We start from the raw sequence: 72,089 nt of genomic DNA on the forward strand, positions 1-72,089 counted from the left end.
AGACCCTCTGCTCTCTTGACTGGAAGAAGACAATACTCAATTGAATATAAAGTCCCGATAAGGGAGAATACTGTAACTTATGAAACTAAGATAGTGTATATAAATTCGGGAGTATGAACTTCTTTTAATGCCTCGTTATCAAACACATGTAATTACAAGATCATGCCAATATGAACGAAGGGCTTAGACTTAACATACCTTATTACAATCTTTCCAATCACCAAGTTGAACTCACCTATTCGCACCTTAATCTACAACAACGATAATAATACTATCATTAAGTTACGAAAGGTACAACTATCGCAAAACGAACGACAATCTTATTTTGTATAAAAACGGGCAGCATCTCCCCTATAATCCTTACTTCCTCCAAATTCAAGATAACACCAACAACACAAGAACACAACAACAAAAACATATATACATTATTTTCCAACCTTATATACACCATAAAATACTATAAAGTACCCTCAACACACCACAATCTCTTCATACACAAAACGACCACCATAGTAGTGTCAAACGACCCGGAAATGTTACGACGAACGACTAGCCCACCACCCTATATCGATATGGTGTTTCTCCACACCCTTCCTCCTCCAAAACCCCACAAAACAGTAGTAAAACACGCAGCCCAACAACAACACAAAACAGTCCGCTACAAGTGAATAACTCGAACTGTTCATCCTCCTTTGTTCCTTTATTTTTTCACCATGTTTGTTGATTGATAATTGGTTCTCTATGATACTTACCTTATTCTGAGTAGTACTTGCTGGATTGCTCGTTAATTGCCTGAACTCTATACTATCTGCCCTAAATTGATCCTGAAATTATTTCTTTACCTTATTTAACCTAGTACTCAATTACTAATTGATTCTGTGTAAGGTTTTTCTTAAATCAAGCAGTACTAGCCTGACTTTACTCGATTACGTCTTGTTAATTGACTCATGCTAACCTTAATTGATTGTTAATTAATTTTCATACCTTATTTGTGTGTGACTAGTTTATTACCTTATTTGGTTTACTCTATTGTATGTTATAAAAGCCCTTCCTTGTCCTAATTTTAGACAATCACACTCAGACACATACATACTGAGACACTTACACACTTTACGACTTAAAACTTTCAAACTCCCTGCTCTCAAACTTGAGCTTCCTCTTTCTATTGCTCTAATTTCTGCACTATTTTGCCGGCTGAAAACCAAGGCCAGATTCTCTGGATTCTAACTGCTATTACATTCATGTTTGCTTTATTCTCAACTGGTATGCTTTAACTCATATTATTCTATTATGTTCTATATGCTTTATTCGAATAGTCTATTTAAATTTTCAGCATGCTTCTGCTTTCTATATAATTACATGCTAAACTAAGTTACCTTTAATAATGTGAAACCCAGTCTAATTCAGCTATATGTTCCCTATTCTGATTATTGTTAGATACTGCAAGCATGTAATATGTGGCTAATTCTGTATGTTAGTTCAAGTATCTTTGCTTTTATGATTACTTTAAATGTTGGTATGAGTATCTAGTCTGAACAAATATCAACCTAGTTGAATTATATGGTGAACATGAGTTTGTTTGTTTTCTGGTGCAGTTCTGTTACTATTCTATATGTGCTGATTTCTAAACATGTTCCCCCTTACCCTCTATGTACTAGTTTTCAAACTTCCACTCTTATTTATTTAGGTTCTTATCACCCCTAGTGTGAGCACTGCCTTGGGTCCTTGAGACTCCTTTGAACTCTGACACATTGGGGCTGGTCTTCCAATCTTTTATGAAATGTTTCTCTGAATGTGGTCCTAGTGTGAGCATTGCCCGAGGTCCTTGAGGCCTTTGGGAACTTTGACACACCAGGAGCCCAATTTTATATGCTATGGATGGATTACCATTATACTCCAAAGTTGTTATGTTTGAAGGCCTGGTTCCCAGGTTCATATTGGGCCTATAAAAGCTCCCTATAGTGTAATAGATACTGTTATATAATTTATTCTATTTGGGCTATAATAATCTCTGTAATAAACAGATCTAGGGTTTATTAGTAAAAGCTGTTTTTTTATATCTTTGTATAAAACTGGGTAGAAATCTTGCCTATATGGGTTAACTATGTTGATGGAATCATGCGAATGCCATACTTATTTAGAGATCCTGCCTATAGGATTTTTCTGGTTGTTTGTGACTCTGTATTTTCACATTTTTGGCATACTAGAGATACTGCTTATAGGACTTTTTGATTGTTTTATTCTGTACTTCACTCGCATGCTAGATCCTGTTAATAGATTCTTTGCATTAGAAATCATCTCCATATGATCCATGCACATTTTACATGCATTAGTAACCATGTCTATAAGATCCTATTTGTTTGAATAATATTTTTTTCTGACAATATGCTTAAAAATCTGCCCGCATATGATTAATAGATGCCATGCATATAGGAATAAAAGAAATCAGTTTCAAAACTTAGAAATCATATCTGTAGGATTTAAACTGATAGATATCATGCCTATAAGAGATATAAAAATTAGTTATGCACTTAGATATCATGTCTATAGGAAATAACACTAACAATCAGTTTCTGCAATTTAGACATCATGCTTATAAAGGATATAAAAATCAGTTTTTGCAATTTAGGTATCATGACTATAGGGAATAAGTAAATCGGTCCCAACACCTGGAAATCATGTTTATAGGAGCTAACTGATTCTGTAAATCAGAAAGCATGTCTATAGGATCTAAAGAGATAAAAACATGTTTGTTAAAATCAGTAACTGGTTTACAAACTGTAGTCGTTAATTAACAGTTTTAGATAACATGCTTATAGGATTCTGCTCTAGTCCTCGTTTAGGCAAGCCTGTAGGGTAATTGAGAATTCTGGGTCTAAAAACTGTGATTTCTTGCTGCTTGAAACATGCCCAGATTCAGAATATTATCAAAAAAAAGTAGGCAAACTGATAGGTACTGCTGCTCGCTTTAATAAAAATATTGTATATTCTATTCATGCTCATCTAGATATCTTGTCTATAGGATCCTAAACTAAAAAACTTTGTTTGTTTGAATTGCGTGCATTGGTTGGCTATTTGTGGAGGTTAACATGAGCCCCCTTATTTGCTCCTTACATGATAGTCCTATCTGAATTTTGTTTGTCGCTTAGTTTTTTCATTTTTAAGCAACGTAGGTGAGTCTAAATCCATCCAAAATAGAAGTCCTAAACACCTCCAGGACTATAGGTAAGGGACGGGTAGTGTACACATAAGGTACGTATTAGAAGCTACTAGAACGCTTAGGTAACAACTGAAAGATAGTAATGGGGTAGTAAAAGAGATGATGACCTGTGCGCTAATGTTATGCGTAACACCCCAATTTGGGGAAAGTTACCAAGTATTGCATGGAAATGATCCTATAAGCTAAAAAATGTAGGACCCCTTTAATTCTTGTTATCGATTTGTTTTACTTTCCTTTAAGACTAATTCGCTTAATTGAGTTTGGCTGGGACCCGCCGTTGTGAACCTCGAGGGATGTCTAAAACCTTCCCCTCAAGGTAATTTTGAGCCCTTACCCGATCTCTGGTGATGTAAACTGGTTTCATGAGTTATTTGTTCTAGGTGCCCTAACGCACCTTAATCTGTTAGGTGGCGACTCTTCAAATCTCTTACCCAATTCCAAAAGAAAAGGAGTTGTCCCAAATGTCAAAACCCAGACTCCGCGAGGAAAAAAGGGGCGAGATACTACAGAGGGTCCTAAGGCAGTTGGGAAGATATCAAGTAGTGCCTCATGATGAAGACCTGAGTGTCCAAGTTATTGAACTACACCTCGAAGCCCCAATTCCCGAGGCATTAGTCCAACAAATCTAGGATGGTTATCGATACTTGAAAGAGGATACCCAAGTGTCTGATCTTGCAAAAGGTGAAGTAGATCCAGGCTATGCCACATGGTTTTAAAGAAGAAACTACATTAATGAGGAGCCAGAGCCCGAGTCTGAGAGGCTCGCCAAAAGGCCTCATATCCAAGCTTTTGATGAAAAAATCCAAGAGCGGTTAGCCAGGGGAGAAAAGGAAAAGGAGTATAAAGCCACCATCCATGCCTTAGAGGAAAAGTTGAGGAACCTCGCATTTGACAATGATTTACATGTGCATGTGGTCAAAGGTGAAAAGAGAAAATTGACCCGAGAGAACGAGGCACTCCGAGCCCAACTCCGGGACATGAGGATAGCCGCCAAAATGCCTGTCAGGAGTGAGAATGATGGAAAACTCATCAACAACCTGAGAATGAAGGTATATGTGGATGACTTGATAAAGGCCGAAAAATATTTGCTAAACGCTCAAACAAAGTTGGCCAAATTAGCCTACCAGTTGAAGCAGAAATATGACAAAGAGGTAATGGTTCTAAAGAAAAAGTTGTTTTCCCTTGAAAATGAAATGGTCCAGTTTTAAGGCACAAAAAGAGCATTGCTACGCTTTAATTTTCCAACTAGAAAAAAGCGTGAAACAACTACATAACCAAAACAACACTGACGCACAAGTGTTGGAAGCTCGGGCACAACAAATCGGGCGTCTGCTTTAAGAAAAAGGAATTATCAGAATAAGGATCAAGGAGATAGTTGATTATGTCGTGACGAAATGTCACAAATGTGAGGACATGACTAGGTCTATGTTCGTCGCTACTATGATGACCTTCGTTCGCCAGGTAATGGATTATTTAGACTGTCTCCAAGAAGATATTGAACAAAGGCCCGCACAAAGACCGGATAATGTCCCACTGGCTCCTAGAGTACCAGTAGAAGCTCTTATGTACTTTTGAGCCTTCAATTTTGAGTCTATACTTTATTTTTCAAGATGTGTTGTTATTTTTGATTTCGAGTCTGTATGTTTCCTTTAATAGTCGTTAGTCCTTTGAGTCATTGTAATAGAAAAACCAAAAAGATTTTTGTTTAATGAAAATTGAAAATCCCAAAATTTTCTTTTCTTTTTGCATTTATTTCCTGAACTACATAATGATCTGATTCATGCGGCATCATGATATGTAGGCAATCCTCATCGGACTCGATCATAGCTATAGACAACCTAAGTAATAAATCAAAAAGGGAGAGAAAGAAAAAAAAGAATCGGATAAAAAGAAAGTAAGAGTGAAGAAAATAAAAGAGCACAAAGAAAGAAAAGATTCAGGATTTGCAAGTTGATAAAAGAAATAGCAAATTCGGGATAAAACACACAGCCGTTGCAAAAGCATTTAGAAAAATCTTTAACTGTTTAGGTGCATTGCATTCCCCAATGTACGATTCCCTATGTGTTAAATGTCTCAAACTAACTGGTTTGTTGTGTCTGCTTTAGGACGGGTTCTACTTTTTAGGTGGTTGGTTTTGTGGTAACCTGGCTTCACACCCTTATTTCACGAGATCTAAAGGAAGTATTGCCATGACATCAGAAACTCACCTACCAATCATTAATCCCTCCGAGGATAGCCCGGTGTCAGTTATCCCAGTGTCGGAATCAGCAACTGCTGAAGAAAATAGAGTATTGCATTGCCGCATAATGGAGATTTGGGACGCTTGGTCTAATGGAAAAGAACCACCCAGTGCCATCCCCGGGTTCCCTGAATTACTTCCAAGGTCAAGTGGAACTACCAACGTCCCTATTCTTCATGACCAACCCATTCATTCCATTTGGGTACCCCACCATGTCGGCTAATTTCACTGGTATGCCTTCTGATGTTCACCCCCAGGCACCATTTTTGGTAGTATCTTCTACAGTGTTTACTGCACCAATAGTCTCTACTGTAGCACAACCAACACTGCCTCGACAAAGCTTCGAACCATCAACTTTCACTTTCTAAGCACCCCAATTCCAATTGGACACTTTTCATATTACTCCAAACTCTTATCCTCCCCACCAACAATATTAGTATCCCATAGAACATGAGAGAGCCATGAAGAATCCTGAACAAGAAGAGATGGCATGAAAAATGAAAAGCATTGAACAAAACCTCAATAATATGCAGGGCCTGAGTGGCCAGAAAAGCGTGTCATATGCTGATTTATGCATGTTCCCTCACGTGCATTTGCCCATTGTCTTTAAAACTCCAAAATTCAAGAAATACGACGGGCATGGAGACCCAATCGCCCATTTGAAAAGATATTACAATCAATTGAGGGGGGTAGGTGGAAAGGAAGAACTTCTGATGGCCTACTTTGGAGAGAGTTTGACCGGAATTGCTTTGGAGTGGTATATGGACCAAGACATCTCCCATTGGCACATATAGGATGACCTGGCCTGGGATTTTGTAAGGCAGTTCCAATACAATGTGGACATAGCTTCGGAATTCTTTGTCCAACCTCAAAAAGAAAGCTTCCGAGAATACGCTATCATTTGGCGTGAACAAACGACCTGGGTAAAAACCCCAATGGATAAGGCCGAGATGGTTAGTGTCTTCTTACATGCCCAATAAGCCAATTATTTCCAAAGCATGATGTCTGCCATAAAGATTGGAGAAATAGTAGAAAATGACCTAAAAACAGGCTGCATCATGAGTCAATCAGCTATAAGTTCCACTTCCCAAGCCATCCAGAGTGGCTCAGGAGGTTTAGCAAACCGAAAGAAGAAAGAAGAATGAGCCATGATAGCTTCAAGTTTGAGAAACTCTCGTCAACCCCGGGGTTATTTTGGTTCCACTTCTAGGGCCCCGCATCATTATTACCCCCACCAGGATGCAACATATGCTATGGCCCCTCATTTTTATGCATTAATGAATGCCTAGCCATACACTCGGCCACAACAACATTACAGTCAAAACATAGCTCCACCTCCAAGAAACAACCCTCCTCACCAAGCCTCATATAATCTACGTCCACCACAGAATAATTACCAATACAACACCTGTCTTCGTGAACCACCCAGAAAAGCTGACTTCACACCTATTGGTGAGTCATATTTCAGCCTCTTCCCAAAATTAGTCCAAATGGGCCTGTTGCATCTTGTACCTCCAAACAGATAGAACCAGAATCTCCATCATACAATCCAGGTACCAGGTGTGCTTATCATTCTGGGGCGGAAGGGTATGACACCGAAGATTATTGGACCCTTAAAAGAGCAGTCGAGAACTTGATCGAACAGAAGCGGGTAGTGCTAAGGGACGAAGAAGTCCCCAATGTAACCAAAAACCCATTACCGGCCCACAATAACGGGCCGGTCATCGGGATGATTTATGAGGATAAAGAGTTTTACCCTGAACTAAAAGCTATTATTGCCATCACCGATGCAGAAAAGAAACCTAAAACAATGGCAAAACAGGTTAGAAATGAAAAGAAGATAAATTCCACTCCCCAAAATGCAGAAAATGTGGCAGAAACAAAGATAGGGGCAGCACCAGCTGAAGATGTCATTCTCTACGTCCCAAGAACCCCCAGGAAGGGACAACTCATGTTAAAACCTCCTAAAAGATTTGAACAGAAGAAAGCCACACTGACTATGCCAAGGATATATGTACCAAAAGGGACTTATGTGATGCGGAGGCCAATAATTCTACCTGGTTTGGATGAACCTTTGGTCATCAGTTGTGCACCGCAGAATCCCATGAGAGACCCCATTGTTGTCCCTTGGAACTACAATAAGACAGTGGTCACATACAAAGTAAAGGAAGTTATGGGAGAAATAAATGAAACGAACCAATCTAGGAAGTATCATAACCCAGAAGAATTGAACAAAACAAAGCAGAAACAGTTTCCACTCAAGAAGTTAGTGCAGAAGAAGCAGAGGAATTTTTTCGGAATATGAGAACCTCGGAGTATGATGTAATTGACCAACTTAGAAAGACTCCTTCCCAAGTTTCACTTTTGTCTTTGCTAATGAGCTTAAATGAACATCAGAAAGTGCTTCTAAACACACTGAATGAGGCGTATGTGCCGGTTGAAACCACGGTTGAACAGTTGGAAAGAATGGCAGAGCAATTTTTTAAAGTCATCGAATCTACTTCAGCCGAAATGACTTGCCTCCAGAAGGAGCTGCCCACAACAAAACCCTTCATTTGACTATCAAGTGTGAAGGATATTACGTGAAAAGGGTTATGTTAGATGGTGGATCTGGAGTTGACATTTTCCATGTATCAACATTACAAAGGATGGAAATTGGGACTGAAAGGATTAGACCCAACAATGTTTGCGTACGTGCTTTCGACGATGTCAAGCGGGATATGATAGGGGAAATTGACCTGGTCCTAACCATTCGCCCTGTAGATTTTGAAGTAACATTCCAAGTTCTTGACATGGACACTTATTGTAACTTTCTCTTGGGAAGACCATGGATCCATGTCGCGGGAGCCGTGCCCTCTACTCTCCACCAAATTGTCAAGCTCGAACATGAAAACCAAAAAATAGTGGTCCACAGAGAAGATGAACAATCAATCTACAGGGACCCGTTAGCCCCATGCTTGGAGGCTAGAGAGGGTAGTGAACACATCATCTACCAAGCTTTTGAAATCGTGGTCGCAGACTAGTGTGAGGAAGGAACCAACCATGTCCTCAACCATTCTTATCGAACATATCAATCATGGTTGCTAGTGAAATTATCAAACATGGGTACAAGCCCGGGAAAAGGCTCAGGGTATCCTTATAGGGCATTACAAAACCCGTCACTTTGACTGTCAACTAGAAGTTCTTTGGCATAGGTTTTCAGGCCACCAAGGCCGATGTAAAGTGGGCCAATGAATGCAAGAAAGATTGGTGGGCCCTGCCTCAGCCACTCTCGTACCTCGCCAAGATGTTTGTTAAGCCAAGGTATTTAGAAGAGGAAGAAGAGCCCTTCACGACCGATGAAATTGAGGACATCTGCGAGGCAATGAGGCAAATGATGTATAAGGTTCACATGGTCCAACCAGGCGAAGGCTCAAGCACTACTGAGGTTCAATACATGCGGCCAAGTGCTAAACTTCAAAATTGGAAGGCTAATCCATTCCTTGTCATACGGGTATCTTGGTAGTTCAGTCTTGCGATCTTTTCTGCATCCCGTGTCATTTCATGGTGTAACTCGAATGTTTTTAGATTGTTGTATTTTAAATTCCGATGTAAACCCTTTTATCTTCAAATTCAATGAAATGAAATCAATATTTCATCGTCTATGAATCTCTTTCTATTATTCTTTCTATTTTTGTTATTCTTATCTTTCTCTTTTTAGTTATAATAATGCGGACTTAAATAACATGACATGCTTGTGGACTTCATGCCCATATCCTAACACGCTATCTAGCTGTGAAATAATGAATCAAGAACCAGAATATGATGAAGTTGAGGCTTTTAGGGAAATGAATCTAGAACTAGAACGATTTGAGAATAAGCTCTAAGCCAAACTTAAATGAAACCGAACCGGTTAACTTGGGTAGTCCAGAAGAGGTATAGGAAACCATGATAAGCATTCACACTGATGAAAGAACTAAAGATGTATTGATCTAACTTTTGTTTGAATTTAAAGACGTGTTTGCCTGGTCCTATGATGATATGTCAGGATTGAGTTTAGATTTGGTAGTGCACAAATTGCCAACTTATCTTGGTTATCCACCTATCCAACAAAAGCAGAGAAAGTTTAAAACAAAATCAGTGATAAGATCAAAGAAGAAGTCATCAAACAGTTGAAAGTTGGTGTGATCCGAGTGGTCTGATACACCACATGGTTGGCTAATGTGGTCCCAGTTCCGAAAAAAGATGGAAAAACCCGAGTGTGTGTTGATTATCAGGATTTGAACAAAGCAAGCCCCAAGGACAACTTTCCATTACCAAACATCCACATTCTTGTTGACAACTATGCCAAACATGAGATACAGTCTTTCGTGGATTGTTATGCTGGGTATCACCAGGTTCTGATGGATGAAGAAGACGTAAAAAAGACGGCTTTCACCACACCCTGGGGCACTTACTGTTATAGGGTCATGCCATTTGGTTTAAAGAACGCCGAGGTAACTTATATGAGAGCTATGACTGCCATATTTCATGGCATGATGCACCAGGAAATTGAGGTGTATGTGGATGATGTGATCATTAAATCTAGAACGCAGGACGACTATGTACGGGATTTGAGAAAGTTCTTTGAGCATCTGCGCAAGTATGACTTGAAGTTGAATACAACTAAATGTGCAGTCGGAGTTCCATCTGGGAAACTTCTGGGGTTTATAGTTAGCAGGAGGGGCATCGAGCTAGATCCAACAAAGATAAAGTCTATTCGGGATTTGCCACCTCCGAGAACCAAAAAAGAGGTCATGAGTCTGCTGCGAAGATTGAATTATATCAGCATGTTAATTGCTCAACTCACTACCACATGAGAGCCCATATTTAAGTTGTTAAAGAAAGATGCGGCAATCAGATGGACAAATGAGTGTCAAGAAGCTTTCGATAAAATCAAAGAATATCTGTCGAATCTGCCAGTGATGGTCCCACCCGAGCCTGGGAGACCTTTGTTCTTGTACCTTATAGTCCAGGAAAATTCTTTTGGCTGTGTCTTGAGGCAATATGATGTGACCGGGAAGAGAGAGCAAGCCATATACTATTTGAGCAAGAAGTTCACTAGTTATGCAGCTAAGTACACTTTGTTGGAAAGAACTTGTTGCTCCCTAACTTGGGTCGCCCAAAAGCTTAGGCATTACCTGTTGGCCTACACCACATATATTATAACTATAATGGATCCTCTGAAGTACATATACCAAAAACCAATGCCCACGGGAAGGTTAGCAAAGTGAAAAATCCTGCTCAGTGAGTTTGACATTGTCTATGTCACCCGCACGGCTATGAAAGCTTAAGCCTTGGCGGATCACCTAGCTGAGAATCCTGTTGATGATGAATATCAACCCTTGAGTACTTACTTTTCGGATGAAGAAGTAAATTCGGTTGAAGTAATTCCAGAAGACACCAAGGCTTGGAAAATGTTCTTTGACGGAGCTGTAAATGCAAAAGGTGTTGGGATTGGGGCAATTTTCATTTTGCCGACGGCCACAGTCCGGCTTCAGTTTGTTTGTACGAACAACACTATCGAGTATGGAGCTTGCATTATGGGCATTACCATGGCAATTGATCTGGATATAGAGGAATTATTAATCATGGGAGATTCCAACTTGATTATTCAGCAAGTTTAAGGTGAATGGGAAACCTTAGATATCAAGCTTATCCCATACAGGCAATATGTAGAAGCTCTTAGCAAACGGTTCAAGTCCGTTAAGTTCAGGTATATTCCTCGATTCCACAATGAGTTAGCTGATGCACTAGCTACTTTGGCCTCAATGCTGCCATATCCGGGCAATGTCCACATTGACCCACTGGAAATCCAAATTCGAGAAAGACATGGTTATTGAAATGCACTTGAAATAGAACCAGATGTTCAGGCATGGTACCATGATATCAAAAGATTTTTGAAAATAAAGAAATATCCCGAGCAAGCCAGCGGAGAACAAAAGAGAACCATTAGAAGGCTCGCCAGCAGTTTTTTCTTGAGTGGAGAGGTCTTGTACAAAAGAACTCTAGATTTGAATCTTGTAAGGTGCGTGGATGCCCAAGAGGGTGGAAAGATCATGAACAAAGTGCATTCGGGAGTATGTAGGCCCCACATGAACAGATGCGTCCTCGCAAAGAAAATCCTTCGGGCAAGTTATTACTGGATGACCATGGAAAAGGATTACTTCAGTTTTGTCCGAAAGTGCCATCAGTGTCAGATACATGGCGACCTGATTCATGCACTGCCTTCATAGTTGCATCTTATGTCAGCACCTTGGCCATTCGTTGCTTAGGGTATGGATTTCATTAGGCCGATCAAACCAAAAGCTTCAAACGGGCACAGATTCATCCTGGTTGCCATTGATTATTTCACAAAATGGGTTGAAACAGTCACTTTCAAATCCATCACCAAGAAAGCAGTGGTGGACTTCGTGCATTCCAACATTATTTGTCATTCTAGTATTCTTAAAACTATCATTACAAACAATGCTGCAAATTTGAATAGCCATTTGATGAGGGAGGTATGCGAACAATTTAAGATCACGCATCGTAACTCTACCCCCTATCGACCCAAAGCTAATGGTGTTGTTAAAGCGACAAACAAGAATTTCAAGAAGATCCTCAGGAAAATGATCCAAAGTTCTAGACAATGCATAAGAAGTTGCCTTTTGCATTATTGGGATACCGCACAACCGTGCGCACATCAGTTGGGGCAACACCCTATTTATTGGTTTATGGCACTGAAGCCGTAATACCTGCAGAAGTTGAGATTTCCTCTCTTCGAATCATTGTTGAAGCTGATATTGAGGATGATGAATTGGTCAAGACCCATTTAGAAAAATTATCCATGATTGATGAAAAGCGGATGGCCGCAGTTTGCCGCGGGCAGTTGTATCAACAAAGAATGGCCCGTGCCTACAATAAGAAAGTGCAGCCTAGAAACTTTGAAGTGGGGAAACTCGTTCTGAGATGTATTGTGCTGCATTATGAGGAAGCAAAAGGAAAATTTGCTTCAAATTGGAAAGGTTCGTACATTGTAAGAAAACTATTGCCGAAAGGAGCACTATATTTGGGAGACATAGCAGGAAATAATCCTGAAACAGCTGTTAATGTTGATGCAATCAAAAGGTATTTTGTTTAACCTTTTACGCAATCTTAATACTCTCCGATTGGGATGACGACAACTTTCATTCTCTCTACCCAAACACTTTCAACCCTTTGCAAACCTTTTGAGCCAGTTACTCTTCTTTGATTACCCTCTTTGGAACTAAGAAGTTTTAAAAAAAAAGAAAAACAAAACAAAAGAAAAAACAAAAACAAAAGTTTTTCTTGAACTACATTTGACTTCATTCAAAAAAGATACGTAGACAACCTCTCTCTGGGGTTCAGTCACACCAAAACAAAAATTCACATTTCCCCAAAGTTGAAACTGGGACAGAAGTTTCAATGATTTGGCAATATTTTTACCTGAAAAGTTCCAAAGTTGTAATTCAATCCAAATTCTTTTTACCTTAAATCCCGTTCAAGTCCTTACGATCAATCGGTAAAGATGTCCAAAATTGGAGGATATGGTTACTTGGATCTAATACAATCAAATGAGAGAAATAAAATGAGAGAATCTTATTGGTGAAAACCCACACAGGCACCATAGGGCAATGGTAAGTAGAGAAATTGAAATGAGAGAGTCTCGGTAGTGAAAAGTCACAAAGAGTACTATCAGGAGATGGTGAGAAGATAAATTAGAGAGGCCAGTTGGTGAAAACCCGCAAAGGGCACCACTGATCGAAAAGGGGATCTTCACAGCCATCGGTATCGACAGAATCCTGGGAAGGTTTCTCAGTTTTGAAGTATGAGTTATGATGAGTTTATGAGAGTTGGACGGTTCGCACGACCGGGTATCCAGTCCAAGAGGAATGTCATGTTCATTGAAGTCTGCATATACTCCAGATAAGTCCTTCTTTCCTTTCCCCGAAAGGGATGCCTCTACTTTAAATTCATTATCCTTTCCATTATTTATTTTTCTTTGAATGCCTTTCGATCTAATTATGTTCCGAAATTAAGACAAAGAAATGATGGCAAGATTGATTTACAGGGTTTTGTTTGACGAAAGCTAATATTCAAGGAAACACCCAGCCTCAGCAGGTGCATCGAGTTGACCTCGACTAGCCATGATGGCCGATGCTTTGGAGTCAGAAACTCCTAAAAAGAAAGGAAATCAAAGTAAAATACCCATAAAGGCAAAATAAAGTGAAAAAAGGTTAAGTCCCACAAGGTTAACCATCATGTTAAAGTTTTGGAAAAGTCAAGATCCCTAGGTTTAGGAATGAAACCAATTCCCAGAAAGAAAGCAAGCAATGGAGATTTTTATTTAAGAAGTCGGGCAAAGATCAAGTGATTGAAATGCTCAAGGCCACAAAACTAACCACTATTTCAAACTGATAAATTATTCTTTGTTTGAAAAACAAGGAAGACAGGTGTAATTCAAAGCAACCTTGCAAGAAATAGGTGCAACAAAAAAGTAAACCATGCAGAGACTAAAATGGTTCTGCAACAATAGTCAACCCAAAGGGAAGTCTCCTCCAAATTCTTTACTCATTCTCTTAAATAAAAATGATGAAAAGTGGAATGCAAAGAAAGAAAAGAAGAAAAGTTCAAAGCCATGGTAGTATAGGGTCACCAATCCCTAACTACAACTTTTCTAACATAGGGTCTCACTCCCTAGTTAATGCCAGCATAACCTGATGAAAAGGGTCCCACTCCCTAGTTGATGCCAGCATAACCTGATGACCTTTTCAACATAAGGAAAACTGCGCAAAGGCTGGAAACAGCCTTGCAACAACAGCTTCAAAAGGAAAGTCTTCTCCAAAATTCTTTCCCACATTCACTTATCATCTAAAAAAATAAAGGAAGAAAAGAAGAAATAAGGTTGAAAATAATTCAAAACTACGGTCTCTAGTCCCCAACCGCGTCTTTTCCAACATAGGTTCCCACTCCCTAGTTGATGCCAGCATAACCTGATGACTTTTCCAACATAGGGTCCCACTTTCTAGTTGATGCCAGCATAACCTGATGATTTTTCCAACATAGGGCCCCACTCCCTAGTTGATATCAGTATAACCCGAAGATCTTTCCAATATAGGGTCTCACTCCCTAGTCGATGTCATTATAACTTGACGACTTTCCAACATAGGATTGCCCTTCCCTAGTTGATACCAGCATAACCTGGTGATTTTTCCGACCTAGAGTTTCTAGTCCCTAATTGATTTTACCTTTAGACATAGGGTCCCCACTCCCTAATATCTATTTCCCAAGGATACACAATCATGATTTTTATTGCTTTCAATAATGAGATAGTACAGAGTTTTGGTTACAAATCACTCACGAAATTTTCCTAGTGAAAATTGGGGTAGAAAATTTTGTTTGTTTCGTTTGTTTTGATTTCTAAATAGGTTATACCTTAAAGCACTAGGTTCGAGACGAAAAAAAGAAGAAGTTTCAATTCAGAATAAAAGAAAAGAAGAAAAAGAAAATCACAGAAGGTGAAAAGATGTGGACTACTCAAGACATGATTGAAGTCACAAGCTTTGCATGTCCCGCCTTGATCTGGAAAAGCTGAAGAAGAATGAATCAGCACTTGTAGCTAACAAGCATCAAGATTTAGATCAGAGTCTGCATGAAGAACCAGTCAAGACTCAAAATCAAGCTTCAGAAGATTTATAGATAGGAATCTTGTAACTCGTAGCTGATAGGCTTAGTTAGTTTAGTTTTTCATTTTAATTTTGGTGTAATAAGGATCTCAGCAAGCAGTAACAACAACAACATCAGTAAAATCACAGTTATTCAGTAGTCCCAGCTACCAAAATTCCAGAACTACACTGACCTGTTTCCTTTATAGTTAAGGATATGTAGGCAACCTCCGAGTAAGGTTCGGTCAAACTTTTTCAAACGATTCCCATGGAGTATCCAAACGGGCAAAAATCGCTCTTAGTTGCTCATTTTATCTTTACCCGAAAATCCTTCGTGTTTCCGAGTAAAGAGGGGCAGCTGTGAGCACGTGATTTTTGCCCGGCTAAAATATTCCTACATAATTCACAAAATAGGATTTCTCTAATTATTTTAATTTTTAGGAATCTTTGTTAATTAATTGTTTGCATTTAGTTGTATTTTTATGCATTTTTTTAATATTTTAAAATCATAAAAAATATCCAAATTATCATTACATGGCATTTTTTAAATCTTAATTGTATTTAGGATTTACTTACAGGGGTTAGTTGCATTATTAAAAAATATACATAAAAATGGTCATTATATATTTTAGCTTTTAATCTTAAATTCTTAATTTTGTTTCAATAGTTTCAATATAATTAATTATTAAAGTGTAGATTAATTTTACAAATTAGATTTAAGTTAGGATTTAGTTTAAGATTTTATTTTAATTAAGTAGGATTTAAAATCAAGAAGAGAAAAAGAAAGAAAAAACAAGGAAAGGAAAAACTAGGCTTTAATTGTGTTGGGCCAAACATCTCAGAGGCCCAAATTGGGCAAATCTGCCCAAGCCCAAATCCTTCACCCGGTCCAGCTCCAATACTAACCCAAAACGCCACCATTTCGCCCCATTCAATTCTATCCCTTTATCTAATCTAATCCAACGACCCTAAACTAACCCCCACATCCCTTAAATAGGTCTGAACGCCCCCAAACCCTTAGAGACTCTTTCATTCCCTTATCTCTCTCACCCTAACTAAACCCTAGCCGCCTAGGATTCCTCAGCCTTTCTCCACCATTCTCCGCCGTCCGAAAATCGCCTCACGACGGCGGACCACTCCCAAACCCAACCAAATCACTACTTCATACTCCTCACCTCACCCTCGTCATCAATCCACCATCAATTTTTCCCAAAACCCCACCGAATTCCTCTAAATTCAAATCTAAAAAACAGAAACCCTAACTTTTTCACCTTTTTTGATTTTTTTTTGAGTTTTCGAGACTCGATTTGATCAAAACCTACGCTAGTTGATTGTTTTCAGCGAGAACGATTGATTAGAGTCATTTTTGGTCTATTTCGAAGCTCGCCCGATTCCAACCCAGTCAACACCGACCGGCCAAACCTCGATGCTTTCATCGCTCGTCGATTCAGCTTCCAGCAAAAATCAGTATCTTTCTCTTTTCCCGTTATCTCCGTTTTTTATTTTTTTATGTTATCACTTAGGTTTTGGTTTTATCTTTGTTTTTGTTTGTTTTGTTCTTCATTACTGCGTGTTTAATTAAAAATGGGATTAGTTTTTAAATTATTTTTATGATTATCTAGTTAGCCGCATTGTTAGTTAGTTTAACCATATTTTGTTTAGCTTAATCAACCTTAGTTAGCTCAGTAATTTACTTAGGTTTAATTAATGAATCATTTCTGTTTGGTTTGTTTACAATGTTTCCTGCCTCAATTAGTTGCTTAGTAATGTTTTGAACACACATTTGGAAACTGTATGGGTGAAAAGGGTAATAGCAAGAACTTAAAGGGGTCAATTGGGCAGTTAAGAAATGAAGAAATTTCAGATAAAATATCAGAAGCTTTTAGTATTAGACAACTGTCCATTTTTAGTGTTAAAAAGATGCTGAAAATTGGATAAAAGGATAGATGTACTAAAATCTGTTAAAAAGATGCTTTCTTATCCCTTTTTACAGCTGACATCTCTGAAATCCATGTTGGAATATTCTCTATAAGACCCTCTCTCATTCATATCCTTTTGCATTCCTACACTCTATATAAAGGACCTCACACTCACTCACACATACACATTATCATCAGCATACTTACTCTAAAATGCATCCCTGAATACTGATTTTTATTCTCTCTCGAGCTTTTTTTTCCATATCAGATATAGAAACAGGAAAAAAATTCTCAAGGCTATCTTTCCTTTTCTCCATTTTCCTACTGGTTTACTCCATTTATGCTAGGAATTCGAGTTTGATTGTGGGTTTCTGGTTCTTTCTGGCTGTTGTTGCTGTTTTTAACTACTTGTAGTGTTTTACTTCTTCTCCAAAGCCAGATATTTATTTTCTATTTTTGTCTATCTTGCTGTAATCAGGTACTCACCTTAAATCTGAGTTTTGTTTTGGCATGGATTAGTCAATTTCTTTATTATTCCATGAAATCCTAATTTTCCATCACCATTTGCTAATTTTCTTATGTTTAGTATGTTAATTAGTAGATCTTGATTTAGTTAAACTTATGTGTGGTTTCTATTTATTTGGTGTTTTGAAATGAAGAAAGCCAGAATTCTTTGCTCTACTATTTGGTCACTTGAACTGTTATGGTTATCTTGGGAGCTGTTGAAATTATCTCATGTTTAGCTCGGTTATGTTGTAATTCCGAGTTTATTTCTGAGTTAATATTCCATGTTGTAAACTAGCTGATTATAAATTGGATGGTGACCGAGATTGTTTAACTCTAAATATTAGTTTAAATAGCTATTAACAATACCTGGAGCATGTCGTGTAAGTTGTTAAATTTTTGTTTTAAATTTGAATACAGTTTCAGCCTTGTTTAAACCATGCAGATTCAGTATCAGTTCAAAAAGGCTTTACTGTAGTGTTGGTTTGTTGAAGTATGTGGATTTGTGTTGAGTTTGGAATGTAAAGAGATGGTTTATTACTGAATGCATGGTTATGGCTTGCTGATCTGACCACCAGTTGGGTCAGATTGGTGAACTCTAAGGCTAAAGGGTGGATTTGGAGTTATCTATAGAGGGAGGTTAAGCATAAGATCGATTATGTTTTGTTCAGTTTAGTCATAATTATAAACAATCCATGTATATATGTTTAAGGATTTATGTCTATTACCATTATTGATAATGATATTATAATTCGCCAGATTTGTAAATGTTAGAATGTAATCAGTTTGTTTTGCTTTAGATCGATTTAAATAGTTCAGTTGTCCATCTATACCATTCTTAGCATTTATTCTGGAAGTTTGAATAAGTTACTATCGATTTGTTTTTCTTAGTTCTTTCACTTTTTTTTCATTCTTGGTTAAAAGGAGTAAGCCATCATTTAGTTGTTTTTCCCCAAACTGATAATCTGTCTTATTCCATGTGAGATGGTTCTATAGTTGCACTCCTCTTTAGTTGATTTTGGCCAATTTGTTTCATAAAACGGAAAGCAGTGGTGAGATAAGAAGGCTTTAATTCGCTTGAACAAGACTAAACTGTGTAAAGTAAGGCTTAAGTTCCTTTTAAGAATAATGGACCTGGTCCGAAATGCTTGCTGGGCCCAACATCCTGCAATGTAAATAGGTTAACTCTTCTTAAGGACCAAACTCTCTTATCTACGGGCCTGTTTGGCAGCCAATACGTAAGTTGCCCCCCACCTAATTCAAATAAGTATCTCATATAGTATGGAACCTTTACACCTCGTAGAATACGTAGAGACATAATCACAATTTTAGGTTCACTTTAAAATTAGATTAACTATTTCAATTATGTATGACATAGTTGTGATGCCAAGGTATGCGTTCGCTAACCATGGTTAAATATTTTTTTTTTATTAAAATGCCTTAATCAAATATTCGTAGAAATGCTTTAGGGCAAGTTTTGAATTGTTATTATGATTACGTTTCTCTCAAATAAATTCAAAGTATGTGTTCGCGCAACTTTGACTAAACCTTTTTCTTAAATAAACTAAGTGTTAGGAATTGAGTATATGTACGCGTAATTCATCTTAGGTTAATTTCTTAAATATGGATTATCAAGTGATTAATAACGGTAAAAGGTAAAAATAAACATAGGTCCTAAAATAAGTAATTAGATAGGATAGGCCAAGTACAAATTTCTAAGCGACCGTGCTAGAACCACGGAACCTGGGAATGCCTAACACCTTCTCCCGGGTTAACATAATTCCTTATCTAGTTTTTTTTGGTTTCGCAGACTTTAAACAAAGTCAAATTTTCCTTGATTTGGGATTTTAAAAAAAAATCGATGTATACCATAAATTATTCCAAGTGGCGACTCTGAAATTAAATAAACAATCTCATATCGAATAATGTCACTTAAATTAGAAAAACTCCCTTATAATCCTTTCGGATAAAAAGGAGGGGTGATAGACTGCACCCGCTTAATCCTGGATCCGCCATTGTATGTTATTGTTGTTGTTGATAAAGGCTTGACAAAATGAACATTTATACTTCGAATTAAGTTAATTTCGTAAGTCCCTATTCTAATGCATGCATGAGTTATTTGAATCTTTCTTAATAACCCAAATGTTGAATTAACAAATGCCAACGGGATGAATAAGGTAATGCATTAATTCAAATGCATGTTGTTACGAGTGTTTTCTTTCTCATATACTGAATTCATTCACTAAATAATTCTTTCACAATTGTGTGAAGCGCGATGATATTCACTAGTTAGCTCATATTTGTATGTACTAAATATTCTTTTTTTTTTAAATTCAGTAAACCTCTAGTCAAAATTTTAAGTAAATACCAAGATAAAAAGGGAAAAGGCTGGAAATGACATACTATAGTAGAGAAAGAGGGTAACGATCGTAAAGATATGATCAGATGTGGAACTAAAATTTAAATTGTATGGGTTCTAAATTTTAAGAAAGGAAGCGATCATGACCTAAAGCTAATATACAATAACAAGCAACTAAAGAATGTTGATTAAAAAGGAAAAAGTTTATGTTTTGCTTGTTAAAAAGGAAAAATGGGAGTAATTCGGTAGGATTCTTCATTTGGAGCTGTTGTTTAGCTTTTTCTCTAGGTCAAATACATACACAGACACCTAAACTTGTCCAGATATTCCATTTAAACACCTAAACTAAGCAGATGACCTATTGAACACCTAACCAATATTCAAACTATGTTTGTTGGACACTTTTTGCTGACATGGCAGGTAATGTGTTGTTCACATGAACTTGAGCGTGTATGAGACAGGAAAATGGAGTTTCGCTCGGAAATCAATTTCCGGCCACTTTTGTCTTCTTTTTCCGGCAACCAATAGTCTTCTTTTATTCCTTTTTCTTTTCGTATTTCTCTTTCCTCAACCTATAAAGATTCATTTTCTCCCCAAAAATCAGATCTTAAAGCCTCGCCTCTGTCGGAAATATCATCACCGGCGATCTCCATTTTTGCCGGCCATCACTAATGCCTCCCCTTCCTCTTATCTTGTTCCTTTTTCCTTTTACCCCCCGAAAGTCCCTCCCTAAAAGCCTGAAACTAACATATCAATTGTATGTTGTTGTTCGCCAAACCCAAGATTTGCGACTGAACGGACTTCGTCGGAAAGGTGAAACTTTGCTGGAAACTTATTCAATCAACTCTTTTTTCTTTTAGTTTTGCTTCTTCAGATTTTGACTTTTTTTTGCTGACATGCCTTATCATTGGTGTAGTTTTCCACGTCAGAACGAGTGGCATTCACGCTCCTTCAGTTTCTTAGGATTCTGTAATATGTGTTCAATAGACACAGTTTACTCATAGGTCAGGGTTCTAATAGGTGGTAGGCTTAATTTAGGTGTCTAAATAGAATATCAGAACAAGCTTAAGTGGTTGTGTATGTATTTGGCCTTTTCTTAATAATGAAACAACAACAACAACAATAACGACACAGTATAATCTTACAAGTGGGGTTTGGGGAGGATAATATGTACGCAGACCTTACCCCTACCCCGAAGGTTAGAGAGGCTGTTTCCAGGAGACCCTCGGCTCAAAAAAGCAACAGGAGCCGATATATTAGTACCATAAAAATGCATAATAAAATAACAGCAATATAAGAGATATGAAATACAGAATACGAAATACGAAATAGATGGCTGGTATAGTAAAACTAGCAGGTAAAGCCCTGCATCAATAGACGACCAATGACATTCTTAGTCTAACTCCTAACTGGCTAGTCTCACTCTATTGTGCTGTAGAAATATTCACAAGTTTTCCCTAACCTACAACTTTAATGCTCGACCTCCATAATTCCCTGTCAAGGGCCATGTCCTCAGTAATCCTAAGTCGCGCCATGTCCTGTCTGATCACCTCTCCCCAATACTTCTTAGGTCGTCCTCTACCTCTCCGCGTGCCCACTACAGCTAGTCGCTCACACCTCCTCACCGGTGCATCAGTACTCCTCCTCTGAATGTGCCCGAACCATCTAAGTCTTACTTCCCGCATCTTGTCCTCCATGGGGGCCACGCCCACCTTCTCTCGAATATCTTCATTCCTAATCTTATCCATCCTTGTATGCCCGCACATCCACCTCAACATGCTCATCTTTGCTACTTTCATCTTCTGGATGTGTGAGTTCTTTACCGGCCAACATTCAGTTCCATATAACATGGCAGGCCTAACCACTGCTCTATAAAACTTACCTTTTAGTAACGGTGGCACTTTCTTGTCACACAAGACTCCCGACGCTAACCTCCACTTCATCCACCCCACCCCTATACGGTGTGTGACATCCTCGTCAATCTCCCCGATCCCCTGAATAACCGATCCAAGGTACTTGAAACTACCCCTCTTGGGAATGACTTGAGAGTCAAGCCTCACTTCAACTCCCGTTTCCGTCGGCTCAACTCCAAATTTGCACTCGAGGTATTCCGTCTTCGTCTTGCTCAACTTGAAACCTTTAGACTCAAGAGCATATCTCCAAATCTCTAGCCTCTCGTTGACGCCGCCTCGTGTCTCGTCAATTAGAATAATGTCATCAGCAAATAACATGCACCATGACACCTCCCCTTGAATATGATGAGTCAGTGCATCCATCACCAGGGCAAATAGGAATGGGCTGAGCGCAGACCCTTGGTGCAACCCCGTAACAACTGGAAAGTGTTCAGAGTCGCCTCCTACTGTCCTAACCCGAGTCTTAGCTCCAGCATACATGTCTTTAATCACCCTAATATAGTCAACCGGGACCCCTTTATCCTCAAAGCAGCTCCATAAGACCTCCCTAGGAACCCTATTGTACGCTTTCTCCAGATCAATAAACACCATGTGGAGATCCTTCTTCCTATCCCTATACTGTTCCACCATCCTCCTAATAAGGTGGATAGCTTCTGTGGTAGATCGCCCCGGCATGAACCCGAACGGGTTGTCTGAAATAGACACCGTCCTTCGCACTCTCATTTCTACCACTCTCTCCCAAACTTTCATGGTATGACTTAGTAATTTGATGCCCCTATAGTTGTTACAGCTCTGGACATCACCTTTGTTCTTATACAACGGGATCATTGTACTCCACCTCCACTCTTCAGGCATCCTATTAGTCTTGAATATAACACTAAACAATGCAGTAAGCCATTCCAAGCCTGCTCTACCCACACACCTCCACAGTTCAACCGGAATTTCGTCTGGCCCGGTAGCTCTGCCCCTTCTCATCTTACGCATTGCCTCCATGACTTCATCGATCTCAATGTCCCTACAATTACTTAATTCATGGTGACTGTCGGCATTCCTCAATTCCCCAAGTATAATATCCTGATCCCCTTCTTCACTTAGAAGTTTATGAAAGTAGGTCTGCCACCTCCTCTTAATCTGGTCATCTCCCATCAAAACTTTGTCGTAAAAATGTCATAAAAAGCACAAATTAACGCGTTGGTTTCAAGGAATCGAACGTGCGTCTCTTCCATGTGATCCCAAAGCCCTTACTATGGTACCCAAAAAATATAACTTTGATTGTCATACTTTTAGACAAGAAATAGTCTTAATTTATTGATTTTATTGAGTCTTAAGCAAATATTTACAAAAGAAAAATGTCTTAGTTGAGGTTTGAACCTTTTAACCTCTTATAGAAAAATCAAACACATTACCAACATACAATTTATGTCAAGTGGTGTCATTTTTTTCTACTTAATAATTTTCATACAATATTAATACATATATTTAATAAACATTTTCGACGAAGCGGTGTCGCGTGACACCGCTTCGATAAGCGTAAATCTGCCCTGATTACTGGGTTCGGCATGATATATTTGTATAGAAACAACGAATTTTTCAATATAAAGACATGATTGGGGAAATGTCACTGGATTCGTCCGAACCCGCACCCACTACTGTAGCTCCGCCCCGGTACGATGAATTATACAAGTAATAAAATGCTAGCATAACTCCAATCAAATCCATTATTCTTCTGAATGAAAAGTCATTAATTCACTTGACTTTTTTCCATTATTCATACAAAATATTAAAGACGTGAATTTGTACTTTGTAGTAGCTAGAGTTTTTTGCATTGAGGGCATGCGCTAATTACCATTTGCAGGTATTCTACAACTAATTAGGAGCACCTATATGTCGCAAGTTAACACACATTTACAACAAATCCAGCAATCACTGCAGTCCTCGTTGGTTTGACAAAGTCTCCCACAAGTTAGGCCCAAATTATTAACTTCTGGGAGTAGATGCCTTTCAAGACTTGAGAGATCAACATTAACATCCCTTGCCGCCAACACTTCTGATTTTGAGAGCCACGGCATATTAACTGAAATATTTCACTCTCAAAATCAATCATATTATACGAATAAAAGAATCATGTTCATATAACATGCATAAAAACAATTGTATACGTATTTGTTACATAGGGATCGGAGTATGTTTTCTCCCATATATGTATCTATATACATAGGGACAAGCACAATATTTGATGATGTCAAGTTATAATGTAGACATAAAAGAGTACAATACTAACCCGTGGTTGCCATGAAAAAGATAGCTAGAATGAAACTAAGCTTGAGAATCGCCATTACGGAAAATAATACTTCTAGGTCATCTTATTATTTTTCAAAATTTTTTATTTATAGACCGAGCATGAGATGAATTAACTGGTTTCTAGAAATCTTTATTTTTTTATTGTTTGTTTTTAGGTATTTATTTACTTGTTTTACACTCAACATCAGATCGGATTGGTCTTTGCATCCTAAATAATTATGCTATCTATAACGTAAAATCAACTTCTCTCTTACCTCGATCTTGAAAAAGGAAAATGCATTCTAATAGTTAGTAAATTGTGTTACCTTGTTACGTTGTTCCAAATAAAAATAATATGTTGACCTGATAAGTATTTTTCGAAATATGCGTGTGAGAAGTGAAGGTGAATCTGCATTATAGTATTTTGCCATTTGAATATGACATAAAATAGAATATGCTACTAATCTACTCGGAGTTCACTTCATTAAAAAATTGTCCTCATATTTTTTCGTACGCATCTCTTGTTTTGGTTTTAATTGGGTATTAAGATTTTAAAACCAAAAGTTGTGATTGAAATTTAATAATGCTTCTCATTATTGGCAATTGCACTTTGCATTAATAGCCTGTTTGGCCAAGTTTTTTTCGGGGCCAAAAGTGTTTTTTTAAGCCAAAAGCATTTTTGGCAAAAATTAAGGTGTTCGGCCAAGCTTTTGGAAGAAAAAAAAAGTGGTTTTAAGAAGAAGCAGAAGCAGTTTTTGAGAAGCAGAAAAAATTAGCTTCTCTCCAAAAATACTTTTCTGAGAATCACTTTTGAGAAAAATATACATTTAGAAGCAGTTTTCAAAAGCTTGGTCAAACACTAATTACTCCTCAAAAGTGCTTATGAAATTCATTAGCCAAACACAAACTGTTTCTCACCAAAAATTTTAAAAGTACTTTTGAGAAAAGCATTTCTCAAAATAAGCAAATTTTTGAAGTTTGGCCAAACAGGCTATTAGTTAATAAACTCAATGCTTCTTAATTAATTATTCTGCTAAAAGCTTGACTAGTATAAGTCTAATTATAGGTTCATGAAAATATTTTTGAACGATGCATGTGAGAATCAATATTCTTCCTTATCGTTTATTGTGCCTAGCACATTTGTCCATGTTAACAATTTTTTGGGTCAAACTAAGGGTGTTTAATGGGCCGGGTTTAATCGTAACCGGACCAGCTCAGACGGGTTAAAACCAAAATCGACCCAGACCGGTAAGAGGGGGCCGGGTGGCACTGGGTTAAAGGGGTAGGGTGGGTTGATCCGTTTACTTAACTTCTACCGGTTAACCGGACCGGTCAAACCCGGTCAACGTTTTTGTGTGCATGTCATGTTTATAATTTAATTGTTAAAAGTGACCTTGATTTATTTTCAACTGAGATTACTCATGTTAGAAGTGCAGTTGGTGTTATTCAAGGAAATAATAGACAATCTAGAATTAGGGAATTTAAGAATAAGTATACCGAGTATAACCTTAAACCCAGATTCATGCCAGACGAAATTGTTACTAGATGAAATTATACATATATATTTTTAAAATGTTGCTACAAATATAGATTCCCAATAACTGAAGTTGCTAATGCGTATTGTACTGATCCAAACCGTATGTTAATAACTATTACTTGGGAGGTCATTAATGATGTTGTTAAATTTTTACATAAATTTTATACAGCTACTGTTGAGTTTTCTGGAGCATATTAACCTACGGTTACTATGGCTTTAGTACATATAACTGAAATTTCTTTTCTACTCTTTGAATTTAAGAAGAAAGAAAAATATAGGGATGTTATTGAACAAATGCAAGCAAAATTTAAAAAATATTTTTTCCAATTCCTCCGATTTACTTAATTGGTGCTGTTTTAAATTCTTCTATTAAGATGTCTGATTGTCACCAATTAATGAATGATTTACTTAATTGGTGTTGTTTTAAATCATTCTATTAAGATGTCTGATTGTCACCAACTAATGAATGCTTTATATACTTATATGGAGATTGGACCTACTGAAATCCCAGATTTATATGCTTGTATGAACAAGCTAAATGATTCTTTACAACAATTATATAATTATTATGCAAATGTAATTGATGATGCTGCTCTTAATGTAGGCAATGTTAATCCCACTATGCACTGTACCACTTCTACTACTGTGGATGATGATGAGGGCCTTGATAGTTTTAATATTTTTTCTACATTTTCTAACACTCAAACCAGTAACAGGAACATTGATGAATTTCAATTCTACTTGCAGAAGCAAAAAGAGCCTCGCACAAAGGAAATTTTCACCGTTGGGATGGTGACATGAGAATGGAAAGCAATTTCCTGTTCTTTCCGCTATGGCTCGGGGCGTGCTAAATGTGCCAATTTCAACTGTTGCATCAGAAAATGTATTTAGCCAAGCATGACAACAACTTGGAGACACCCGTTACTCATTGGGAAGCAATGCTTTGGAAGTTTTAGTATGTTTCATAGATTGGATTAGATCGGAACGAAGAAATCAAGGACGTGAAGATGTTGATAGCCCAAAAGACGAGGAACTTGGAGATATATTAACATATGGTAACCCATCCGAATTTAACACTCCAGAAGAAGGCCACTCAGTTCATATTGATTATAACGAACTTACTAAGGCAATGCAAAACCTTTGAATTTACTCTTTTTTGGTTAATTTACTTGTTGTTAAGTGTAAACCTTTCAATTTGTTTGAATTTTGAATAAATGTAGCACTTGCAATTTATAAGTACAATTTTTCCCATCTTCATTGTATTCTTTATATTTTTACTTTATATTAATATAACTTACAATAGTTATACAAAATACAAAAAAAAAAATTAAAAATTACACTAACCCGGCCCGGCCCAGCCCCTTGTACCCGTAACCCTTACGATTCATTTTTTACCTGGATGAACCCGAACCCTTAAACCCGTGTAAGCCCTAATCCGTAACCGGCCTGGATCCCAACCCGTACGGTTACTAATTTTTCCTACCCTGCCCGGCCCGGCCCACTCGTTAGAACCCTTAGGTCAAACTCAAGGTGGGAATTTTTTATTGCCACTGAGTATTAAATGCTTCATCCATTCACTTTACTTGTCTATTATACTAAAAATATATTTTTACTTTTACTTGTTCATTTTTGTAAATCAAGAGAAATACAATTTTTTTCTTGTTTTATCCTTATCATTAATTACTCATTTCCAAAATTACTTCCCAAGATTTTTTGAAATGCTATCATTAGTAGGGGTTATATGGTAAAATTATTATTTTTTAAGGGCATCAAAAGTCCATAACTAAAAGTGAACGGAGGGAGTCATTAACTTTGAAGTTGGTTATTGACGTTAAATACTGTGGTAAACTTGTGTGTTTAAGCCAAACATGAAATTGACACTTAGTTTTGGGCGCATTCGACGTGGAAATATAATAAAAAAGTTTCAGTTTATCCTCATGTATTATATGAGTTATAAACTTATAAACACGACACTCTCACAAGCTGTGCTAAGCATGGCTTGCCTTGTAAGAAACACTTCTCATTGCAGAAGTCCTTCTTTATTACTCAATCCGCCCCCTTTTAATTACTAGTTATCATGGTTACTAAATACTTGCCCCAAAAAAATATTTCTTTTTAGAATTTCAAGATATAATTATTTCTTATCCTCATTTTGTCCTTAATATTAGTTGTTCTTGAAAGTGTTGAGTATAGTTGTCCTTAATATTAGTTGTTCTTGAAAATAGAATCAACTTCATTTCCCACCTGGGCAGAGAATAAATTATACAATCCAAGATAATTTTTGCCTCAAATGTACCAACCACAGCCCAAACATCCCTAGCAACCACCCTAAACATTAAGATTAAAAATAATATGGGAAAATACCTAGGCTTTCCAATTACCAATTTACAATAAAAAAGCTCGAACTATCAATTCATACTTGACAGGATGAATACTAGACTAAAAGGATGGAAAGCCAAATTTTTAACCTTATATGGGAGATTAACCCTTATACAATCAACTCTTTCAGCCATACCCACCCACTCCATGCAAATGAATCTTTTTCCAGCAAAGACTAGAAACAATATTGACCGCATCCAGAAAAACTTCCTATAGGGTTCTACCAGGGACCACAGGAAAATCCATCATATCAACTGGGATAAGGAAGTAATGTGATGTTTAGCTTAAAGCATATATATTTCTATGCATATCACCTCATATTTTACTTTTGTTTCGTGAAGTTGGGATGTTAAATGCCATTATTTATGTTAATTTGAAGTGTTTTTATGTGTAGGAATGATTCGGGAGCAAGAGGGCGCGAAACACGCAAGATTTGAGCCAAAACGAACAAAATCGGACGAATTGAGCAATTAGGCGCCACAGGAAGCGCTTGGTGCCACCTATGGCGCTGGAAACAGAAGCTGAAAATTGGGCAGCGCCCTGTGGGCGCCTGGTGCGGGGCTGGGCACCGTTGACGTGATTTTTGTCCTATTTTGCTCGGGACACGATTTATTCGGCCCTAGACCTATCCAACACGTATAAAAGAAAGACTAAGCCTATTTTTGAAAGGGGAGGACGCCACTTTGAGGATATAGAACATACTTTGAAGGAGAATTCACGTAGGGGAACACACCACGCTTGGAGGAGGCTTCTAACTAGTTTTTCTTCTCTTCTCTTCCTTTAATTTTATAGTTTATTAGTTCTAGAGTTTTGGGTGCTACATGAACGTTGTAGTTTGAAGCTTAGATTGTTCTTATTATTTTATCATATTGGTTTATTTATTCAATCTTGCGCTTAATTATTTGATTGCTTGATCACTGTGATGACCCGACCGGTCGTTTTGAATAAGTACAACCTCGTCTCCCCATATATTGCTAAATTCATGCTTCACGGTTCTTATGTAACTTGCCTGGGAAATTGGTTCGGGTTCGGAAAGATTTTTGAAAGGAATTGAGATACTTAGTCTCCAAGAAGAGAGCTTAAGTTGAATTAAATTGACCGGAAGGTGAAATATGAGTAAACGAATCCGGAATGGATTTTTGATGATTCCAATAGCTCTGTATGGTGATTTTGGATTTAGGAGCATGCCGGAAAATTATTTGAAAGTTTGTAATTTAATTAGGCTTGAAATGGCGAAAACGAGAAGTTGTAGTTTGGAAGTTTGACCGAGGGGTTGACTTTTTGATATCGAGATCAAAATCCGACTCAAGAAGTTGGAATAACTTCATTATGTCATTTATGATTTGTGTGAAAAATTTGGGGTCAATCGGACTTGATTTGATAGATTTCGGCATTGTATGTGGAATTTGAAAGTTCCTAAGTCTTTAGGCTTGACTCCGAGGTGGATTTGGTATTTTGGTTTTGTTTGGAGTAATTCGAAGGCTCGAATAAATTTTGATGATGTTATGGGATGTGTTGGTACATTTGGTTGAGGTCCCGGAGGCCTCGTGTGTGTTTCGTGGTGAATTTCGAGCGAGTCCGGGCATTTCGGAACTCTGACATGGGTCTGGCACTTTTGGGAGTGCGGGCCGCACTAAAAATATGCATACCGCAGAAAGGAGTGCGGACCGCACTAAATGGTGTTGGACCGCACAAAATGGTGTGCGGATCGCACAAAATGGCGTGCGGCCGCACATCAAAAGTGCTCTGCATGATTGCTGGTCCGACTTCGGAAGCTCATATATTTTGATATACAAGGAATTTGAGGATTAGTCAAACACAAAAGTTGTAGATCTTTGAATCTAGTTTTCAGAAACATATTATGATAGGAATGTGGACATCTGTAGCAAAAGTTATGACCAAAATACTAAAACCTGACACTGCAGTCAAAATCCACCGCGGGGGCAATGGATTTTGTGCGGACAACACTGGCTCTAGTGCGGACCGCACTCGATTTGGTGCGGTCAGCAGTGACGGAATCCGGGAGGTGCACTATAAATACGATGTTTAGGGTTTTATTTTATATTTTGACCTAGAGAGCTCGGATTTTGGCGATTTTTCGAAGGTTTTTCAAGAAATTTATCGGGGTAAATGATTCTAACTCGGATTTGGCTAGAATAAATGAATCTATCATTGAATTCATCATTTGATTCATGATTTGGGATGAAATTCTGGAAAAATTGTGAAATCTTTCAAAAATGTAAAATGATGATTTGAAGGACCAAATGGTATCGGAATTGGATAATTTTTGTATGGGTGAACTCGTATCGGAATGGGTATTCTGTTTTTGTAAATTTTATTGGGTTCTGAGGTGCGGGCCCGAGGAGTTGACTTTTGTTGACTTTTCGCAAATTGTATAAGAATCATAGCTTTGTTAATTGGAATTATTTTCTCTTACATTATTAGATGTATTCAAGTCGTTTTTGGCTAGATTGAGCCGAGCATTGATGAACTGGAAAAAGGAAAAGCTAAATTGACTATTGAATTGGCTGGATTGAGGTAAGTATCTTGCCTAAGTTTGTGTAAGGGACTACCCCTTAGGATTTGAGTCCTCTATGTTAATTGTAGTCCGTGTATGCGAGGCGACGAGCGTGTGCTCGGTCTTATCTGTGGGAGAATTGCCCTTTAAGATTCTTAGGTCCTTATGTGGAAAGTATCCTGTTATGATTGGGTTTCCTAGTTTCTTAAATTGCCTCTATATGCTCCATATGACGTTGTTAGCTTTCCTCTAATTCTTACGTGTTATATTGACCCTAAATTGCCTTAATTGAAGTGATTGCCTTTCTTATTATTTTGATACTTCTTGGTTGTGAGTTCCTCTATGGCTTCATGCAAATAGGTTACATGTCCAATTGTTGTGGTTGCCGGTGTAGTTATCACGTGCTTATTATGTCTTGTTGTGTAGTTGAGGTTTCATTGTGAAGTTAATTGTTGGTACAAGTTTGGTTATAGCTGATTCCCTTGCCGGGACATATTTAATTCTTACTGTTGGTTCCCTTGCCGGGACGTGTTTATTCTTGTTGTTGACTCCTTTGCCGGGATATTGTTGTTTCCTTATTATTCCCTTGTCGGGATTCTTTTATAATTGATGATGATTTATAAATGGGAGCGGGTTGCACGCCTGCAACAAGATATATGAAATGGGACGGGCTACACGCCTGCAACAAGATATATGAAATGGGATCGGGCTACACGCCTGCAACGATATATATGAAAAGGGAGCGGGTTGCATGCCTGCAATGAGATATATGAAATAGGATCGGATTGCACGCCTGGAATGAGATATATGAAATGGGAGCGGGTTGCACGCTTGCAACAAGATATATGAAATGGGAGCGGGTTGCACGCCTGCAACGAGATATATGAAATGGGATCGAGTTGCACGCCTGCAACGAGATATATGAAATGGGATCGAGTTGCACGCCTACAACGAGATATATGAAATGGGATCGGGTTGCACGCCTGCAACAAGATATATGAAATGGAAGCGGGTTGCACGCCTGCAACGAGACATGTGAAATGGGATCGAGTTGCACGCCTACAACAAGATATGAAATGAAAGTGAAATTCTGTGTTTGGTTCCCTTATCCTTGTTAGTAATTGGATTTTGGTGTCGTGCACCTTCGGTTTGCTATGTTTAGTTGTTGTTATCAATTCAAATGTTTAAACTGTTTAATTCCTTTATTGTTGTGACCCTTTGTGTTAGAACCCACAATATTTCAATACCTCATCGTATTTATATATATTTATTTATACGTTCCAATACTTCAAACTTCAATAATTGTTACATCCTTAATTCAATTAGTTACTCAGTTAAATTTCCTTAAACCGTCTGAGGTTGTATTTTTCTTAAAAAGGAATTTCTACTAAGTTTTAAGTTACTAACTCCCCTATTAAAGGTAATATCTTCCGCGGTTGTATTTTAAATTGAAAGGGGCACTTTCTTACTCGAATGATTTCTAAAAACAACTTCATCTTTTCTCGCCGATTTTTTCAAATTTATTTAGAAATTGTAATTTAATTTCTATTATGTAAATAGGACTTCTCGAACATTTTAAGTGCATTTGTAAGGACATTTTGTATTTTATATCATGTGTATTTTTGTTGTCAAGAGTGAGATGGAAAATATATGGGCACAAGGTGCCATATGTGCTGAAAGTTTGAAAGTTGAAATTATGATATGAGAAATCGAGGATTGAAATGATCGGGATGGTGTAATAAACATGATGTGATTGATTGAGTTGACATTGTTTTCTTTAATTGGATACATTCTTACTTGTCCCTATCTCTATTATGTCAGTATTGAATTGCTTGGGTTATCTGATTTACGTGATTTCCGTTCGTTACTATCCGTGTTCTCCCTTTATTGTTTATACTATTTGTACTTGGATTTTCTCTCCGCAGTTGATATTACTCTTTATCTTTATCTTGATGTTTTATTATCATATCCTGTTAATTTTATTTGACCAGTAGGTGTCCTGACTGTTCCTCGTCACTACCCCACCGAGGTTAGTCTCGATACTTACTGGGCACTGCCGTGGTGTGCTCATACTACACTTATGTATATTTTTGTGTACAAATCCAAGTGGATTGATAGTAGCTGTGCGGGTCGTCGTGGTGGAGACTCAAGGTAAACCTGCTACAGCGTTCGCAGGTCTCGGAGTCACCTTCATTTGTATTTATTTCCATTTGCTCCTTTGTTTCGGTGCAGTGATGTATTATTTTGTGTATTTACTCTTAGATAGGCTTGTGACTTGTACCACCGATTTTGGGAATTGTAAATTGTTAAGAGTTATAGAATTTAAAGTTGGCAAATATCAATGTTATTTCAGTTAATTTTAGGCTTACCTAGTTTAGAGACTAGGTGCCATCACGACTCCTTCGGAAGGATTTTTGGTTCATGATAATCACCAATTGAATACTATCTACGAATCTAAGGTTGAACTCGGGAGAGGGAATTTTATATTGCATATAAGATTGAATAGAGCAAGATCTTAACTCTTAGGGGGAGCAGATTTGTGGTTAGGATAGGAATATACCTAATCACCTTGCTTGGTTATTATACGGAAATTATAAATACGTTCTTGTTAATTCTAATTCCATAGGAATATAGGCATTATATTAGCTTGAATAGGCGAGTTGTACTTTGGGAGAAGGCTACGAGAAATATTAACCATGTCAACCAATAAACCAGATAAATTAATTAGACGGTTTAAGTGAAAAACTCAACGGGATTGTTAGCTAACCCATAACTCTAGAATATTCACTCACATTGAATTCCGCTTTAAGTTTGTCGTTGTTTTCTTTAATATCTTAATTTGTTACTTTAGATTAATTTTAGTTAAATATTCATACGTTAGGATTCGCTTGATTAGATTAATTGTTTGATTTAATTTAGTTGATAGTTAATCACAAGTCCCTGTGGGTACGATATCTGGGTTTACAATCCTAAATTACTTGTTGACCGTGTATACTTGCGTGTGCGTTTGGGAGCAACAAGTTTTTGGCGCCGTTGCTGGGGACTTAGAAATTGACTCTTCTACTAGATTGGATATTTTACTTTTTGTCTATTCAAGTTTTTATTTTTATTTTTATCTTATTTTAGTATTTTATTATCTTTATTTACATGGCATCTTGGAACGAGAGTTAGTCGAATATTGGTTGTTCTTATTTTGGTGATCCATGTCCATATTGTGGAGTACCATACTTGTGGCAAAATTGTGCATCTAAATATGATGTGTGAAATATTTGTAATGTGTGTGGTTGTCAAGGTGGCCTCTGGGATGGCTGTCCTAATTCTTATTATCCTTCTCAGAGTTCTTAGTATAATGTTTCTAATAATGTTTATGAGTTTGATAGGAACAACAAAGTGGAGGATATAGAAAGCATGGCTCGTATTATGGACATGATAAGGCAAATAGCCGAGCAACAGAACATGATGAGGCAAATAGTCGAGCAACAAAGTCTTGATGACTTAATGATCAAAAGACTCCAGGCTAGAATGGACGAATTAATGGCCAATTTACAAGAAGAACCTCAATTCGATGAAGAGAGCGAGTTCCCATAAGAAGATTATTTTGAAGAAGCAGATATAGTGAGCCAATCTTGGCTTGAGGAACAAACTCAACTGATAAAATCTCATGAGTTTCTCTGTGATGGTCTTTCAAATATGACAGAACAACTGATAGACGAAAGAACTGAGCTCAGGCAAGAAATAGACCAATTTGGCTTAGATATGCATGACCTGCATGATTAATTGAATAAAAAGGTTGAGACGTCTGATGTCCTACAACCAATTTTTGTGGATACTGGCCAGCTTGAGGAGCGAAAAGAGGAACTCCAACTATTCGACCAAAATATTATTAATGATGCCAAGGTTGAGAAAGAGGGCAAAATTGAGGATGTCAAAAATAATACAATTTTGGAGTTGGAGCGTATTGGACCTCATTCAAAACACTTTTCAACATTGTGTTTGGTTGGTGACATGAGAATTGATCCAGTCGAGCATATGAAGGAGTCAATGGATGAGGAACAAAGTGCTTATATACTAAAATTTGTGATGTCAAAGAGACGAAATGACATCCCCCACTTAAAGGCCAAGAAGTGCAAGATGCGATACCTATTGCTTGGTTCATTCATTTTTATACCATCGCCCCAGGAACGTAATAGAAAAATTGATGCAAACTTGGGCGCAATTCATATCTTCAAAGTGGAAGGAAAAGTGGTGAAATTGATGAAGTCGTGCCACGACTATAAATAAGGCGCTTGTTGGGAGGCAACCCAGCCCGTATTTTAATTTTTTTTATATAGTGTCAAGTTTCGTGTTGTTTTTATTTTGCAGAATAGAGGAAGTCTGAGCACCCGAAGTTGAAGCTGAGGAGCATGTTTGAGCTTATGTGTGGGGTCGTCTTGACCCTTAATATTGAGGATCATGTCCGAGTAAGGCCCGAGAGGGCCTCAGGGAGTATTTCTCACCCGTGTTTTAATATTTTTTCTCTATGATCATGCATCGAGGAATATGCATAAAATATGTGCGGGATGGGGAGACTATTTTCTGAAGTATAATTATATAAAATTATTTTTTAATTTAGTTTTTCTTTTAGAACTCGTAGTAAACATAGCCTAGGTAAAAAAAACGAAAATTGAAAAAAAATTAGAAAAAGTTCAGACTTTTCCCGATGATGGATCTTTTGGACAATTTTCTTGAGGGATAAAGTTCGATTACAAATACCAATTTTTTTTTTAGGATAGTTAGGTAGTATCCCTTGGGTTTTCTTTGGGCGCCGGTCTTTTCCAAGGGTGTAGCTCAAACCGGGTACTATTTTTTTCTTTAGGAGTAGTTTAGGAAGAAACTGAGTCGCTCTGAGATCCTCATTGACATGGGTGATGCTGACACATTAGGCTATGACATACATTCTATTTTCCCGTGTATTTGGTTTGAATTGTGAAGCCTAAGTAAAGTAAATAGCTATTTTGTGATGCATTTTCTCATTTGTTTGACTCGTATGCCACATAGTGTAATATTGTTTAAATTTATCAATTATGTGTGCTTGCTTGACTTGGGAGTTGAACAGAACCGTCTTGATTGAGTCATGTACAACATGTGTGTGAGGATTTGTGGTTTTCTGTGCTATTACTGTGTAGTCTAGAACTTGCCATGTGTGTTAATCGAAGCGAAATTATAAGTTTTTCTGATTTAGGAGATGATGTAGGCGTTTCTTGCTTGGTCATGGATGTGCTTTTCACATAAAAATAAAATTTTCCGTTGCTAGCCCCTTTGAGCCTATAGACCTTTTCTTTGGCAACTACATTACAAGCCATACCCCTATTTTGTTCTTAATTTGATATTAATTGAACCTTTACCTCCTAAGGCACTTCGTTGCTAAAAGAAATAAGGTTAGAGATTGGGGAGTAGCTTTTGAGTGGAACTATGGAAAGGCCCATTGGTGTACTAAAGTTGAAATTAAAAGTCACTAGCCGATGAACTTTAATGTATGGAGTGTATGAAGAAAAGAAAAAAAAAAGGAAAAGAAGAATTGCAAGAAAAGATAAAAAAAAATGATAGCTCAAATAATGTAGAAAAACACACACCTCCAATTCTTATTGATTTGTGCTAATGGAAATATAGAAGTGCTTAATTGAAAAGAGGGCTATGTTGCATATGGTTTGGGGCAAGTGAATTGGTTGAGAAGAATATGTGCTTAAATTATAAATGTAATGTATTAAAGTGCTTAGGAGGGTAAGTCACTATTTTTAAATGTATCATATCCGTCCCTTAGCCTACATTACAACCTTAAAGTCCTAATTGTCCTAGATTTGGCTAGCTTAAATTAGTAGAGATATACACTACGGGCAAGCTTATGGTACGACTATGGGATGCATATGAACTCTTTGTGAGAGTGAGAGAATTTTGTTCAATTGTGCGATGTCCTTAATCTATATTCAAAAGTATATTTGAATGTGTGGACTATCTATATTCACTCTTTTATTTGTTGGTTAGGGCACATGATCTCATGAATGATTGGTGATGTTGTAAACTTTCTTATTGGGTAAGTGCATGAGTTGAGGGTGCTTAGTGGTTGCAAGTCGGCTTTTAGGTTGGGTGGTGACAAATAAGTTGTTGAAATTGATTGAATTGAAGGGTTACACTTGGGCATGCTTGAACGGGAAGAATGTGAAATTTTGTGTGTTCATGCTTCTGTGTCAGTATTGATCATAGTCAAGGGTATAGTATGTGGTTAAAAGTTAAAGTTCTCTTCTATAATTGATACTTGTACATAGTTGGGGGTTTATTGGATAGTCCCATTGATCGAGGACGAGCAAGAGTCTAAGTGTGGGGTGTTGATGTTTAGCTTAAAGGATATATATTTCGATGTATATCGCCTCATATTTTACTTTTATTTAGTGAAGTTGGGATGTTAAATGCTATGATTTATGTTAATTTAAAGCGTTTTTATGTGTAGGAATTATTCGGGAGTAATTGGGGGCGAAACGCGCAAGATTTGAGCCAAAACAAACAAAATTAAACGAACTGAGCATTTGGGCGCCACAAGCAGCGCTGGAAACAGAAGCTGAAAATTGGGCATCGCCTTGGTGGGCGCCTGGCGCCGGGTGGGTGCCGTTGACGTGATTTTTGTCCTATTTTTCCCGGGACACGGTTTATTCGGCCCTAGACCTATCCAACACGTATAAAAGAAAGAGTAAGCCTATTTTTGAAAGGGGAGGACGCCACTTTGAGGATATAGAACATACTTTGAAGGAGAATTCACGTAGGGGAACACACCACGCTTGGAGGAGGATTCTAACTAGTTTTTCTTCTCTTCTCTTCCTTTAATTTTATAGTTTATTAGTTCTAGAGTTTTGGGTGCTACATGAACGTTGTAGTTTGAAGCTTAGATTTTTCTTATTATTCTATCATATTGGTTTATTTATTCAATCTTGTGCTTTATTATTTGATTGCTTGATCACCAATTGAATACTATCTACGAATCTAGGGTTGAATTCAGGAGAGGGAATTCTAGATTGCATATAAGATTGAGTAGAGCAAGATCTTAACTCTTAGGGGGAGCGGATTTGCGGTTAGGATAGGAATATACCTAATCACCTTGCTTGGTTATTATACGGGAATTATAAATGTGTTCTTGTTAATTCTAATTTCATAAAAAATATAGGCATTAGATTAGCTTGAATAGGCGAGTTGTACTTCGGGAGAAGGCTACGAGCAATATTAACCATGTCAACCAATAAACCAGATAAATTAATTAGACGATTTAAGTGGAAAACTCAACGGGATTGTTAGCTTACCCATAGCTCTAGAATATTCACTCACATTGAATTCAGCTTTAAGTTTGTCGTTATTTTTTTTAATCTCTTAATTTGTTACTTTAGATTAATTTTAGTTAAATATTCATACGTTAGGATTTGCTTGATTAGATTAATTGTTTGGTTTAATTTAATTTAATTGATAGTTAATCACAAGTCCCTGTGGGTACGATATCTGGACTTACAATCCTATATTACTTGTCGACCATGTATACTTGCATGTGCTTTTGGGAGCAACACATCATCTAAGCAAGAAGGAGGCCTTGGGCTGTACAAAGCAAAAGGGAAAAAATGTTGCACTCCTCTCAAGCCTACTACAGAGATAGCTCTCCAATCCTGAGTCCCTATGGGCTAAAGTAATAAAGGGTAAATATCTTAAAAATTCGCAAAAGAATCCTATGATTTATAAAACCAATGGCTCCTACATATGGAAAAGCACTGCAAAGTGTTATTTATTTTTCTCCAAAGGCATAGCTTGGAATGGTCGAAATTGTAATGACCCAATCGGTCGTTTTGAGCATTTACACTTTGCTCGATAGTTTATGGGCATGAGTAGCTCCATATGATGTATTATGACTTATGTAAATTGTCATTTTTGGTTTTCAGGTTATTCAAAATCGGTTTGGAAGAATGAATTTCATTGTTGAAGCTTTAAGTTGAAAGAGTTGACCAAGTTTGAATTTTGTGAATTTGACCCCGGAACGGAGTTTTGATGGTTCCATTAAGTTCGGATGGTGATTTTGGACTCGGACGTATGCCCGAATTTGCATTTGGATGTTTCTAGAAGGTTTCGGCACAAGTTGGTAAATGTTGGAAATTTGAAGGTTTGGAAAGTTTAAAAGTTTGACCGAGAGTTGACTTTGTGGATATGAGGTACGGATTGTGGTTCCAGGAGTTGGTATAGCTTCATTTTGTCATTTGAGACTTGTGTGCAAAATTTGGGCTAATTCCGGGTTGATTTGCTATGTTTCGGCATCGGTTATGGAAATTAAAAAGTTCAAAGTTCATTAAGTTCGATTTGAGGTGTGATTCCTCATTTCGATGTTGTTATGCGTAATTTGAGGCCTCGAGTAGGTCTGTATTATGCTATTGTGCTTGTTGGTAAATTCGGACGGGGTCCCAAGAGGCTCGGGTGAGTTTCGGACGAGGTTTGGATTTGTTTGGATCATTTTGGCCAAGTTGCTGGTGACAGATCTGGTGTGATAGCACATGCGATTGGTATTGCACAAGTGCAATGGCCGCAGAAGCTAGCCCAGGTTCGCAGGTGCGATAATGCACTGTTGGGTGGGAGTCCAGAGATGCGGAAGGATTGCATAGGAGCACAACCGTAGATGCGGTTCTGAGCATCACATAAGCGACCACTGGAGGGTCGAGGCTGTCTCGCAAATGTTTGCCTTTTTCCGCAAAAGCGAAGGTCACAGACGCCTCCACTTATCCACAAATGCGAAATCTGATGGGCAGAATGCTTTATGCTCGAGGGTCGGTCATTTTATCACATTTTTGGAGCTATGGAGCTCGGATTGAGGTGATTCTTGAAGAAATTTTCACCATACGAATTGAGGTAAGTGTTCTCTACTCGATTTTTTATTACATTTCATGAATCCATCTTCATTTTTAGCAATTGGTTGAAGAATTTAAAGAGGAAATTGGGGGTTTTGGCCTAAAGTTTCATAATATAATTTTTTTGAGTTTTCAACACCGATTTGAAGTCGGAATTGAGTGAAACTAGTATGATTGGACTCGTAATTGAATGTGTTATCGAATTTTATGAGTTTTGTCGGGTTTCGAGGCGCGGGCTCCGGTGTGAGTTTTGGCCGGTTTTGGTTTTTTATTAAGGATTCTATCTTTATCATTTGGAATTATTTTCTTGGGCTTTATTTGATGTATTTGAGTTGCTTTTCGCTAGTTTTGAGTTGTTTGAAGATCGCTACGTGCATGATGACATCTTTGGAGCATCGTTTGGCTTGCTAGGTATTGCTTTTGGCTTGTTCGAGGTAAGTAACAATTCTAAACTTAGTGTTGAGGGTATGAAACCCTAAATTACGTGTTATGTGATTAGTGTTGAGGTGACGCATATGCTAGGTGACGGGTGCGTAGGCGTGCACCGTGTGAATTACGACTCCGCTATTTCTATGGTACTGTGTAGTTACCTGACCATATTTGTAACCATGAAATCTCTATGTACTAGAACTATTGAGCTATGATCTATCACGACCCAAAATCTACTAATCGTGATGGAACCTAACCCAACCTGCTAAGTAAGACAACTAATAACTATCCAATTTCAATAATCTTAGCATTTCAATTAAATAGAATAAATTATCTGGATCTATTACGTTTCCCAAGGACTAGTAGTACAAATTATGAGCTTCTAAGAGTAGAATTTATAAAAGATGATATGAAATGAATATATCTTCTGTTTGAAAAGTACATAAATAGAGTTTTATAATCTAAGGCTACCATGAATAAGAGGCAGTTACATCAGGGACGCAGGTACAACTTCAAAGCTAACTCCTGCCATGCACAACAATATCGGCATCCGAAATCTGCACACAATGTACAGGAAGTGTAGTATGAGTACAACCGACCCCATGTATTCAATAAGTAACAAATTTAACCTTAGGTTGAAAGCAGTGACGAGTTGGAACATAGGTCGGATCCAACACCAATAACTAATAGCAGTTCATAACAGTGTAAAACAAGTAAATAAATAAGTAGCTCAGAGATAAAATGCTCAACCTTTTCATAGTTTTCCGAAATAGTTCCACTTTTAAGGTATATCAGTAAAAATCCAAATCCTTTACCGAAGTCGTCAAAAATAGAGTAGGTTTGAAAACTGTAACTTTTCCCAAAAACTTTTCATCAGGTAAATGTTTCATTTTCAGATAGCATGAGGAAAGTACATCTTTATGCCTACATGTCAAGCTACAGGTAAAAATCATGAATGTCACCAAAAACGGGTAGCAAAAGAAAAAATGCATCTCTGTGCATGTATCTCAAGTATGTATGTCAAATGAAATGCCTCTCAGTGATGAACTCATGTACTTAAACTCTCAGAGTACTCAACCTCACTGTATCGCATTATCTCTTACCGTGCTCAATACTCAGCATACTCAATCACTCAGCACTATACAGTACTCGTTGCGGCATACAACCCGATCCTTAAACACATACATAGTCGACTGCGCTCATTGGGAGTGTGCAGAATCCGGAGGGGCTCCTACAACCCAAATGTTATAATCTGCACGGACAACTCACGTGCTATAACATCAATATCTGGTTCCGCACGGACAACTCACGTGCTACATGGACAACTTACATGCCATAGTATCAAGATCAGAATCCGTACAGACAACTCACGTGCCATAGTATTAATATCTCACAATTAGGCCATCGGCCTCACTCAGTCATCAATATCTCCAGTCTCACTCACGGGCTCACAATGTCATGAAACTAGCCCGACAACAATGATATGATGTATCAATAAACAACAACTGAGACTGAGATATGATATGAATGCATGAATATAACTGAGTACGAAGTATCAATGAAATCAGTGAGATGACAACAAGAAACAACCTCTATGGGTCCTAACAATATCATCATAAAGCCTAGACATGATATCTAGCATGATTTAACAGCTCAGTTATTTAATCTCATGGTGAAAACACATATATCAACAAAATAGGACCATTAAACAGTGCCATGAAACAACAGAGTCACAATTCATAGGGTGCACACCCACACGCCCGATACCTAGCATGTGCATCACCCCAATACCAATCACATAACACGTAATTTGGGGTTTCATACCCTCAACACTAAGTTTAGAAGAGTTACTTATCTCAAACAAGCTAATTCAAAATGCCGAGCAAGACAAGTGATGCTCCAAGAATGCCATCACATGTGTAGCGACCTCCGAATAACTCAAAACTAGTCAATAACAACTCAAATACATCAGATAAAGCCCAAGGAAGCAATTACAAATGATAAAGAGCGAATCCTAAATCAAATCCCAAATCCTGCCAAAATTCACACCCGAGCCCGCACCTTGGAACCCGACAAAACTTACAAAATCCGATAACCCATTCGATTACGAGTCCAACCATACTAGTTTCACTCAAGTCCAACTCCAAATTGATGTTCAAAATTCAAAAATTCTTATTATGAAACTTTAGGCCAAAACCCCCAATCCCCTCTTTAGAATTCATCAATCAAATGCTAAAATCAAAGATAGATTCATGAAATATAACAAAAACCGAGTAGAGAACACTTACCCCCATTCACATGGTGAAAAATACTTCAAGAATCGCCTCAATCCGAGCTCCATAGCACCCAAAATGCAAAAATGGCCGAAACCCTCGAAATAGAGTACTTTATAAAGCTGCCCAGGCCTCCACTTTCGCGAACGCGGCAATACCATCGTGTTCGCGATGAAAAATATGCACCAGCATATAAGACTCTACGCGTTTGAGATGTAATCCTCGCAAGCGCGATGCACAGCAGGACCAACCCTTCGGGAATGCGAAGACATATCCTCCACTTCCTGAGTTTAAGTTCTATGCGAACGCGATTCCCAATCGCGAACGCGGAACCCAATCAACTTACATTTCGCGAACACGTTCCTTATATCGCATACGCGAAGAACAAATTTCACAGCATGCCCAAACACACTTCGCAATCACAGTTGGACCTTCGCGATCGCAAAGAACACTAGAAACACCAGGTATAAGCAGAAACCAACACAACAACATGGAGGAAAAATGGCCCAAAATCAATCTGAAACACCCTCGAGCCCTTCGGGACCCCATACAAATATACAAATAAGTCCCATAACATAACACAGACCTACTTGAGGCCTCAAAATACACATAACAACATTGAAATGACGAATCACACTTCAATTCGAAATCAATGAACTTTGAAACTTCAAACTTTGACAACCGATGCCGAAACCTATCAAATCATGTCCGATTGACCTCAAATTTTGCACACAAGTCATATTTGACATTGTGAACCTGTTCCAACTTCCGGAATCAGAATCCAACTCCGATATCAAAAAGTCCACTCCCGGTCAAACTATCCAAAATTCAAACTTTCACCATTTCAAGCTAAATTCTACTACGGACCTCCAAAACGTAATCCGGACGCGCTCCTAAGTCCAAAATCACCCAATGGAGCTAACAAAACCATCAAAAAACCAATCTGAGGTCAAATACTAAAAAGTCAAACTTGGTCAAACCTTTCAAATTTTAAAGCTTTTAGCTTAGAATTATTCTTCCAAATCAATTCCGAATAACCTAAAAACCAAAATAGACGGTTCACATAAGTCATAATACATCATATGGAGCTACTCATGCCCTTAAACAACCGAGCAAAGTGCAAATACTCAAAATGATCGATCGGGTCTTTACCAGGGGCGGATATAGTGTATAATCAACGGGTTCAATTGAACCCATAACTTTCTATGCGGAGTAAAAATTTGTATGTAAAAATTTATTAAAATTGCAAGAATAGTAGATATGAACCCATAACTTTAAAAATATAATGGGTTCAATGCTAAAAACTTTAAAAGTTAAACCCATAGAGTTTAAATCATGGATCCGCCTCAGGTCTTTACATGATCCATGTTAGAATCCATGTCTAGGCTACATGCTTATCCTATTGGGACCCATTGGGGTCGTTTTTGCTATTGAGCTATTTGCTTTCATTGCATTACATACTCAGTCATATGTATTCATACGCCTCAGTCTCTGATACGGTCTATTGTTACATCATATTATTATTTTTTGGGCTAATATTTCATGACATTGTGAGCCTGTGAAAGAGATACTGGAGAGATTAATGACTGAGTGAGGCCGAGGGCCTGATTATGAGGATATTGTTACTATAGCACGCGAGATCAGCATATGAGTTGTCCGTGCGGATCTAGATATTGATATGTTAGCACGTGAGTTGTCCGTGCAGCACGTGAGTTGCCCATGCGGGTTATAGCGCTTAGGCTGTAGGAGCCCTTTCGAAGTTCTGCACACCCCCAGTGAGCGCAGTTGATTATGTGTGTGTGTGTGTGTATATATATATATATATATATATATATATATATATATATATATATATATATATATATATATATATATATATGGATCGGGTTGCATGCCGCACCGAGCCTTATAGCTATATATATGTGGATTGGGTTGCACGCCGCAACAAGTATTGTACAATACTGAGTGATTGAGTGTGCTGAGTATTGAGCACGGTAAGAGAGGAATGCGAGACAGTGAGATTGAGTACTCTGAGAGTGTGAGTACATGAGTTCATAACTGAGAGGCATTGTATTTGACATGCGTTCTTGAGATACATGTATAAAGATGCATTTCCTTTTGCTATCCGATTTTGCTGACATTCATGATTTTACCTGTATCTTGACATATAAGCATAAAGATGTACTTTCCTCATGCTATCTGAAAACGAAACATTTACCTGATGAAAGGTTTTTGGATAAAATTATAGTTTTCAAACTTACTCATATTTTTGATGATTTCGGTAAAGGAGCTGGGTTTTTCACTGATATACTTAAAAAGCGAACTATTTTCGGGGATTTGAAAAAGCTGAGAATTTTAAACTCTGGGTTACTTTTTTTATTACTTATTTTACATTGTTATAAACTGTTGTTGGTTATTGGTGTTGGACCCGCCTATGTTCCAGCTCGTCACTACTTTCAACCTAAGGTTAGATTTGTTACTTATTAAGTACATGGGGTCGGTTGTACTCCTACTATACTTCTGCACCTTACGTGCAGATGTTGGCTGATGATGTTGCTGTGATCGATGGGAGTTGGGATTGAAGATGTTCCTGCATTCCGGTTGTATCTGCCTCTTGTTCATGGTAGCCTTAGATTACTAAAACTATGTTTATGTACTTTTCAAACAGATGATGTATTTACTTCATACAGCTTTGTAAACTCTATTCTTAGAAGCTCATGATTTGTACTGCCATTCCTTGAGAAATGTATAAGTTTCAGATAATTTCTTCCATTTAATTATTTTATTAATTTCATATTGGAATTGGATAGTTGCTAATTGGCTTACCTAGCGGATTGAGTTAGGTGCCATCACGACTAGTCAGATTTTGGGTCATGACAGAAATGGACGAGAGATAAGCGTATGGAATGATAGATGGATTACTGGCAAACCCACTCTAAGGGAATTAATACAGGGCCCTTTAAGTAATGAAGATATCAATAAAAAATTGAACTACCTTATTATCAATAAAAATTGGAATCTAGAAGCTCTTTTGTACGAACTCCCAAAATCATGAACCTTTTCACCATTTCTGGATATGGAAAGCACTATGCCACAACAAGCTCATAACTTTCCTATGGCTATTAGTCCATCGACGACTCCCTACTGCAACTATCTTGAGCTAAAGAAAAATAATTGATTTAATACCTACAAACATTGTGGGCCAGAGGAAAACACAAACCACTTGTTCTTTCATTTCTCTATGAACAACGCAATATGGGGAGATTTAAACATCACCACTCCAATATCAAACCAACTAGATTGGATAAAAAGTACTTGTACCTCTACCATGAGCATCCTTCTACCAAATAACACAACAATCCCAATGGCAGTTATAACACCAATTATTTTTTGGCATATATGGCTCAACAGTAATTACAACTATTTCAAAAACTGTTCAAAATAAATAGACAACCAAAAAACAATTACACACGCAATGGAATACCTATACCTAACAAATCATAATTTCAAAAATCACTTCAACACTAAAATCCCAATAAAATGGACACCCTAACCACAAAACATCTATAAACTTAATATAGATGGTGCACACCAAAAAAACTCTAACATTAAAGGAGTAGGTGGAATCATTAAAGATTTCGACGGAAACTGGATTGATAGTCACATAATGGCCTCATCAACAATCCAAGGAGAAATTGTTGCCCTGCTAAAGGGGTTGGAACTTGCTTTCACAAAAAATCGAACATCGATTATAGTGGAAACATATTGCCAGGTATTACTCTACCTATTACAAGACAAACTTCACAATAAAGCTAATGCTAATCATCTTCATGATTGCAGGGTCCTGCTCGATGCACTAAGCCAGCCGGATGTTAGGCATGTCTACCGTGAAGGAAACTAAGTGGCACACACACTGGCATAGTTTGGGAGCAATTGTAACTCACATACTAAAGATGAGCGTGAAGATCATTTCTAGAGTGAACCACATTTATTTGCTTTCTCTACTTTTCACAAAGACTTATTAGGGACTGTTTCGTTAATATCAGTCTCAGGATATAATAACTCTCTTTAAATTCCTGCATAATAATAATAATATCTCATCTTTAAGCAAAACAAATGTTGAGTATAGTGGGTCCCAGCTATTTATGTATTAAGTATAGTTAATTGTAACCACTTAGAGTTAGTTAGTTGTACAAACATAATAGAGTAGTTTACTAGCTTTTGTACTACCATTCATTTTCTTCCTAGAAGGTCAATAACAGAATGAGCTTCCTTTCCGTCTTCCTCTCATTCTCTCACCTTCTAAAACTTACAGTTCTGCCATAGCTGAAGCTTCTCAATATGGTATAAGAGCTCGGTGCTCGATTCTCTGAAGCTCGGCTGTGATAGAACTTGAGTAATTCAATTGCATTGGTAGTTCCTCATTTGCATTGATCGATCGAGCTATTTCTTCAACATACAAGACTTCTCACTCATTGGAGGGTTTGGAAAATTTCAATTTTATGGTTGAATCACAGTCATATCGAGTCTAATTTCATGTGAAATCAACAAAATTGAAAGTTTGTTTCTAAAGTAATTCCTACTATGACAATGGCATCGATGAAGAAGATATTGATTTTCCATTTGCTAATTCAATGTCTACGCCAACTACAAATCTAGTTGATCACAATCATCCTCTCTACATTCATTCTTCCAATACTCAAGGTTCGATATTCACTTCTAATTAACTTCAAGGTTCAGAGAATTTATTCTATTTGGAGTAGATCTATCAAAATCGTGTTGCATGGTAAAAACATATTAGGCTTTGTCCTAGGCACTTGTAGAAAGACCAGGTATGATCTTAGTTTACATGAACTGTGAGATAGATGCAATGCTATTGTGCTTGTTTGGATAATGAACACAGTTTCACCAAAACTAATCAGTTCAGTGATCTATATCTCTGATGCACACACAGTGTGAGGGGATGTTAAAGAGAGATTTGAAAAGGATAATACATCTAGGGCCTGTTATTTGAACAAGAAAATTGTCACATTGACTCAAGGAATATCCTCTGTCTCAATGTACTATACTAAACTGAGAACTCTGGGATGAGTATGAAACACTAACTCCACCACCTACTTGTGTTTGTGCTTAATCAAGGAAACATGTAGAACACTACTAGATACAGAAGTTATATCAGTTCCTCAGGTTTAAATGAATCCTATGAGAATGCAAAGAATCAAGTTCTCACGACTCGACCATTACCTAATCTGAACCAGGCCTATGCTATGATAGTCAATATGGAAAGCCAGAGAATTAGTGGAAAAGGTATATATGCTGAAAGTAATAAAGCAGCAATGATGAGTAATAAGGTGTATACTGGAGGTTACAATGGTGGAGGACAGCCTAATACCAGTTCAAATGGCTCAAATGGAGGTTACAAACCTAGAAACTCCTTTGGTAAAGCTGTAGTTTGGTGTGATTACTACAAATACAAGGGTCATATTAGAGAAAACTGCTTTAAGCTTCATGGTTACCCCCTGACTTTAAGAACAAGAGGAAAGGCGGAGCTCCACATGCTCAAGCCAATAGTGTAGTCAATTATGGTATTCCAACCTTAGAGCCACAAGGACAGGGGCATCAGGTGGCAACTTCTCTAGTTCACTTCTTTACTCAAGAGCAGTACCAGCAAATTATGCATCTTTTGAACAAGGACAGGGAAGTTGAACCTGTAGCCAATGTTGTTGTTGTAGGGCCAACAGGTACCGTACATGTATTCATGACAAATTTAGTGCATAGTAGCTGGATAATAGACATAGGTGCTACAAACAATATGCTTCATAGTTTGAATATGCTAGAGAAATATGATGAAATACTAGAGAATGCTAGGAGTAAGGTTTATTTACCAACTGGAAAACAAGTGTCTATCACTCATATTGATATTTTTTTATTGTTTTCAAGGATAAAAAAGTTCAGAACATTCTTCACATTCTAGAGTTTAACTACAATCTCCTCTCAGTGTCTAAACTCACAAAGGAATTGAGATGCCTGCTAGCATTTTACCCTAACTTCTGTGTCTTTCAGGAACTCTCAAGTGGGAAGGTATTGGAGATTGGTAAGGAAGATCTTGGCCTGTATATCCTCAAGGCAGATGACATGCAAGTATTCATTTAACAAGTTCCTTCTCAACTAGTGTCTCTTTCTATGTCAACTATAAATACCATGCTAGGTGACATCAATAAATATAGTAATCTAGTAGATATAAGTCATATGCTATATTCTCCTTGTGGCATCAAAGTTTATGTCATGCTCTTTTAAAGGTTTTGATATCTATAAATACTTTGCGTAACATACAGTTAAGGCAACATCACTGTACTGTGTGTCCTATAGCCAAGCAATCAAGAATACCCTTTCCTGTTAGCTCCTCTTACTTTAAATCAATGTTGGATATTATGCATGGTGATGTTTGGGTGCCCTATAGAGTGCCCACTCATGATGGCAAAAGGTATTTCTTAACTCTGGTAGATGACTATTCCAAATATACATGGATATTTCTACTTTATTCTATCTCAAATACTATTGAAGTGTTCAAAAACTTTGTAGCAATAGTGTCTACACAGTTTGGCAGTAAGCTCAAATGTTTAAGAACAGATAATGGAATAGAGTTTCTCAATGATCAACTACACACCTTATTGAAGAATTAGGGAATAGTACATCATACCTCTTGCATATATTCCCCTCAACATAATGGGATTGTTGAGAGAAAATATAGGTCCATCTTAGATATGGTCAAGCTTACTTGCCTCAAGATTCTGGGGATGTAATGACCCGGCCAGTCGTTTTGAGTGTTGTATCCCAATTCCCTCATTTAATGCTCATTTTATGTTTATTAGTTGCTATGTGACTTGCTGAAGTAGTTGGTTTGATTTCGAAGATGTTTCAGAATATGGTGAGACACTTAGTCTCAAGGGCTGAAAGCTTAAGTTGAAAAGGTTGACCGGATGTGAATTATGGGTAAATGGCTCTGAAATGGAATTTTTATGGTTTCGTTAGCTCCATTGGGATATTTTGGACTTAGGAGCATTTCCGAATAGTGATTTGAAGGTCCGTAGTTGAATTAGTCTTGAAATGGCAAAAGTTGAAAAATTAGAAGATTTGGAAATTTAGAATTTTAACCGAGAGTTGACTCTGTGGTTACCAGTCTTGGATTTTGGTTCTGAGAGTTGGAGTAGGTCCGTATTGTCATTTATGACTTGTGTGCAAAATTTGAGGCCAATCGGACTTGATTTGATAGGTTTTGACGTCGAATATAGAAGTTGGAGGTTCATAAGTTCGTTAGGCTTGAATCGATACACGATTTGTGATTTTAGCATTGTTTGATGTGATTTGAAGGCTTGACTAAGTTTGTATCGTATTTTAGGACTTGTTGGTGTGTTTGATTGAGGTTCCGGGGGGCCTCGAATGGATTTCGGATGGTAAATGGATCAATTTTGGACTTTGAGATTGGCTGAAGTTTTCTGGTGTCTCTGATCTGGTTTCCTTATACGCAATCACATGGGCAGGTCTGCGTTCGCGTAGGCTTAATTGGGTAGTGGAGGACTTTGCTCTATGCATTCGCGAGAAGAGGGCTGTGATCGCGTAGCTTAGAGAAGCATGAAATCACTAACGCGTGGTCTAGGCCGCACTCGCAAAAAGGAAAGGAGGTAGCTGGGTTCACACGCATTTGCTCTTCGCGATAGCGTGAAGAGGGATGCGATCACGTGAGTTTGAGGAGTCTGTTCATCGCGTTCACATGGTGTTTTCTGCGTTTGCTTAGGGTGAAATTGAGGGCAATATAAGTTGTGCTTCGCGATCGCGAAGCAATTTCTGTGATCGCGATTAAGGACTTCTAGGCAGAATATTAAATCTCAAAAATGAGGGTTTGAGTTTATTTCACAATTTGATCGGTGTGAGGCGATTCTTGGAAAGAATTTCAAAGGAGTGATTGGGGTAAGTGATTCTCACTTAGTTTTGGTTAAATTTCATATTTATATTATTAATTTCATCATTTAATTACTGATTTGGGTTGAAAAATTAGAAAAAAATGGAGGAAAGTTCTTAGGCCGAATTTTGGGGATTTGATTTAGATTTTCATATTGGATTTAAGTAATTTTGGTATGAGTGGACTCGTGGTTGAATGGATGTTCAGATGTTATGATTTTTATCAGATTTCGAGACGTGGGCCCGAGGGTTGACTTTTTAATATTTGATTAAGAACTTAGCATTTTTATATGGAATTGATTCCTATATCTTGAGTTGATCGTATGGAATTGTTTGTGGCTAGATTCGAGGCATTCAGAGGCCGTTTTGCGAGGCAAGGGCTTGTTGGAGTAGAGTTTTGCACAGTTTGAGGTATGTAACATTTCTAAAATTAATTTTGAGGGTACGAAACTCTGAATTTACGTGTTATGTGATTTGTATTGAGTTAACACACATGCTAGGTGACGAGCGTGTGGGCGTGCACTGTAAGAATTGTGACTTGGTCAATTCTATGGAATTGTATAGTTGAATAATCTTGTTGTTACCCATATTTTCACCATGTGTTAGAGCAATTGAGATGCCAGTCATGTTAGAAATCCTGCTTAGGCTCCATGTTGGTACTGTTGGGACCCACAGAGGTCATGTTACATGTTGCATTATTTACTTAATTTGTCAAACTGTACTTAGTCAAAACTATTATTTGCTTAATATATCTAAGTCTCTATTATCCTTTATTTAATACATCTTATCATCATTGTTTGGGCTGCTTATCATGATTCTGATGAGCCCGAGAGACAAGAGAGATTAATGACTGAGTGAGACTAAGGGTCTATTGTGAGTGATATTCATGGGATCGGGTTGCACGCCACAACAGGCTTTATTGATTCATGCCAAGATTTGGCTTATTATAGCGCTTGGTCTGGATTGGCCTCTCCGGAGTATGCACATCCACAATGGGCACAATGCTAGCAGTTATTTTCATTTAGGATGGATCTGCCTGGTTTATTTACATTTTGGGCTGGATTTGCCCTGTTATGTGTTGATTGCAAAACCTGAAAGCATGTCTAAATTCTTGTATCTTTACTTGTAGATTATAGATTTCTGAGATATCATTGTCGTATTTGTTGTAAGTTTCCGTACTGTTAATACTGCATGTGGACTGTATTACTCAAACTCGCCACTACTTTCAGTCCAAAGGTTAGATTATTTACTTATTGAGTCGGTTGTACTCACGTTATACCCTGCACCTTGTGTGCAGGTCTAGGTGTTTTTGGTCACGGCGATTGCTGATTCACAAAGTTCAGACATTCGGAGATTGTTAAGGTAGCTGCTTGGCGTCCACAGACCTTGACTCTCCTCCCTTGTCTTTCAGTTATTCATTCAGTTCTACTTTCTAGATAGTGTACCAGACTATGCCATTATGTAGATTCTCATGTACTTAGTGATAACCCGGTTTTGGGAAAACTTATGTATTGAGTTATAGTATTCTATCCTATTTTATGAGATTTTTATTTATTTAAATAGTTTTAGTATATTTCAAATTTTAAAATTGTTGGAAATGTCTGAGTAGTCGGCTTGCCTAGTACCATGATAGGCGTCATCACAACAGGTTGGGTTTTGGGTCGTGACAAGTTGGTATCAGAGCCTAGGTAAAATAGGTCTCACGAGTCATAAGCAGGTTTAGTAGAGTCTTGCAGATTGGTACGGAGACGTCAATACTTATTTTCGAGAGGTTGTCGAACCCTTAGGAAACTTCACATTCTTGTATTATTGTCATACGGATTTGTTGATTCTGAGAACTAAACTTCTGTTATTCTATTCTCACACGGATGGTGAGGACACGTGATGCCGAACAGGATGGTCAACCATCAGTACCACCGGCTAGGGCCAATAGAGGTCGGGGTTATGGTAGAGGCAGAAGTTCCGCTCGTACAGCAGCTAGAGCAGCACCTGCAGATCTACCAGTTGCTCCAGCTCAGAAGCAGGTTCCGGATGTGGTTGAGGCAGTAGGGCCATCTCAAGCACCAGTTGTGCTTATTGTGATTCCAGACCTTCAAGAGGCTTTGGCTTAGATTTTGACGGTGTGCACTAGCCTTGCTCAGGCAGTTTCTGCTCAGACTGCGCCAACCACTTCTTAGGTAGGGGGAGGTACTCAGACTCCCGTCCCCCGTAGTCCGGAGCAGGTGATACAATGACTTCAGATATCGAGGGGTATTACCAGCACAGCCGGTTGCTGTTACGCATGCCTAGGTGGTCCCGTTATGACTGACGATGAGCATAAGAGGCTATAGAGATTTGGGAGGCTCCAGCCTCTATTATTCAGTGGGGTTGAGTAAGAGGATGCCCAGGACTTCTTGGATAGGTGCCAGCGGATTCTTTGCACGGTGGGTATTCTGGAGACCAGTGGTGTCTCGTTCACTACTTTTCAGTTTACTTGGGCTGCCTTCAAATGGCAGGAGTCCTATGAGAGGCGCAAGCCAGTCGGTGCAGCACCACATGGCATGTATTATCCGTTCTCTTCTCGTAGAAGTTTGTGTCACATACCTGTACGAAGGAGCTGCATAGGCAGTTCGAGCAGCTACATCCGGATGGCATGTCTGTGACTCAGTATGGGATGAGGTTTTTAGAGTTGGCTCGTCATGTAGTTTGGTTGGTTCTCATTGAGAGGGAGAGGATTAGGAGGTTCATTAGGCCTCTACTATCAGTAGCATTTTGTTATGACTCACGAGAGTGTATCAGGTGCTACGTTCGACAAGGTGGTTGACATTTCTCCGAGGCTAGAGATGGTTCGTAGTCAGGAGCCTAAGGAGAGGGAGGCCAAGAGGCCTCGTGGTTCAGATGGTTTTAGTGGTATTCCTTCTGGGGGACAGTCCTACCACAGCAAGGATCGTCCTTACAAGCCCTCTTATATGGCTCGTCCAGTTCATCGTGGTGTATCATCCAGCCACGGTTCATATAGTGCTAGACTGGGTCTCATCTCTCAGTGCTCTCCCAACTCAGAGTTCATCTCATGCACCTTCAGTTTAGGGTTCATCTGCACCAGGTTCCTCTAGTAGTTATTCTGGTTCATGGGATCTGCCTCAGTATTTGCCACCATTTTTCGAGAGGGAATGTTTTGAGTGTGGAGAGCTGGGCCATGTGAAGAAGTTTTGTCCTCGCCATATGAGAGGTACAATTCAGCTGCCATGACTTCATCACCAGTTACTTCACCACTTGCCTAGCCAGCTCGGGGTGGGGCTCAACCACCTAGGGGTCACCCAAGAGGGGGAGGCCGATCAGGTGGTGGTTAGGCCTGATTCTATGCTATTCTTGCCAGGCCAGATGTTATTGCTTCAGACACAGTGATCACAAGTATTGTCTCAGTATGCCACAAGGATGCTTCTGTATTATTTGACGCTGGTTCCACTTACTCGTATGTATCATCATATTTTGCTTGTTATCTAGATATGCCCTGTGAGTCCTTAGTTTCATCTATTCATATATCTATGTCGGTGGGCGATAATATTGTTATAGACCGTGTATATCGGTCGTGCGTAGTGACTATTGGGGTATTAGAGACTAGATTTGATTCTTATTGCTTAGTATGGTCGATTTCGACTTGATCTTGAGTATCGATTGGTTGTCTCCATGTTATGCTATTCTGGATTGTCATGTTAAGACCGTGATATTGGTGATGCCTGGATTTCCAAGGATCGAGTGGAGAGGTTCTCTAGATTATGTTCCCAACAGATTTGAAGGCCCAATGGATGGTTGGGAAGAGGTGTCTATATTATTTGGCCTTTGTGAGAGATCTCGATGCAGATATCCCTACTATTGATTCTGTTTCGATGGTGCACGAATTTCAAGATGTGTTTCCTGTAGACCTAGTGAGCATGCCACCCGACAGGGATACTGACTTTGGTATTGACTTGATGCTGGGCACTCAGCCTATTTCTATTCCTCCGTATCAAATGGCATCAGCTAAATTAAAAGAATTGAAAGAACAATTTCAGGAACTTCTTGATAAGGGTTTTATTAAGCCCAGTGTGTCGCCTTGGGGTGCACTGCTTCTGTTGGTGAAGAAGAAGGATGGTACTATGCAGATATGCATCGACTATAGGCAGTTGAACAAAGTTACAATCAAGAACAAGTATCCTTTGCCACATATTGATGATCTATTTGACCAGCTTTAGGGAGCGAGGGTATTCTCTAAAATTAATTTAAGGTTTGGATATCACCAGTTGAATATTCGGGACTTAGATATTCTAAAGACAGCATTCAGGACCTGTTATTGTCACTATGAGTTTCTTATGATGTCTTTTCTGCTGATCAATGCCCCCGCAACATTCATACATCTGATGAACAGTGTATTTTAGCCTTATCTCAATCTGAGTGTCATAGTATTCATTGATGATATCCTGGTGTACTCACGTAGCCAGAAGGAACATGTGCAACATTTGAGATTGTGTTACAGCGGCTGAGGGAGGAGAAGTTTTATGCCAAGTTCTCCAAGTGTGAGTTTTGTCTTAGTTCAGTGTCGTTCTTGCCTGCACGTGGTGTCTAGTGAGGGGATTAAGGTGGATCCGAAGAAGATAGAGGCGGTTCAAAGTTAGCCCAGACCGTCCTCAGCTAAGGAGATTCAGAGCTTTCTCGGTTTGGCTAGTTATTATCGTCACTTCGTGGAGGGTTTCTCGTCTATTTCATCGCCTTTGGCCAAATTGACCTAGAAGGGTGCTCCATTCAAGTGGTCAGATGAGTGTGAGGAGAGCTTTCAGAAGCTCAAGACTGCCTTGACCACAACTCCAGTTCTAGTTTTGCCTTCAGCTTCTGGTTCTTATACGGTGTATTGTGATGCTTCTCAGATCGGTATTAGGTGTGTCTTGATGCAGAAGGGTAGAATGATTACTTATGCTTTGTGTCATTTGAAGCCCCATGAGAAGAACTACTATGTTCATGATTTGTAGTTGGCAGCCATCGTTCATGCATTGAAGATTTGGAGGCATTATCTCTCCGGTATGTCTTGTGAGGTATTTACGGATCATCTGAGTCTCCAGCACTTGTTCAAATAAAAGGATCTAAATTTGAGGCAGTGGAGATGGTTGGAGCTGTTAAAGGACTATGATATCACCATTCTATATGATCCCGAGAAGGCCAATGTGGTGGTCGATGCCTTGAGTAGAAAGGCAGTGAGTATTGGTAGCTTTGCATTCATTCTTGTTGGTGATAGGCCACTTGCAGTTGATGTTCAGTCCTTGGTCAACCAGTTTGTGAGATTAGATATTTCAAAGCCCTGCCAGATTCTAGCTTGTGTGGTTTCTCGGTCTTCCTTATATGATCGCATTAGAGAGCACCAGTATGATAATCCCCATTTGCTTTCCTTAAGGACACTATTCAGCACGGTGATGCCAAGGATGTTACTATTAGGGATTATGGGGTGTTGAGGATGCAAGGTCGGATTTTTGTGCCTAATGTAGATGGGCTACATGAGTTGATTCTTGAGGAGATCCATTGTTCGTGGTATTCCATTAATTTGGGTGCCGCGAAGATGTACCAGAACTTGAGGCAACACTATTGGTGGAGGAGGATAACAAGGATATAGTGGGGTTTGTAGCTTGGTGCCTTAACTGACAGCAGGTGAAGTATGAGCATCAGAGGCCGGGCGGATTACTTTAGAGGCTTGAGATTTCGGAGTGGAAATGAGAGCGTATCACTATGGATTTTATAGTGGACTCCTATGGACTTTCGAGGAAGTTTGATGCTATTTAGGTGACTATGGATAGGTTGACCAAGTACCCACACTTCATTCCAGATGGGACTACTTATTCTTTGGAGAGGTTTGTTGAGATCTACATCCGCAAGATTGTTCTCCTTCACGGTATGCTAGTGTCCATACTTTCAGATCGGCGCACGCAGTTTACATCGCAATTTTGGAGAGTCGTGTAATTAGAGTTGGGCACATAGGTTGAGTTGAGTACAACATTTCACCCTTAGACGGACGGGCAGTCCGAATGCACTATTCATATATTGAAGGATATGTTATGTGCTTGTGTCATAGATTTAAGGGGTTCTTAGGATCAGTTTCTGCCGCTCGCAGAGTTTGCCTACAACAATAGCTACTATTCGAGCATTCAGATGGCTCCGTATGAGGCTTTTGTATGGAAGACGGTGTCAGTCTCCAGTGGAATAGTTTGAGCTAGGTGAGGCTAGGTTATTGGGTACTGACTTGGTTCAGGATGCTTTGGACAAGGTTAAATTAATTTAGGATCGGCTTCACACGGCGCAGTCTAGACAGAAGAGTTACGCCGATCGGAAGGTTTGTGATGTTTCTTACATGGTTGGGAGAAGGTACTGCTCAAGGTTTCATTATGAGGTTTGAGAAGAAGGGCAAGTTAAGCCCTCAGTATATTGGACCGTTTGAGGTGCTTCTAAGGATTGGAGATGTGGCTTACAAGCTTGCCTTGCCGCCTAGTCTGTCGAGTGTGCATCCAGTATTTCATATTTCTATGCTCCAGAAGTATATCGACGATTCGTCTCATGTTTTGGATTCCAACACGGTTCAGTTAGATGGTTATTTGACTTATGATGTGGAGCCGGTTACCATTTTAGGTCGGCAGGTTCGAAAGTTGAGGTCTAAGGACAAAGCTTCGGTGAAGGTGCAGTGGAGAGGTCAGCCAGTTGAGGAGGCTACTTGGGAAACCAAGTGAGAGATACGAAGCAGATATCCACACCTATTTGAGACTCCAGGTACATTTCTAGACCCGTTTGAGGACGAACGTTTGTTTAAGAGGGGGAGGATGTAACGACCCGGCCGGTCATTTTGACTGTTGTAGCCTCATTCCCCTATTTAATGCTCATTTCACGCTTATTAGTTGCTATGTGGCTTGCCGGGGTAGTTGGTTCAATTCCAGGGATATTTCGGAATGTGGTGAGACAATTAGTCTGAAGGGTTGAAAGCTTAAGTTGAAAAGATTGACCGGATGTAAATTATATGTAAATAGCTTCGAAATGGAGTTTTGATTGTTCTGTTAGCTCCGTTGGAGGATTTTGGACATAAGAGCATGTCCGAATAGTGATTTGGAGGTCCATAGTTGAATTAGGCTTGAAATGGCAAAAGTTGAAAAATGAGAAGCTCTCGAAATTTAGAAGTTTGACCGAGAGTTGACTTTGTAGTTACCGAGCTCGAATTTTGGTTCCGGGAGTTAGAGTAGGTCTGTGGTGTCATTTATGACTTGTGTGAAGATTTTTTGAGGTCAATCAGTCTTGATTTTATAGATTTCAGTGTTGAATGAAGAAGTTGGAAGTTCATAAGTTCGCCAGGCTTGAATCGATGCACGATTTGTGATTTTAGTGTTGTTTGATGTGATTTGAAGGCTCGACTAAATTCGTATCGTGTTTTAGGACTTATTGGTGTGTTTGGTTGAGCTCCCGAGGGCCTCGGGTGGATTTCGGATGGTTAACGGATCAATTTTGGACTTTGAAATTGGCTAGAGTTTTCTGGTGTCTCTGATCTGGTTTCCTTATACGCAGTCGCGTGGGCAGGTCCGTGATCGTGTAGGATTAATTGGGCAGTGGAGGACTTTGTTCTATGCATTTGCAAGAAGAGGGTTGCGATCGCGTAGCTTAGAAAAGCAGTGCATCACGAACGCGTGGGCTAGACAGCCTTCGCAAAGAGGAAAGGAGGCAGTTGGGGTTCACACGCGTTTGCTCTTCGCGATCGCGTGAAGAGGGAGGTGATCGCATGAGTTTGAGGAGCCCGTTCATCGCGTTCGCATGGTGTTTTCCACTTTCGCGTAGGGTGAAATTGAGGGCAATATAATTTGTGCTTCACGATCACGAAGCAATTTCCGCGATGGCGATTAAGGACTTCTAGGCAGAATATTTAATCTAAAAAATGAAGGTTTGAGTTTATTTCACAATTTGATTTTGGGAGCTCGGTGGGAGGGGATTCATGGAGTGATTTTCAAGAGAGTGATTGGGGTAAGTAATTCTCACTTAGTTTTGGTCAAATTCCATGTTTATATCTTTGATTTCATCATTTAATTACTGATTTGGGTTGAAAAATAGAGGGAAATGGAGGAAAGTTTTTAGGCCAAATTTTGGGGATTTGGTCGGGATTTTTGTATCCGATTTGAGTAATTTTGGTATGGGTGGACTCGTGGTTGATTGAGTATTCGGATTTTGTGACTTTTATCGAATTCTGAGACGTGGGCCCGACAGTTGACTTTTGAGTTGACTTTTTGACTTTTGATTTGACTTTTTGACTTTTGATTAAGAACTTAGAATTTTTATATGGAATTGATTAAAATAGCTTAAGTTGATCGTATCGATTTGTTTGTGGCTATCTTCGAGGCATTAAGAGGCCGTTTCGCGAGGCAAGGGCTTGTTGGAGTAGAATTTTGCACAGTTTGAGGTAAGTAAAACTTCTAAACTAGGTTCTGAGGGTACGAAATCCCGAATTTATGTGTTATGTGATTTGTATTGAGTTGACACACATATTAAGTGACAAGTGTGTGGGCGTGCACTGTAAGAGTTGTGACTTGGTTGATTCCATGAAACTGTATAGTTGAATAATCTTGTTGTTACCCGTATTGTCACCATGTGTTAGAGTAGTTGAGCTGCCAGTCATGTTAGAAATCCTGCTTAGGCTCCATGTTGGTACTGTTGGAACCAACAGAGGTCGTGTTACATGTTGAATTATTTGCTTAATTTGTGAAATTGTACTCAATCAAAGCTATTATTTGCATAATATTTCTCAGTCTCTATTGTCCTTTATTTGATACATCATATCATCATTGTTTGGACTGATTATCATGATTCTGGTGAGCCCGAGAGACTGGAGAAATTAATGACTGAGTGAGACTGAGGGTCTATTGTGAGTGATATTCATGGGATCGGGCTGCAAGTCGCACCAGGGTTTATTGGTTCATGCCAAGATTTGGATTATTATACTGCTTGGGCTGGATCGACCCCTCCGGAGTCAGCACATCCATAGTGGGTGCAATGCTAGCAGTTATTTACATTTGGGCTGGATCTGCCCTGTTCTGTGTTGAGTTTTATTGCAAAACCTGAAAGCATGTCTAAATTCTTGTACCTTTACTTGTAGATTATAAATTTCTGAGATATCACTATCATATTTGTTGTAACTTTCCATATTGTTAATACTGTATGTAGACTGTATTACTCAAACTCATCACTACGTTTAGTCCAAAGGTTAGATTTGTTACTTATTGAGTTAGTTGTACTCACGCTACACCTTGTACCTCTTGTGCAGATCCAGGTTTTTTCCGGTCATGGGGATTGCTGATTCACATAGTTTAGACATTCGGAGATCGTCGAGGTAGCTGCTTAGCATCTGCAGACCTTGACTCTCCTCTCTTATCTTTCAGTTATTTATTATGTTCTACTTTCTAGATAGTGTACCAGACTATGTCATTATGTAGATGCTCATGTACTTAGTGACACCTCGATTTTGGGAAAACTTATGTATTGAGTTATGGTATACTATCATATTTTATGAGATTTTTATTTATTTAAACTGTTTTAGTATATTTCAAAGATTAAAAGTGTTGAAAATGTCTAAGTAGTCATCTTGCCTAGTATCATGATAGGCGCCATCATGACAGGTTGGGTTTTGGGCTGTGAGAGGGGAGAGTGTGTCTCTACTGCAGCCTGAATAGGTTGCCTATTATTTTACTACAAGGCAAATCTCCCTTTGAGAAGTTCTTTCAAAGGAATCCATCTGTGCAACATCTGAGGTTATTTGGAAGTCTTTGTTATGCTACTCAGGTGAAGAAAGGAGATAAATTATGTCCTAGAGCAATCTCAGCTGTGCACATATGCTATTCATCCACCTAGAAGGGCTATGTCCTCTATGACTTGTACTTTAAAAGATTTTTTGTATACAGGGACACTGTCTTCAAGGAAGAAGTGTTCCAATTCAAGCATACGTCTTCTGGTGCATCTCCTTTATTTTCTGTCCTGGAGTTTGTAGAGCAATAAATTCAATCAGTTGGTATTCCTAGTGATGCTTCCTTACCTGCAGTATCTCCAAGTCCAAACAATGCTGATATTGCTGACACTACTTCAGCTCCTCTCACTCCTGGTTAGTCTCATCTATCCATACCTGTATCTCCTCCTCCATCAGCCTATGAACCATCTACCCTTTCTATGACACTCAGGAAGTCTTCTAGACTTACTAAACCACCTATGTGGTTAGCAGACTAAGTGGTTCCACCAAAGAAGTAAGCTTGCCTTTATCCTATAACCAACCACGTGTCCTATGATCACTTATCTCCTGGCTACAGATCCTCTCTGGTTGCATTCTCAGCCATTGTGAAACCTAGGTCCTTCGAAGAAGCCAGTCAATACCCTAAGTGGGTTGAGGCTATGTAGGCTGAGATCACTACTTTTGAAGAAAACAACACTTGGTCCATTGTCTCCCTTCCCCTTGGGAAGGTTCCTATAGGCTACTATTGGGTGTTTAAAGTCAAATACAAGTCTTCTGGTGAGGTGGAAAGGTATAAAGCCAGGTTGGTGTCTAAAGGTTGCAGCCAACAGGAAGGATTGGATTATAAAAAAACTTTCTCTCTAGTAGCTAAAATGGTCACTATGAGAGCCATAGTTGCCTTAGCTGCTGCTTCTAGTTGGTATGTGTTTTAGATGGATGTTCAAAATGCTTTTCTTCAAGGAGATCCTCTAGAGGAAGTGTACATGCATATTCCTGATGGCTTTTTAAGCCAAGGAGAGTGTCAGCAAGTGTGCAAACTGCATAAGTCACTGTATGAATTAAAATAGGCTCCTAGGCAATGGAATCTGAAGTTAACTTAAGCATTGGTGGATATGGGCTTTGTTCAATCTCACTATGATTATTCTCTTTTTACACAAAAAATAGACTCATAAGTAGTTCTCATCCTAGTCTATGTGGATGATCTCCTAGTAATTAGAAGCAGTCTAGCCTTGATCAAACAAGTCAAAAAAAGTTTGCAAGAGAGATTTAAGATGAAAGACCTTGCGAACTCAAATACTTCCTTGGTATTGAGTTTTCTAGACCCCAGGAAGGTATATTTATGTGTCAAAGGAAATATGCTTTAGAACTAGTGTCAGAGCTAGGCCTAGTAGGTGGAAAGCCAGCAGCTACACCTTTAGAATTCAATCATAAGCTCACATCCATTGAATTTGGCAGGAAGATGCCAAATGATAATACTACAGTAGATAAGGAACTTGAAGACAAATGAGGCTATCAGAGGCTAGTTGGCAGGTTGTTGTACTTGACCATGACAAGGCCTGACATTGCCTTTGGGGTTCAAGTACTCAGTCAGTACATGCATGCACCTAAGTTGTCTCACATGGAGGCTGCCATAAGAGTAGTAAGGTACATCAAGACTGCACCTAGCCTTGGTTGTTCATGCCTGCTAAGGCATGCAAGCAGTTAGTTGCATATTGTGATTCTGATTGGGGAGCTTGTGTGGAGACTAGGAGATCAATGATAGACTATGCAGTAAAATTTGGTGAAGCGTTGATATCTTGGAAATCCAAAAATAGGGAACTGTGTCTAAAAAACTCTGTGGAAGCTGAATTTCAAAGTATGGCTTCTACGGTAGCAGAGGTGGTGTGGCTAACAGGACTCTTCAAGGAATTGGGGACTGATCTAGTGCAACCTATACAACCTCATTGGGACAATAAAACTGCTATACAAATTTTCGCTCATCCTATCTTTCATGAAAAAACCAAATACATCGATATTGATTGCCATTTTGTGAGGGAAAAGATTGTACAAGGCTTAATTCAAACACGACATATCAGAACAACAGGAAACTAGCAGATCTGATAACTAAGGGTCTTTGCAAGCCACAACATGAATATCTATTAGGCAAGCTGGGTATGAAAGATTTATTTCATCCCTCAGCTTGAGGGGAAGTGTTGAGTATAGTGGATCCCAACTATTTATGTATTAACTATAGTTAGTTGTAACGACGTAGAGTTAGTTAGTTGTACAAATATTAATAGAGTAGTTTACTAGCTTTTGTACTACTATTCATTTTCTTCATGGAAGGTCAATAATAGAATGAGCTTCCTTTCAGTCTTCCTCTCATTCTCGCACCTTCTAGAACTTACAATTCTGTCATAGGTGAAGCTTCTCAACAGTAAACAATATTAATAGAGATTACATGTATTGATAAATTAATGAAAAACACACTTCTTATTTATGATTTCGTAGGTTTGGGGGGGGGGGGGGAAAGAAAACATGACAATTAAAAATGGACGAACGGAATATATTTTCTTTCAATGGTGGAAAATCCATAGAGTTCATATTCAAAACAATAAACAATAGGCATGAAATATAGATTGTGTTAGAATTTTAATTTCTCTCTGCTTAAATGATCCTTGAGTATTTAAACAATTGAAGTGGATTAGTTAATTTCATTTTGTGTTTTCCAAACGTTCTACTGAAATTTAAAATACAACATACAATTATTTTACTTCTGTAAAGAAATTAAAGTCTGTGCATATCAATGAGTATTAACTACTCCATCTTACAAGACCTAAACATCGCTTCCTGTTTAATTATTTCTTTTTCTTTTTTCTAGATAATCTGGTGAATAGTAATACAGCTAGCAAATCATGGCTTATTTAATTAGCACATGATATTATTAATATTTGTAGGAGTGTAACACATGTTATTGCAATATATAATAGATTCCTTTTCCCCCGTTTTGTACCAATTAATCTCTTGATAAGTACAAAATTAGTCACCTTTGCATTCCACAAAAGTCAACGGCATTGCGCATGTTCCATATTCGCCAAGAAGCAACCAAAATAATAACTTAAGATCCTTGATGTTTGGCTCTGAAACAGTAATCCATAAATAGAGACATAAGGGCTAATAAACTTTATTTACAATTATACCACTGACATTCAGGAACTACTTGTAAACTGAAGCAGAGCCAGAATTTATTTATGGCGATTGTTACAGTGTATCTTGCTTCATCTTCAATGACAAAAGCAATGGCCATGCGAAACCAGTTGGTTCATGACATTAAAGGCTTTGAAAGGAAACTAGTCTCTCATCCAAATTATTTGACTTGCTGGAGAGTATGCACTTCTGACTATGACTGCTCTGATGCTTGGATTTGTAAGCATTGCACCTGGGATGGTATTTTTGACAAGCTCATGTGTTCTAGCTAATTTACTGTTCAACTGCTTCAGAATAAATTCAGCAGATGGTTGTACGTAGCTTTGATTATCTTCCCTTTCCCTGTTCTCGTTGTTTTTAATTAGATATGCTGTTTTGAATAATATTGGATCCAATTCCAATGTCTTGCAATAACTATAGCCTATCCTTGTCACTAACGAACTGCGTACTACTATATATCTTCTTTCTGAATTTCTTAATTATCAACCTCTTTTATGCTCATAATTTTACTTTTAAGCAATATTGCAGGTTCAGCTAAAGCGACTAATAATTATGGCTTAAAATATAGACAAATAACCTTTCATAACAACACTGTTACGGTCGAGCTAATAATATGCAGAGAACGAACAAATTCATTGTATATAGATACCCCAAAAAAAAAAGTAACAAGGTATACTTTCCTCTTGAATGCCTAAGAAGTGATGCTTTTAAGAATAAACAGACAAGGCAAGTGTTTAACTCAAAAAATAGTTTTATAGTCAAACCAATTAATTTTATATTTCAGGGCATTAATAATCAATTTAATTTAATTTTTCAAATATAAACAATATAAAAAAGAATAATATTTGAGCAAAATAATTCAGAGATAAAAGGAAAGAGAAATCTTATTATGGAGACTTTACGGAATAGTTAACATGTACAAGTTGGTTCAGACACTAATGTGATGAACCAAAAGGTCATCACTTGCGTTGCAAGTGAATTCAGTGTTCCGAGGCCTAAAAACCTCCTTTTTACCTCACCTTAATTTACGTTTGTGGTCCGGACCTATATCCGGAAAGCCTTCTATACGATGAGAAATAGAAATTTCTAGAGTTAAAAATTTGATTATGGTTGATATTGGTTAACGTTTTGAGCAAACGGACCCGGATCCGTGTTCCGACGATCCCGGAAGGTCCTCTTTAAAATTTGGGACTTGGGCGTATGTCCGAAAATGAATTTCGAGGTCCCAAGCCTTAGAAATTAATTTTTGAAAGAAATTATTTTACTGAATTATCTAAAAAAATGAAGAAAAGAATTAATGTTTGAAACTATTGTTCAGGCCCGTATTTTGGTTCCGGAGCCCAGTACAAACTTGTTATAGTATTTGAAAGACAACTGCGAAATTTGGTGAAAAACGGAGTTTATTTGATGTGAGTTGGACTTCCGGTTGAGGAGTTATGAACTTTGCGAGTTCTTGATGAAAATGTTGAGTTTTGAGGTTTAATTCATGATTTTACATGTTATTTTGATGATGTGATTGCACGAGTAGGTCCATATGATGTCTTTGAGTTAGCATGCACACTTGGTTTGGAGTTCCGAGGGCTCGGGTGAGTTTCGAGTAGATTCCGGGATGTCTTAGCCTTAAAACATGGATATTGCAGGTTCAGAGAAGTGCAAATCTCTGAACCCACCAGTGCCGACCGTACTGGTTTTGGTGCTGTCCGCGGTGGGGGCTGTGCGTCCGCACTCGATTTTGTGCGGTCCGCACAGGTTCACTTGTCCGACTTCGGAAGCCTATGTCGTTTGATCTACTAGGTATTTTGAGATGATTCAAAAACTAAAGTTGTAGCCCTTCGTGTCTAGTTTCCAGAAAGGTAAGGAAATCACAATTTGGACATCTGTAGAGAAAGTTATGGCCAAAATACTAAAGCATGTCACTGCAGTCCACATGGAGAGCTGTGCGGCCGCACTCGATTTTGTGCGGTCCACATAGGAGGTCTGAGAGGGGTATATTAAAACGGGATTTTCAGTTATTTTTCATTTTTCAAAACCCTAAAGACATAAGAGACGATTTTTCAAACAACCTTTCTTCTCTAAAACATTGGTAAGTGATTTCTAACTCATTTTCTTTAATTCTTAACTTCTTTTTACAAGATTTCATCCTAGAATCTAGGGTTTTCATGGTGGAATTGGGGACTTTGGGAAAAACCTAAGAATATTGAAATTTAGATATTTATACCTCAAATTGAGGTCGGATTCCAAAATAAATTATATATTTGGGTTCGTGGGGGAATAGGTAATCAGGTTTTGGTTTGAACCTCGGATTTTGACCATGTGGGCGCGGGGGCGATTTTTGACTTTTTGGGTAAAACTTTAAAAAACTCATTTTTATGCATTGGGTTGATTCATTTAGTGTTTATTGATGTAATTAAGTAACTTGTGACTAGATACGAGCGAATTGGTAGTGGAATCAATGGGTAAAGCTATAATTGAAATGTGAATTGTGTTCGTGGCATCGAGGTAAGTGTTTAGTCTAACCTTAGCTTGAGGGATTAGGAGTTGTGTCTATTTGCTACGTGTTAATTGTGGAGTACGACGCATAGGCATGGTGACGAGTATTATATGTCAGTGTCAAGCATGCCCGTGAGTCTTGTATTGTAATTGTTATAACTCCATTGTAAATTATTGTACTTCACATGTTATTGAAATATTATTGTTCCCTTGTCGGGATGTTATTGAAATATTATTGTTCTCTTGCCGGGATACTTTTATATTTCTCTTGTTCCCTTGCCGGGATGTTGTTATATTGCTCTTGTTCCCTTGCCAAGATTCTTTGTGATTGTTGTTGATTTGTAACTGGGATCGGGTGACACGCCTGCCACAAGATAAATAAAATGGGAGCGGGTGGTACACCTGCCACGAGATAAATGAAATGGGAGCGGGTGGCACGCCTGCCATGAGATAAATGAAATGGGAGCGGGTGGCACGCCTGTCACGAGATAAATGAAATGAGAGCAGGTGGCACGCCTGCCACGAGATACATGAAATGGGAGCGGGTTGCACACCTGCCGTGAGATATATGAAATGGGAATGGGTTGCACGCCTGCAACGAGATACGTGAAATGGGAGCGGGTTGCACACCTGCAACATGATGTGAAATGAAAGTGAATTCTACCTTTGTTTCCCTTATCCTTGTTAGTAGTTGGATTTTGGTTCCTTTATAATTCTCTTGATATTCTGTTTTTACCTGTTATTCCCCAAAGCATGCTTTCCCCCTCCCATCATTACTTTTTTATTCCTGTTTTACTTTTCGATGTATATTATATAACTACACAGGTTTATTTGGTAGTCTGGTCCTAGCCTCGTCACTACTTCGCCGAGGTTAGGCTAGGCACTTACCAACACATGGGGTCGGTTGTGCTGATACTACACTCTGCACTATGTGCAGATCCCGGAGCAGCTCTTCGACCGTAGTTTGGAGGCTACCTTCAGTCCACGTGGAGATCCAAGGTAGACCTTCAAGCGTCTGCAGGCCCTAGCGTCTCCTCTATCCTTTATTTCTTGTTTCATCTCTTTGCTTCAGAAACAGTGTGCCTTTTATTTTCAAACCTTGTATTTAGTAGTCTTAGACCGTCTGTGGTACTGTAACACCAGTTCTGGGTGATTAAGGCTTAAGCTGTTGTAATAGACACATGTGCAGATATTTTGTTGCTTTCTTCCGCTTATTCTAAATTTCCGTTGTTTACATGCTATTATTTTATATAATGTTAAAGAGAATAAAAATTGGTAAAAGGGTAATTTGTAATTGGCTTGTCTAGCTCACATTAGTAGGCGTCATCACGACTCCGAGGGTGGGAAATTCGGGTCGTGACAAGCTGGTATCAGAGCTCTAGGTTACATGAGTCTCACAGTTCACAGACAAGCTTCGTAGAGTCTAAAGGATCGGTACAGAGACGTCTGTATTTATCCCCCAGAGGCTACAGAGTTAGGAAAATTTCACATCTATTCTTTCTTGTCGTGCGTTTTGGTTTCTCAATGTTAATTGAATTTATACTCTGTTCTTTCGCAGATGACGAGAATACGCGCTTCCTCATCCACTAACTAGCAGCCCGAGCCCCCAGCAGTAGCTCCCATGAGGGGCAGAGGGCGAGGCCGAGCTAGAGGCCGAGGTAGGGTCCGAGCTCAGCCCATAGCAGCAGCACCAACAGCGAAGCCTCGGATTGATTTTGATGATGAGGTTCCGGCTCCAGCAATTTCGGTGGCCCAGCTCAGGTCCTAGAGGGGTTTATTGCTACCCCAGTACTTTAGGATGCTATGGTCCGTCTAGTGGGCCTTACGGAGAGTGTCACTCGGGCAAGCTTGCTTCCTGTAGCTCCAGTCGTCTCTCAGGCTGGAGGAGGAGCCCAGACTCCTGCTACTCGCACTCCGGAGCAGGTAGCTCCCCAGTTCCGGACTCCAGCAGTTCAGCCAGTTGGAGCAGTTCAGCTCGGTGTGGTGGCTCAGACCAGTGATGGAGCAGCTATGTCTGCTGATGCCCTGTAGAGGTTGGATAGGTTCACCAAGCTCTTCACTACTACTTTCAGCGGTGCATCTTCTGAGGATCCCCAAGATTATCTAGACAACTGTCTTGAGGTTCTCAGGAACATGGGGATAGTTGAGACCAATAGGATCGATTTTGCTACTTTTCGCTTATCCGGATCCGCCAAGACCTTGTGGAGAGATTAATGTTTGGCTAGACCAGCCGGATCGCCAGCTTTGACTTGGGAGCAGTTTACTCAGCTATTTCTGGAAAAGTTTCTCCCTATCACTCAGAGAGAGGCCTATCGGAGGCAGTTTGAGCGTCTCCAGCAGGGTTCTATGACTGTTACCCAGTATGAGACCAGATTCATCGACTTGGCTTGTCATGCTCTTATCATACTTCCCACCGAGAGAGAGAGAGAGGGTGAGGAGGTTCATTGATGGACTTATTTAGTCGATTCGTCTTCAGATGGATAGGGATACTGGGAGTAAGATATCTTTTCAAGAGGTGGCCAATGTGGCCTGGAGAGTTGAGATGGTTCTATCGCAGGGAGGTGGCCAGGGGTTTGACAAGAGGCCTCATCATTCAGGCCGATTCAGTGGTACCTCGTCTGGAGGTAGGGATTCATATGGTAGAGGCCATCCTCCTAGGCCTTTTTAGTCAGCACTTCAGGTTTCTCATGTTGCTTCAGGTGGTCGTGGTTCTTAGATGCAGTATTCTGATAAGCAGTCCTATAGTGCACCACCAGCTCCTATCAGTGCACCACTACTTCAGAGTTTCCCGGGTCGTCAGCCCCAGCAGCCGAGGCCTAGTTTTACTTGTTGCGACACGAGGTACATTGCTAGGTATTGCCCTCGAGCATCGAGCAACTCTCAGCATCAGGGTTCTCGTGCCATGGTTCAGGCACCGAGTGTTCCACAGCCCGCCCAGCCAGCTAGATGTGGGGGTAGAGGTGCTAGAGGTGGAGGTAGAGGTATTAGAGGTGGAGCTCAGGCCGCTAGAGGTGGAGGCCAGCCAGCAGCAGGCCATCCCAGAGATGTAATTCAAGGTGGTGGGGCCCAGCCCCGATGTTATGCTCTTCCAGCCAGGCCCGAGGCTGAGGCTTCTGATACAGTTATCACTGGTACGGTTCTGGTTTTTAGTAGGGATGCATCAGTGTTATTTGATCCAGTGTCTACATACTCATATGTGTCATCTTATTTTGCACCGTATCTGGTCATGCCTAGTGATTTTTTGAGTGCTCCTATTTATGTGTCTACACCGGTGGATGATTCTATTATGGTAGATTGAGTCCATCGTTCATGTATAGTTGTGATTGGAGGTCTTGAAACTCGTGTAGATTTGCTTCCTCTAGAAATGGTCGATTTCGACGTCATATTAGGGATGGACTGGTTATCACCTTACCACGCTATCTTGGACTGTCATCCAAGACTGTGACCTTAGCCTTGCCAGGTTTACCTTGTTTAGAGTAGAGAGGGACTCCTGGTCATTCTACCCGCAATGTTATCTCGTATATTAAGGCTCGTCGTATGGTCTAGAAGGGGTGATTGGCCTATTTGGCCTATGTTCGTGATTATAGTGCTGAGGTTCCTTCTATTGATTTTGTGCCCGTTGTTCGTGAGTTTCCTGAGGTATTCCCTTCAGACCTGCCGGGTAGGCCACCCGACAGGGATATTGATTTCTGCATTGATTTGGCTCCGGGCACTCAGCCTATTTCTATCCCGCCGTATCGTATGGCCCTGCCTGAGTTGAAAGAGTTGAAGGAGTAGTTGCAATACTTGCTTAAGAAGGGTTTCATTAGACCTAGTGTTTCACCTTGGGGTGCACCGGTGTTGTTTGTTAAGAAGAATGATGGATCGATGAGACTGTGTATTGCTTTGTTTGATCAGCTTCAGGGTGCCAAGGTATTTTCAAAGATTGACTTGAGATCGGGCTACCATCAGTTGAGGATTAGGGCATCCGATGTCCCTAAGACAGCTTTCCGCACTCGGTACGAGCATTATGAGTTCTTGGTGATGTCATTCGGGTTGACAAATGCCCCATCAACTTTTATGGATTTGATGAACCGAGTGTTCAGGACTTACTTGGATTCGTTCGTGTTAGTCTTCATTGATGATATTTTGATATATTCCCGCAGCTGGGAGGAGCACGAGCAACATCTTAGAGTGGTTCTTCAGACCTTGAGGGATAGTTAGTTATATGCTAAGTTCTCGAAGTGTGAGTTCTGGTTGAGCTCAGTTGCATTCCTGGGTCATGTTGTATCAATAGAGGGTATTCAGGTTGATCCGAAGAAGATTGAGGCAGTCAAGAACTGGTCTAGACCAGCATCAGCTACAAAGATTCAAAGTTTCTTAGGGTTGGCAGGCTACCATCGTCGGTTCGTGGGGCGGTTTCATTTATCGCAGCCCCGATTACCAGGTTGACCCAAAAGGGTTCCTAGTACAAATGGTCGGATGAGTGTGAGGCGAGCTTTTAGAAGCTCAAGACAGCGTTGACTACGACATCGGTGTTGGTGTTGCCCATAGGTTCAGGGCCATATACAGTTTATTGTGATGCATCTCGTATTGGGCTTGGTGCGGTGTTGATGCGGGATCACAAGGTCATTGCCTATGCTTCACGGCAATTGAAGATTCATGAGAAGAATTATCCGGTTCATGATTTGGAGTTGGCAGCCATTGTTCACGTTGAAGATTTTGAGGCATTATCTGTATGGCGTGGCATGTGAGGTGTTCACGGATCATAAGAGTCTGCAGTACTTGTTCAAGCAGAAGGAGTTGAATTTGAGGCAGAGAAGGTGGTTAGAGCTGTTAAAGGATTATGATATCACCATCTTATATCATCCGGGAAAGGCCAATGTGGTGGCTGATGCTTTGAGTAGGAAGTCAGCCAGTATGGGCAGTCTTGCTTATATTCCGGTCGGTGAGAGACCGCTTGCTTTGGATGTTCAGGCTTTGGCTAATTAGTTCGTGAGGTTAGATGTTTCTGAGACCAGCCGTGTGTTAGCTTGCACAGTCGCTCATTCTTCATTATTGGAGCGTATCCGTGATCGGCAGTATGATGATCCCCATTTGTGTGTCCTTAGAGACACGGTGCAACACGGAGGTGCCAAGTAGGTTACCTTAGGGGATGATGGAGTTTTGAGGTTGAAGGGTCGAGTTTGTGTGCCTAATGTGGATGGGCTCCGAGAGTTGATTTTAGAGGAGGCCCATAGCTCCCGGTACTCTATTCATCCGGGTGCCGCAAAGATGTATCAGGATTTGCGGTAGCATTATTGGTGGCGGAGAATGAAGAAGGATATCGTAGCATTTGTGGCTCGGTGTTTGAATTGTCAGCAGGTTAAGTATGAGCATCAGAGGCCTAGTGGTTTGTTCTAGAAGATTGAGATTCCTAAGTGTAAGTGGGAGCGGATCACTATGGATTTCGTTGTTGGGCTCCCACGGACTCAGAGGAAGTTCGATACAGTGTGGGTTATTGTTGATAGACTGACCAAGTCAGCACATTTCATTCCTGTGGCAGTCTCATATTCTTCCGAGAGGTTAGCTAAGATATATATCCGGGAGATTGTTCGTCTTCATGGTGTGCCCGAGTCTATCATTTCGGACCGAGGTACGCAGTTTACCTCACATTTTTGGATAGCAGTTCAGCGAGAGTTGGGCACATGGGTTGAGTTGAGCACAACATTTCATCCTTAAATGGACAGGCAGTCCGAGCGGACCATTCAAATTTTGGAGGATATGCTCCAAGCTTGTGTCATTGACTTTGGAGGCTCGTGGGATCAGTTTTTGCCTTTAGTAGAGTTTGCCTACAACAACAACTACCAGTCGAGTATTCAGATAGCTCCTTATGAGGCTTTATATGGTAGGCGGTGTCGATATCCGGTTAGATGGTTTGAGCCGGGAGAGGCTCGGTTGTTGGGTACATAACTAGTGCAGGATGCTGAGAACAAGGTTAGGATCATTCAGGATAGGCTTCGTACAGCTCAGTCCAGGCAAAAGAGTTATGCCGACCGCAAGGTTCGTGATTTGGCATTCATAGTCGGTGAGCGGGTATTGCTTCAAGTGTCGCCTATGAAGGGCGTGATGAGATTTGGGAAGAAGGTCAACCTTATCCCTAGGTTCATTGGCTCGTTTGAGATTCTTGATCGAGTGGGAGAGGTGGCTTACAGACTTGCGTTGCCGCCGAGCTTATCAGCCGTGCATCTAGTGTTTCATGTGTCCATGCTTTGGAAGTATCACGGCTATCCATCCCATGTGTTATATTTTAGCACTGTCCAGTTGGACAAGGACTTTGTCATGTGAGGAGGAGCCGGTAGCTATTCTAGACTGGCAAGTTCGTCAGTTGAGGTCGAAGAATTTCCCTTATGTTCGTGTTCAGTGGAGAGGTCAGCCTGTTGAGGCATCGACTTGGGAGTCCAAGTCCGATATGCGGAGCCATTATCCATATCTTTTTCCCGACTCAGGTACTTCTTTCTTATGTCCGTTCGAGGACGAACGGTTGTTTTAGAGGTGGAGCATGTGATGACCCAAAAGGCCATCACTTGTG

General features: G+C 39.1%; 1 long non-coding RNA gene across 1 annotated transcript; it reads left to right on the plus strand.

Moving 5' to 3' along the window:
- Positions 1 to 16,164: 16,164 nt before the first annotated feature.
- Positions 16,165 to 18,328, plus strand: LOC107763863 (uncharacterized). Its single transcript, XR_001643123.2, has 2 exons — positions 16,165 to 16,612; positions 18,014 to 18,328. It is a non-coding gene; the product is annotated as an uncharacterized LOC107763863 (long non-coding RNA).
- Positions 18,329 to 72,089: the final 53,761 nt, after the last annotated feature.

Source organism: Nicotiana tabacum, chromosome 20, assembly GCF_000715075.1.
Source record: "Nicotiana tabacum cultivar K326 chromosome 20, ASM71507v2, whole genome shotgun sequence".
NCBI classification, from domain to species: Eukaryota; Viridiplantae; Streptophyta; class Magnoliopsida; order Solanales; family Solanaceae; genus Nicotiana; species Nicotiana tabacum.